Below are 71,820 nucleotides of genomic sequence, written 5' to 3'. Positions count from 1 at the left end.
CAAGAGGGGGTTGTAAAGAAGCTCCCTTCTCTCTCTCTCCTTTCTTAGCATGATAGAAGGAAATAAATAAATAAAAACAGAAATAAAATTAAATAGGAATATAGAATAAAAATAAGGAATTAGAGGTGATATTAGATTATCTAATATACACTTTAGATTTAAATGCGTCGTATGAATAAAAGACATTGCTTTATTTCAAATGCGCGAGAAATAAAAAAGCTGATAATGTATGTCTCATTGAATTGCATTATAGTATCTATAAGAATTTAGAATGGTCTCAAGACACTGAACTCTCTTGCTTCCTCTCTTTTACTTTGCTCAGTGAGAGCTGGGGGAAAGACAGAGAAGATGGAATGTGTCTGAATTGGATCATCCAAGGGGCAGATAACAAGACATCTGGCAGTTCTTCACAGACACTGGGTGCTTGCGGATGACAGCACATAAGAATTCTGAATTCCTTGAATAAGGCCAGTACGATTTATCCACAAACTCTTTCAACAGACCTCACCTGCATTTACCTGTATGCTTATACATTTAGTTATAACGTACATGATTGCTTGTTCTCAAATATAGGATTACAGTAGTTATTTTTCTTATATAGCGTTTGCAATTAGTTAGTAAGAGACTTGGCAACGAAGTGACTAATCAAAGCATTCGCCTAATTAATGGAGTGTTATTGATTTGATTGATCACATGCGGAAAAACTGATTTGATCTAGATACGGTTAAGTGCTGTGAATAATGGTTTCATTATCTGAGTATGGTTTACCTTGATTGAGGCTGTTTTGAGGGTGAACATTGATGGACATTTAAGATAAATGAGTATGATCAGATGTACCAGATCATGAACAAGTGAAGTTGCTATCATAAGTGGGAAGCTATTGGTCTCCTTTGGGGTTGGTAAATTCAGTTGTTTTTGGTTGAGTGTGATTACTCGGTGCTTTATAAATAATTTTTAAACAAATCAATTAGAGTTATAATAAAATAAATGGATACAAGAATTACAAAAGTAATCACTCCTATTGATGTAGTGCGAAAGAATAATCCTCTTGTTAAAAATATTGCAAAAATATCAGGAAAATGGAGCAAGCGGTGGCCTGACATTGAACAACCATGGCCAGCTGAAGGAACACTTAATCCGGATGTGATTAAAACAATGCAGGTTCTTGTGTCCACATATAAAGTAAATCAAAAGAAAGGAAAAAGAGGAAAGAGGCGCACGGAGAAAAGGAACTTGGCATTCTGCAGCTATTCGTAAAGGAGGGACAGACATGGTTCGAAGCTGCAAAAGAAAAAAGAGAACAAAGTAGACAAGAAATAAAGAAAAATGAAAAGGAACCAGAAAAAATTGATGGAGAAGATTACCGCACCCTTCTCACATACAGCATCTGTAAAGAAGCCCCCGCCTGATGTTTATCCTCAGCTCCCAGTGATGACAACAGAGGGCAACTATGTCTTCAAAGATGAGGATGAGCAAATAATAGAGATGGGCAAGGCTACAACAACCATAAAGATGTATCCAAGCTCTAACAGTACCAAGAGAAGGAACTATGTGGGAAGCAGACAACAAGTCAGAAGCCTAGAAATAAGAGAAGAGAGTGTGAGTGACTCGGACGAAGCTATTGGAGGATACGACCCAGCAGTCAGACGGATGTGGGCTAAAGCGAAGGAAGGAACAAGACCAGGAGTCTCTCAGAAAACTCAGCCAAATACAGTTGGTGGATAAGAAGAATGAGGAAGAGGCCAAGAAGGCCAAAGAGAAGGTTCATAGATGAGCAGAACAAAAATAATTGTAGGTAGATAATTCACTGCGGCGCCCCTAACGGGAGCAGCCGAAAGGAGAGGATTCTTGGTGGTGGAATGAGGAAGTAAAGGAGCAGCTATGAAGATAAACACTGATGATTATCTTGATAAAGAGCGTGACATTGAGAAAAGTGTGCCACAGATTACTTTAATGGTGGCTGAAGGAGTTGAGCAGAAGCATGTGGAGAAATCATGAAGGACTGGTGGTAGCAACCCGAGACCTACTAGGTCTGATGATTCAGGAAGGACATGGGTTAGCCCATGTTGCAAGGGGGGAGGTAATAAGAAAAATCACGAAAGAGTATGGGCACCATACTTGCTTGAGCAAATTGGTTATGTCATAGGCGGATGTACAATCGGTCTTAAAAACAATGTTCGGAGAGGTGTGAAGAGTTCACCCGGTCACATTCCAACTCCGACAGGTCCCATTGCGTGAGTTGGTTGTGGATTTTGTTGACATGATAAGACCAGTAGGAGTAAAAGATACATGTTTGTCGACATGGATAGATTTTCACGGGGGACTGAAGCATGTCCAACCAAGCGTAAAGATGCTCAGTCAGTTGCCAAGCAAAGTTTTTGTGTCGTGAGGTCATGAGTAGGTGGGGACTTCCAGATCACATATCTTCAGATAATGGGAAAGAGTTAGTGGATAAAACAATAAAATTAATTCAGCAAAAATTGGGAATTAAACAATGTCTAGGAGCTGTTTATCATCTGCAAAGCCAAGGTGATTGTGAAAAATTGAATGGTGTGCTGAAAAATCGCATCGTTAAAATCTGTCAGCATACAGGTCTGAATTGGGTAGAGGTGTGCAGTTAGGAGCTAACACTAGTAGAGAAATATCCATTCTGAATATCTGATTCCGTCATAGACTCAAGTCTATCTTTAACTGAGAAAATGCATGGACGAAGGGGGGAAAAGGAAAATGTTAATCATATATTGGAATAATGTTAAAGCGTAACGCAAAAGCGAAATTATTATACTGTATTTGATGTGTGTGCAAAATACTGGCTGGTGAATTTTTCTTTCAGGACCAGTCTGAGGTTGGCTGTGCCCGGAGATCCTAACAGCCTAATGGACTTGAACACTCAAACATGGACATTCAAAAATGGAGGATGAAAATGGACGACGGACCCTGAATGAGGACATCATGATCAGGAGTGTCGAGTGAAATATCATTGATGATTGATAGGTGTTATGCAGGTTTTTATAATATTGGAGTTTGTTTATTACAATGCAACTTGTATTATTGATGAAAAGTCTGTACTCTACAGTAGATATTTTTAGCAAGACATATAACTTTAATTTAGTATTGTTTTCTTTGAAGTTTTCTGTAACAGGGTGAAATGGATATAATGGGACCTCAGGTGTTTTTTTTTATTGCGGGGTTTTGAGGGAAATTGATAATAGGCAGGGACAGGTTCATTGGAGGGTCCGATGGGTCGACCAGCCTGACTTTGGACAACATTTTTGATTTATTTCTGAGGCTCTGAATGTATGCATTTACAAGTTACATCCTGTACAGTTGTCTAAACCCTTCTTCTATGTGGTTAATTGATTTGGAGTGCAAAAGGTGGTTGCCTGGGGCAGAGGAACCGTTAGAGAATTTTCCTGTTTTGATTGTTGTTGAAAGAACTAAGAAAGGAAGCTGCCAGATGGGTTTTTCGCTCTCACACTCCACAAATGTATTGTATTGCTACGACTAAGCTTGTTCAGAAGGGTATATTATAATCAGTCTGTTTGTTAGTAGGTGATTTCTCTTAAGCCAATTAACGTCGTAAGTTTAATGACTCTTCTCTCTGTCGAGACTTTGTGTAGTCTCGAAGGGGGGAAATATGAGGTGTCTGGGAATGAGTATTTTCCCAAGACAGTGCCCATTGTATAAAATAATAATTATTAACAGACGATGCCAGGGGTCTCAAGAGAAAGACAGAGCCCATTGTCAGGGGTCCTGGTGATAAGGGAAGTGAAAATATGAACGGTGACCTATGTAGGGGAATCAGATGGTCAACATTGTCTCTGGCTTAGCATAAAAGCACCTGCCTGAGTGTCATTCGACAGAGAATCCATCCGGTATGGTTCTCTCTTGGGCATCCTAGGCAAGTCCAGTCTGATGCTGTTCTTTTGTAATAAATCTATTATTTTACTCAAGTCAGCATCAGTGGTCTTTCCTTCTTCATCAACACATCGAATTCATCAAGAAACTACACTACAAATTCTATGTGGTAAAGCCTTGTGCTCGAATTATGTTGACAGTTTTCAAACAGTTTCATCACATCAACAAGCTGGACTGTCTTGGCACGTAGGCCTTTTTGGTGGATGATACAGTGCATTTTAAAAGCCTCACCTCCACTCTCTTGCACCTTGGCACACACTATAGAGGCCATGCCTTTGCGCTTGCCTGTCATTGCTGGAGCCCCATCCGTTGTAACTCCACACAGCTTGACCCATTAAGTCCCATCTTGTCAATTGCATCAGACACAGCTTCAAAAATGTCCTTACCAGTTGTTGTGCCCTTTAGACTCATAAGATCAAGCAGCTCCTCAGTAATGCAAAAGTTATCGTCAACTCCCCGCAAAAAAAATCAACAGCTGTGCGGTGGCTGTGGCATCTGTGTGCTCATCACATGCAATCGAGTAAAAATCAAAAGCACAAGCTTTATCTGACACTTGAGGTTTTAAGTTAGCTGACAAGTCTTTGATTCACCACACAACTGTTTCTGGACATGCTAACGTTGTTGAATTCTCGTTCTTTGATTGCTCTTGTTTTGTGAAGAAGCTGCCTTGTTCAAGACATTAGCTTCACCTAGTGTTAAAACTTAGAAGTACAATACAGTCAAGCGGAAGTTTCATGTGTGGTCCATGTTCCATTATATTTTTAGAATTTACTGTGGGCCAATTAAAAATGGACCACGGGCCGCAGTCAGCCTGTAGGCCGTAGTTTGGACACCCCTGGTGTAGACTATCATTCACTATCTTTATACTAATTCATTTGTAAAGAAAAAATGCTTTGTTTCTCATCTGATTAAAAGGGAATTTAATGTTTTACTCTATTCTTTCATTGAAGTCTACCAATGAAATGTTGAAACAACCAAAACAATTCAAAACATTGAAACATGTAATCTATTTTTGTACTTTGTGAAGACAGATAGAGTACCTGTGTGGTTTCTTTTTTATTTTCCCTTGTTCATAATTGTAGAAAAAAACACAGGCAAATAACGGGTTTAAAGACTTTTTAATCCCTGGAAAAAGTAGCCTACTTTGTCTCAATACTATTATACTGCTCCATTTACTGGTAAAAGATTTTGAGGAAATCCATATATAGTGTTTTTGAGATTTATTTTTTGACATTTCAAAGTTTATTATTGTTATAATAGAATATATGTAATACTGTATTATATAATAATAATAATAATAATAATAATAATGATGATGATGATGATGATGATGATGATGATGATGATGATGATGATGATGATGATGATGATGATGATGATGATGGTGATGATGATGATGATGATAATAATAATAATAATAATAATAATAATAATAATAATAATAATAATAATAATAATGGTGTTGGAGTGACAGTTGCAGTAAGGTTAAAAAAGTTTCCTTCTTTGTACATTGTTTCCGTAGAAGTCATTAACTGAAGAATGAACCAAATGCCTTTTTATGACTATTCTCCCAATGCTTTACAAACACATAGGCCTTATTTGTACAGGTACTCCTCACTTAACGACCTACCTGTTTAATGACCGTTCGGACTTATGACCAGCTCGCTGACCACTCAGTATTATGCACTGCATACAACACTGCGCCATGCGTGCTGCTAGCGTCGTGTCTCAGCGTCAAGCATCTCATCACGCATCACCCTTTATATACACTATATATACTATGTACGTGTGTACTATATACATCATATATACACTATATACACTATATATACACTATATATACTATATACACTATACAGTATATACACTTTTTTTTACATGTTCAGTACATACACTATGTATACTATATACACTAAATATATTATGTACACTATATATACTATATATACTATTTACATTATATATACTATACTATACTATTCACTACACTAGCGTTTGCAATGGCCACGCCCCCTTACCGTGAAATAACACGGGTCATCGCTTATCGATCAATTCGCTTAACGACCTGGTCCTAAGAACAGAACTCAGTCGTCAAGTGAGGAGTACCTGTATATCATTGTAATATAAACGGTCTTTTTGTTGAGGTTCTTGACTGGAAGGCAGCCTTACAGTATTAGTGTCCGTCGTTTAAATGTAAATTGTCCCATTAACTGGCAAATTAAACATTGTGCAGAGTGCGCGTCTATCACTGTGAAGGCAGCGGCAGGTTTGACTCTATTATGAGACTTAGTTCCTGACGATTCATTCAGTAAAAAGAGTCATTTGCCAGACTTGCATCACAAAGTTCTTTACATGGTATACAAAAAAGATATCCAGACATATTGATACGATCTCCAAACAAACTTCACTATTAAATAGTATAATTATTATTATCAGTGATTTTTATTGTCATGTAATTGGTCTATTCTAATGTACTTATGAAGTAATCACAAAGTGAAGAAACAACATTTGAAGTTGGGACAATCCGTGTTTACTTTGGGATGATTGAAGTTTTTCTGGAGGGCGGTGAAAATAATTATATGGGAGCTATTCTGAGCCAGTCTATTCCAGTCCATTTCCATTTTCAAACTGGCCAATACATTTGGGTGATTCGCCTGAATGAACTGAATCTGAAATGAATGGAAAACGATTTCAGACAGAAAGTTCACAATTCACAATTTCACTAGCTGCGTGAGTTGGTGTGAAAATATTTAGGAATTAAGAATCTTTATTTGTCATGCGACACACCCCACTACAACACATGCATACACATGCTTTGGATGGTGGCCGGTGAAATGAGGCCTCTGCATTTCTCCCATCCTGGCTTGTCCGTCCTCCGGGGGGGCAGCCAGGAGCAGTGGGCAGCATTCGTCGACGCGCCCGGGGACCTGGTACCAAGTGTCTATCGCTGGTCAGACGATGATGTGTGCATGTTTTTGGTGGGGGTCCTTACTGATGGTAGGTGGAGGAAACCCCATGTGAGCTCGGGGAGAACATGCAAACTCCACACAGAAAGGCTCCTATTTGGGAGATAACCCGCCGGAGCACGGTGCCAACAGCGCCCCAGGCAGGAATCGAATCCAGGACCTTCTTGCTGTGATGCAGCAGTGCAATGCACTGTGTCACAATATGTGTGTGTGTGTGTGGGGGGGGGGGGGACCCCTGGTGCTAGAGGGGGTATGCAGCTGGAGGTTGAATGTGTGAAGGGGTACCGGACTGTAAAATGTTTGGGAACCACACTGATGTAGGTTATATTTTCTACCAGCAGGTGGCACTCAATATCAACCTATATATCAGAATTAGATTCATTTAATTCAATCCTGACCAAGGCATATACACCACAATCAGCATGGATAGAAAAATCTAGGCGTTGTTTCTCATTAAAAGTGATTTTTAATATTTAGCATATTCTTCAAAAGTATTCTAGTAACAAAATCTTCTATTTTTCCCAATTTAATTTCACTGATGTATTGTATTCCTTAAGCCCCAATTTATGGTGAGACTCAGAGACATAGTCTCTGAGTCTCAAGAGTATTTTTTTTTTCATTTAGGACAAAGTAGTATTTTTTATTCATAAAATGACTATTCATAAAATATGTATAAAATATTCATTAGTGTAGATAAAGGAAAAACAGATCCACATGTAACAATTGTATGGACTGTTTAATGTTTAGTAATTAATATTTGTAACAAAAAAGTGACACTCATAGCTGATTACTGTATTGACCCAATTTGTGTACATTTCGGATAAATCGTTATATTTAGCTTTTAAAAGTTGTAAGTTTTATCAGGTTAAACAATTGAGTAATTCAAAGGAAAATTCAGTTAGTGCAGGGTGTCCCAAAAGTGTTTTTAGGGCAAGGCCCCCTTGCCAGATTATATTCTGGCAGAGAAGAAGAAATAATATACAGTATAATGAAAAAAATATGTAATGAATCTGCCTATAACCAACTGCTGCGTTTGTCATGATCTCCGCCTTCTTCTTCTTTCCCCTCCCTCTCCTTACCTGTCCCATGAGCCCAACTCTATTCACCTGCGCACACAGCTGTTCCAGATCTGCAATCTAACCACTATATAAGCCTCTCTCACCAGTCATCCATTGCCAGATTGTCTTTGATGCTTGCACCAGACTCTCCAGCGTTCTCCGGACTGATTCCCTGCTACCGACTCTGCCTTGCGCCGACCACGTATCCTGCCTGCCACTCTGCCTGTCTTCTGTTTGCACTCCTCGTTATCGAACCTGCCTGTCCCCGACGATGTATCCTGCCTGCTCCCTGCCTGTCTTCCGTCTGCTCTACAAATAAAAGACATTACCAAATATTCCTGCCTGTCTTTGTGCTGCATTTGGGTCCTAACCACACCCGTTACAGCGTTGAGTGCAAGATCAGACTACACTTAATTAATTTATCATTAATCCTCTTGTTATATTGTCAATTCCTTAAAAATAAAATCCATCTTCATTTGTGAGGGTGAGTTTGTATACATAAAATATATCATATATATAGATATCTATATATATAAAATATATTACAAATTACCCGTCGAGGGTCGGGGCTTTGTACGTCATGTGGTTTCCGGTTCTCCAGTGAAAAGAATGACTTCCGGGCAGGGAATTTAACGACGCTTACCATCATGCTATGCACATATAGCGGCCTAATTATTTATCTTTTAAAATTGAAGATTTATTAAAACTGTATTTCTTCTTGTTCGACTTCTTGGCGAGAAGCTCCATTACTGTCCTTAGTGTAAATGTAATTTATTTTAAAGTTAATTAGGAAAACGTAACCTATAGTGCTAAGGACAGGTTAGTGTCCCTCAATCTTTAGTACGCTAGTGTTTCTCGTTCACCTTTTACTTTTTTTCACTAAGATTTCAGTGCTGAGGAGCAACTTTTTTTTGCCTGTTCTGGCAAAAAAACAAAAGACAACAAAAGAAACACAGCTGCAACATGGAGCAGGCTGGGGTGCCACAATCGGTCCCCAGGGCCCGGCTGAGGGCGACGATCTGGTACCAGTGGAAGGAGGAGAAGGAGCCGATCATAACCAGGGAGCTCTTCGGGAAGACTGTCCTGCTGGGGGCCCTAAGGCTGAAGGTGGAGGACATACTCTGCCTTCAGTCAAACAACACAAAGTAGAGCTACGACGTCATGTTCCAGAGGCACGAGGTGTGCGAAAGGGTGCTGGAGGCGAGCTGGAGCAAGGCCGACCCCCCTCTTCCACCTGCAAAGCCTGGATAGGCCGAACTTCCGGGTGATCATGACACACATCTACAACCCCTGTGGGTCAGATCAGGTGGTGTCGATCTTCCTGGGGAGTTTTGCAGAAGTGCTGACAGCCCAGAGGCACCGAATGGACAGCAATGGTTCTGGTCAGGAAAGTGCCAGTTTCAGGTCCTCCTGAAGGAGGATGCAGTAGGGTCGAGGGGTTGGCTCACCCCTTGGCTTTCTTCGAAATCGGGGCGGACAGGGGCTAACTCTTTTACTCAAGGCAGCCTGCTTTCTTCCGTAGGTGCAAGGCCAGCAGCCAGGCAGGTTCTGTCAGGCCCTTGGGTAGAGGCAAAGGACTGACCTGTGCCCATTGCCTGTCACATCTGCAGGTCATCCAAGCACCTTGCCAAGGGGTGCAGTAGGGCCTATGTTGCCGCTTTGAGCCAACTGTGGAGCCTGCACCTGCTCCTTCCGTGGCTGCGGTGTGCCCTGCACCTGTGGCGGCTTCGCTAGCAACTTTGGTGCCAGTACCCCCCGCCCTGGTAAGTCAACCTCAGGAGGGGGTACAGGTCCTCCTGGGGGTCTCGGCTCCTCCTGTGGCAGCTCCTCCGGCGGTGGCCCCTCTGTGGCTGGCACCCGGGGAGGGACTCCCTGCGCCGGCCCATCCTGTTCCTGCGGTGGTATCTCCTGCTGCGACCTCTACTGCTGCGGTGGATCCTGTCGCGGCTCCTCAAGCGGTGGCTATTCCTGCAGTGGCTCCCCCAGTGGCGTCTCCACCAGCACATCATTCTGGACCAGGGGCCCCAGCGGGAGGGAGAAGGTGGTCAGACTGCACCTGGCCACCAACAGACAGGTGATCATTGCGGGGGATTTCAATCTGGATGTAGGGAGGGACACTAGTGGGGATTTTGTAAAGGGGTTCATGTCTGGGGACGGGTTGGTGGATGGGGGAAGTGCTGTGTGAGAGAAAAATGCTTACGATCATTTATATTGAATGAGGACAAAGGCCTCTACCTCCAGAGGGGGAGTTTTTTAAAACATTGTCTCTGTTTTCCCAGGAACCCCCCAATTTAATGTAAAGAGAAATGTTCTTTCTCTCTACAATGTCAATACTAACATTTGAAGAACAAGATCACATTTGGTCCTGTTTACCTTGTATGGAGATGAAGAATAACCACAGGGGAGCCTGGAGGTGCATTGTAAGGGATTGGAATCCGTGTCTGCCAGGTCATTTACAAGTTCCTGTGAATTTACTGTTTGAGGTTGGCATCCAGGGAGACAGTTGAGGGACACAGACTTGTAAATTACTTCTGACCCAAGCCACACCCTCTGTTGTTGTATAAAGCCCTCTTGATCAGAAATAAGATTAGACTGGTCTGAACACTGCTTTGGAGCAGTACTGAACCTTTCTCTTTATTCTGCAGAATAAATAATCTTGAATATTCTCAGTTTTGTTTTCTTGTAGCGGGCAGATTAACCTCACGATCATTGCAAAATAATTTCTTTCACAGATGTCACCCCGCGACTGGACTGTCCCACGTGGCGTACGTACACTATGTTTTTTCTTGCGAGGTCCTTGGGCGTGTTGTCTGGGCGGGTGCTCCCCTATGGGGTCTTAATTCAGGTCCAGTCCTGTGCTCCGGTTTTTGGCCTGGGATACTGGAGGTTAAACCCCAGTATCCTCGAAGAGGATGAGTTCGGTGGCAGCTTCGTTGCCTTCTTCCAGGGTCTTGAGGGGTTCAGGCCTCTCTGTGCCAGAGTGGTATAATGCTGGGGGTGGCTAAGGAAAGGATTAAAGCTTACGCCATTAGTTATTGCAAAAAGAAGGCGAAGTGGGTGAAGAGGTACGTGCTCCACCTGCAACGCCTCCTTGAGCTCGAATACGCTGTCAGGAACCTTGGCGGCACTGTAGATCAGCGAGCTTGCGACTCCCTTGAAGCGCAGCTTCGGGAGGTCTATGAGAGTAGAGCCCATGCGTACCTGCTGCGATCATGTCGGGAGTTTGCAGAGAACAACGAGATGTGCTTCGCTGAATTCTTCAGCTCATTTAGGACCAAGAAGGCACGGCAGGTGTTCACGGGCCTCAGGGACAGCCCGGGACAGGTGGTGACAGAGGTGGAGATAATGGTGCGGGTCGCCACAGACCACTATCACTCCTTCTTCTTTGAAAGGGTGGTGGGCGGCGGCTTTTTTAGAGTGTGTCGCCGGGAGAATTTGGAGACCCCCCTCACTCTGGAGCTGGAGGAGCTTGAGGGTGCCCTCCAAAGGATGGGAAAGTGCAAGGTCCTAGGCATCGACGATCTGTACTGGAGGTGCTGACCGAGGTTCTCCATGCTGGGGCCCTTGGAGGGTCGATGGCTATGAGGTTGATTTCCTTTCTTTTTAAGAAGGCAGACGCCTCTGACCTTAATAATTGGCAGCCACTGACCATGCTGTGTGCGGATTACAAGCTGCTAGCTAAGGTGCTCACCGACTATCCGCGCACAGTCCTCCCGGACGCGGTCCACGTGGACCAAACATGCAGAGTGGCTGGGCACTCTGTGAGGTGGAATCTCCAGCTCATCAGAGATGCTATCGCTTTGGTGGAAGATAGAGGTCATCCCCTTATGGTGGTAGGCCTCGATCAGGCCAAAGTCGTTGATAGGGTTCAATGGGGTTTTATGTTTAAGATTTTAGAGAGAGTAGGTTTAGGGAATGGTTTTGTTGGGTGGCTGCGTAAGTTGTACGCGGCCATGGGCAGCACAGTTTGTGTTAACAGTCACCTAGGGGAATTTTTTGGGTTGCACTCAGGGGTAAGACAGGGATGTCCACTTTCACCTCTGCTCTACATCATCTACATTGAGCCCCTTGCGGCAGCCATTCGGGCTTGGGTGAGCAGGGGCGAAAGCAGGTGATACACTGCTCCCTCATTCGGACTGACCCGGCTGTGAGACGTCTGCTGGTACCAGGCAGCAGCGGCCTTAGGGTCACACTGTCCTAGGATGGGGATGATACTACTCTGCTACTGGACAGTGACGCCTGCATGCTCTGTTCCTTGGGGATCTTCCAGGATGTCAGCCAAGTGTCCGGTGCGGAGTAAAATCTCTCAAAGTCCTCGGTCAAGTTCTTTGGGCAGTGGAGGGGAAGGACGGGCATACCAGGTGGGCTGTCGCTCTGCGTAGGACCTCTGAGATTACTCAGTGTGTACTTTGAGGCAGCCAACAGCTCTGCGGCCAATTGGCCAAGCAAGTTTAAGCAGTCTAGAAGAAAGTCCCCCTCTGGAAATCCAGGATTCTTACCCTCACAGGGAAGGTCCTAGTTTTGAAGGCTGACGTGTTGCGGTCTCTTCTGTATTCGTTGTACATCTTCCCGATGCCGGCAAGTATGCGGGGGCCCCTCACGCATCTTGTGTTCAGTTTTGTGCGGGGAGGCCGGTGCAAGTATGTGGCGAGGGCCCATATGTATGCGCCAAGCGGGGAGGGTGGAAGGGCTGTGCCTCACCTCCCACTCAAGCTGGACTGCTTTTTAGTTTATTTTTTGTTGAGGGAGCTGTCCTCTTCGATGGCCCACCCATCAGGACACTTTCTCTAGGTGTTCTCCTCCTACCAGGCGAGGAGGGTGATGGGGGCCTTGGGCAAGTTGGGGCCTCGGTCAGAGGAGGTGCACTACGGCCATCAGCAAGGTGACTTTTGGCCTTGGACGGGAGTTTGGGGCTGGACCAGAGAAAGCTCTATGCCGAGCTGAGGCAGGGGTCTCCATGGTTCTGGACATCCCAACGGCAGTCTGGTTGGCAGTCCAGCCGCCCGGCCTGGACAACAGGCTCAAGGACCTTAACTTGTCCTGCCTCCAGAAAGAATTGCTGGTACCCACCGCCTTGTACCGGCGCCGCTTGGCAACATTCCCTGGGTGCCCCATGTGCTCGGGGGATGAAACCATCTGTCATGTCATGTAGGACTCTCCATTCGTGGGGGTAGTTTGGGCGAGGGCAGTAGTGCTGCTCAGTAGGATGAAGAGAGGGTTTATCCGGGCCAGTGTGGAGAGGGGTGTGGGTAGAGGGGGGAATAGGAGGGAAGGTTTCCTGCTCTGGCTGCCCATAAGCCTCTTCAAAAAGGTCTTGTGGGTGGCCAGGCAGGACCTTATAAGCCTGCGGGATTGCAGAGTCGAGGGGTCATGAGGAAGGTGGAATTGGATGTGAGAGGGAGGATCAGGGCAGATGTGGGGAGATGGGGACAGCACACTGCCCTAGAGAGGTGGAAAGGGGGTTTGGATTTGGCGTATGGTTTTGGGGGTAATGTAAGTGTTGGGCTTTGCTTATGGTTCATTGTATGTTTTATGTCAAGTATCGCGTATAAACCGTTTGTGGCTTTGATGTTTTTATTTGTTGGTTCTTAAAATGTTTTTTCTCACAATGGTGTATGGATTGTATAATGTGTTGGTGAAGTGGAATAAAAACCATGAAAAACACCTTTTACTAGAGATTTCCATGGAAAGGAACACAATGAGTATCAACCAAGTTTTTGCTGCCCTGCACCCGCGAGGCTTCCCATACATGTTAAAACAAACCAACAACTTAGATTATAATAGGTATACCACATAACATTCATCAACACACGGTATTGTTATCAAGCAGTTCATGCAATTATCTTATTACAAGGCAAACTTTCGAAGGTCAACAATACATACAGTAATAATATTGAATATGTTTGCTGCGAAAGGTTCTTCGGTTCGTTCTATATAGAGAATATATTTTCTACCAGTAGGTGGCGCTCTAAATCAACTCTCATCAAGGCATAGGCATGGGAATCAGCAGAAGCAGAAGTATTTTGTGTCAAAATAAATTGTAATACAAAATATTGTTTTTCTTAATGTAAGTTTAAATTAAATGAAGTTAAGATTTAAATATTTTGTATATTCTTTCATTAAAAGAAAAAATCTACAAATAAAATGTTGATACTACAAAAAAAGTATAAACATAGGAAAGGCTATGTGATTCAACTATAACAATATAATTAAGGATAATCACATGTCCGCTATGAAAGAAAAATATTATTTTATGGAGATGATACTTGATACATGAGGTTCATAACTTTTATAATGCTTAAATACAAACACACAAGGACTTCTATAATGATAGTGTAATGCAGTTTTATTTTTTAAAAAGGAAGCACTCATGTATGATTCAGAACAACAACAGTCCTGCCTATAATTCAAATAAACCTTTAAAGAAAAGTAAAAAGGCATGACAGATTTACCCTTACTTGGCAGGAAGTTCTTTAAGATATCATACTGTATGAGCTGTATGAAAAGTGCTTAGATTTATTTTCTTAATCATCACTCATATTGTTTATATTGTTATCTTCATATTCAAAAGATAACAATTTTTGCAATTTACAGACACTACATTTAAAAGACTGAAATCTCTTCGAGACATGGGGATAATGGAGTTTTGAAATTAATTGCTACTTCCACCAAGAGCCTGTATATTTGACAATCATCTTCTATAAGTGCACTAATTCGATGGCTAGAGTCCAGAAAAGTTATAACCCAAACCATGATGCATTGATGGATTCAAAATTGAATCTTTTTCTTTTTGTCTTGGGACACCATCACTATTATCACACAGGGCTTTGTTTATAGTTATTGCTTAGAGTATGCCCCATATGTGTTATTATTCAAAGAACCAACCTATGAACCCTGCTGTTCGCTGTCTTTGTGTGTTGTGAGACAGTTTTTTTCCCCTATAGTATAGGGAGCAATGATTGACTGTAATGATTAATTTAATGTTTGAGGGTGTTGAGGCTTCTGAAGGCACATTGGTGGCTTAATTACTGTCCTATATACAACATAAGTCAGATCTCTTCTTTCTGTGTCAAAGGAAAGAAGAAAAAATAATAATCACACTGAGGGGAAACCTGTGTTGCAGGTTTCACGTCACTGTGATGATCTCCTCCAACAGGTTGGCGGGGAAGAAACCCAGCTTCCGTCCAGTGCTGACCTTCAGGTAGCCGCCCTTCTCGTCCCCTTTCTTTACCACGATCTACAAAACAGTCAAGAGCGCCCACAACTTAATATCAAGAAGCTACAAGTGAGGTGTAGCTGTGGTGTTTTGTGATGGAGAACAATGCAGCACAGCCTTTATCTTTTGTAAATAGAGATTTTTCAATTTGAGCTAGATGCAGAGAGAATTTAATCAATACAATTTTGTGTCTGTCCTGTGCATAGAGTTGCATTGGTATAGTGAGTATATTTTTATATATTTGACTACTTCTATTATGATATTTTGCGGCGTATTTGTGTATATTTGGCAATTATTATTTTCATTTGACTTATTTTCTTTTATTGGGGTTGTTTTTCTCTGCTAATACACAGAATAAAACAGATCAGTTAATTATTAATTTGCCTTTTTCATTACTGTGATATTGTCACTAAAAGGTGTACAGTGACTTTATCTTTTTATGCTAGTGAAGAAAACAATGCTCCCAAATGTCGTAATTTATGCAGTGATCACCTGGTCTTTCTTCAGCGTGATCTGTCCCATCTCTCTGTTCCCCACGAAGGAGCGCATAACCTTGAACACTCGCTCTGAGGCACGCACTTTTATCAGGTAGTCGGTGGGAAAGTAGCCGGTTTTCTCACCCATCTTGCCCTGAACACACATACACACAAACACACACACACACACACACACAGCTCAGTCAAATGTTATGTGAAAGAGTAAGAGTAGGTGAAATAATATACACACACAGAGGAAGTACAGCAATACATAGTTAAGAAGAAGAATCTGTACTGATCACACAACATGCCACTCTACAACACATAAATATGCTTTGGATGGTGGCCGGTGAAATTTGGCCTCTTCATTTGACCCATCCTGGCTTGTCCTTCCCCTGGGGGGGCAGCCAGGAGCAGTGGTCAGACAATGATGTGTGCATGGTTTTGGTGGGAGTCCTTACTGATATTAAATGGAGGAAACCCCATATGAGCATGGGGAGAACATGCAAACTCCACACAGAAAGGCCCCTAATGGGAAAATAACCCACCAGAGCACGGTGCCAACAGCGCTCCACAACAGTGCCACTAGTTAATAGGTTGATGGGTAGAAATTGGTATAAAAACTGACAGGTGTGACCTCAAACCCCAATCCCTATAATAATTAATCCACAAGGTGTGGAGGTAAATTATATTACCACCCATCCAGACCCTCCCCAATGCTCATGATTCCACATACAGCTGAGCTTATGCCATCTGAGCGTAACGACTCTCAACCACATAGCAAAACTCTGTATGCGAGGTGAGACCTGGCAGCTGTCAAAACAGCCTGCACCAGTGCTGATGTTGTCATGTCGAGACTGTAGAATCTGGTGAACATGTGTGGCTTAACCCAGGAAGCAGAACTAAACACCTCCTCTACCGAAACCGCCCGTAACAACACCCATGAGGCAGCCAATTGATTCCACTATTCAGTGAGAGAGACATTCTTTGGACAGGGCTTTGCCGATCGTCTGAGATTCCTAACAGACAAAAAGTTGGCTTGGACTGGCGCACAGTGAGCCTGTGCTCCACATAGACCAAGAGCGCCCGGAGAGGGCACAGCGTATGCAGCCTCTCGTCCTCCTCTTGACTGAAAGGGAGTAGGAGAAAATGGAGATCAATCGTGGTTGATTTGATTCCTGATTTTATGTTCTTGGGCTGAAAAGCTGAATTGGGTTTCATTGCAAGGCATTCGACACCAAAACCCGATCCCATTTCGGAGTCAGCAACTGCGTACCGGCGGGGCGTAACTGGCGGGGTCCTTGCATAGACCTGGATGCCAAACTGTGACTGCCAGGTGACTTGCCATCCACACATCCAAAGAGGTTTGGAAGGCGCCAAGCCTCTTTCATGCAGATCATGGAGGAAACTGGGTATGACGCTAATGAGTCATCTCCATGTGCCACACACCAGTGCCAGCCATTTGGATGCGAAAGTGCTCTCGTTGACGGGGCTCTGAGTTATTTCCACCACCTCAATGGATAAACCTTCGTTTAGCCGGTCCCGCTCGGGGCCAGGCAATCAGTTTCAACTGGTGGGGAGCGGGATGGAAGATTTCCCCCACTGCTTGCTTCAGGAGGTCCGACCGAAGAAGGACCTCAGGTCTACAAACCAAGTCTGTGTCGGCCACCAAGCGGCGACCAGAACCAGTTGCAACCAGTGGGAGGGGAGGGAATGCATACAGATGAGCCAGAGGCCAGCGGTGAGCCAGGACATCGTGGCCCAATAGGGGGCCATCGTTCTGAATGGAGTACCATAGAGGATAATGAGATGTGTCTCATGAAGTGAACAGATCTACCTCTGCTTTGCCGAATCAATGCCAGATCATGTTCATGACCAGCAGAAGAATACGCCAAGTCTGCTCCCAGGTTTAGGCCTGCCCTGAATGTGAGATGCTGACAGGGAACAGAGGTGGGAATGGGCCCACAACAAAATCCTTGACGCCACCTGATGCATGGCTAGGGGGCGGACACCACCCTGGCAATTGATATAAGCAATCTTTGCTGTGTCAGAACGTATCAGGACATGGTGTCCCCTCACCTGCAGTGCGAAGTGTAACAGGACCAACCACACTGCCTCCAACACATTGGTGACCCACCACAGCAAAACGGGTATTGTCGCGCATTTCTAAAATCGCCAGAAGCAGCCAAATAAGTTGAAAAACCTTTCTAGAAGGAAAAGTAGATTTTTCCAGATTCTCTCAATGTCTCTCAACGTCTCTCAGCGTATTTTCAAAACCGAGTTTGATTTATATATAGTAGAAAAATGTTAAACCGTTGAGTTAGATATTCCCGTTATATTACATGGGGAAACACAGTTCACTTACCGAGATGCTGAACAGCGCTGACTGACGCCAGAGATTGTTTCCTTTAAAGCAAACGTCCAGGTGAAGATTATTCCTCCATATTCCATGTGATGTGAAGTCACAATGTGAAACCGTTTTGATAGAGTTCAACCTTTAAATCGTACTACTTTTACACATACAGACATCATTGTGGAGGGGGCGTGTACCAACGTATACCAACGAAGAAGTCACGCTGACGTCACTTCCGTAAACAAGACAAGGATCCGGTTTCACTTGTCTGTGAAAACTTTTAACTCCTTGGTGTTTTGGATTACGAGAAGCGGGTGTCGGACGATCTAAATCATATCGCGGACCTTAATCTGACCAGTGTGATCCAAGTCAGTGTAAGCAGCGCGTACTGGACTTCATTTTCCACGATATAGTCAGTTCTCCGTCAGCGACACAGAGAACGACAGTGATGCTGAAACTAATACCGCGTTATCCCAGACTTGACATGAATGTGATGATGAAAGACAATATTTTCAAGAACCACAGGAGAAGACCGATGACACACCCGTTGTTGTTACAACGGAAGAAGTTGATGACGTGATTAAGTCCTTTGAAGTTGGTGAGGCAGATTATGACCAAGGAGCAATGGACAAGATTCTCAAGTTTACCTGCAAATGCAGCCAGGGGCCAAAAGGAAATTAAAAGAGGCCCCACACAGGCTCTCAGAGTGTAGCTGGAGTAGGGTTGGGGTTAGCCCACAAAATAACTTCAATAACTTTGAAGATATTTGGCATACGCACATTAATATATTAAATGACACAACAAGGCTGATATACAGTGATTCATATTATCGATAGACTCCACATTTTGTTGTGTTGTCCGCACTTTTAAATTCCTAAATAATTCCACTTTCATAAAAAATTTATATTCTTACTGTTAAATAAAAGCCTTTTTAAAAACAAAAGATGTGTGTGTCGATGACACTGTGCAACATTCCCTATAAACACAAGAGACAACAATGCAGAGATTGCCCCATTCAGCAGGGTGTCAAGTCCCCATTCAGCAGGGTGTCAAGTCCCTATTCAGCAGGGTGTCAAGTGGCCATGTGGCTGTGTTGGTCCTCTGTCCATTTGCATTCTGGGAGCTGACTGAATAAAGCCAAGTGTGAGGGAAAACTTTGAAGGTGATTATCTCAGAATCACAGTTTGCCGCACCCTGGTCATTAACAAGTCATAGCTTTAAAAAATATTTGCTTTATTTGCACAAGTGACACCTTGTTTTGAAGCTCTAATTCTTCACTTCCAAATGATGCAAAAAAAGATAAAGTCCAAAGCCACCAAATGTACCTAAAGTCTGTGGTGGGTCACCAAAATTTTAGATTTTATTGTTTTGTCACAGGGGGCCCACGAGACCCAGATAATCAACTTGATGTTCTGGGTCTCATGGGAACCCCAGTGCCCGCTGACCACCCAGCCCTGGCCTACAGTAGGCATCGGTTTTAATCACCACACCCAGTGTCGCTGGGCCCAGCCAGACCCCTTTCATGAGGTTGCCGGAGGTCAGCCAAAACCTCAGGCCGTCTCGATACTCCCGTGTAATGGCCAGAACCTGGGAGAGGTCCATGGATGGAAGGGTCTCATCCTGAACAGACCCAGTGGGACTGTGGCTGAGGCAGCCGCCATGAGACCAAGCAGGACCATAACCCGACATGTGATAACCCCCCAGTGACCTTGCATAGAGACAGCGCGGAAGCTGCAGAGACCACAGCCAGCCTCCTTGTCAGAGTCAGTGGTGCACACATCGACCTGGAGTTCAGATCGAGACCCAAGTAAACAGTGCGCTGGGCTGGAACCAGAGCTCTCTTTTTCCAACTTACCAGTAACCCCAAGCTGTGGAGATGGTTGAGCAGCGCCCCCGTGTGGGAGTGTGTCAACTCTCTCACTATTAATGCTATTATCAGGAGATCATCCAGATATGACAGAACCTTTATTACCTGGGTGCGCAGAGGAGCAATAGCTGCCTCCATACAAATAGTGAATATTTTAGGGGGAAGAGAGACTGAATAGGAGAACACAAAACTCGTACGCGTTCTCAGGTCTAGAATTGGTCTTAGAGAAGAGATGGGGGTTTTTTGGATCAATGAAAACTGCTTTTAAAACTGCAGTTTCTCTCCCTGTCCACTCATTCAGTCCTTGCTGGAGAATGGCGCCCTTCTCCAGCAAGGACTGAATTTCTATTTCAGGATGAAGGACATTGAGTCCAAGACTTCGGTCAGTGTGACTCTAGCAAACGCCAGTGCATGGAGGGAGAACTGCAGTGCATAGCCCTTTCAAATCGCCCTTTCTACCCAGAGAGAGACTATGCATGCGCATCTACATACGCTCACACAAGCAGAGGGGTATGCTGTGGTTGCTGGGAGCGATGGAACCAAGGTGGATTCGCCCACAAATTTTCTCGGCAGGGAGGCTCGCACCTGTGTTCATATGCTTGATGACATCTATTGGCTTCACCTAAGGCTTCGGGCTCACATTTTCGCTTCGGCCATGACGCTCATGTCGCTGAGTGGACAGGGGGCCTCAATAAACATACTGGGGAAACACACTGGACACAATGGAGGAAGGGAGGGAGGGGGAATAAAGACTGTGTGGGGGTCTTCTGTGTAGATTAACTGCACAGCTTTCGCTGGCAGGGGACTTGGTACAGCATAATTATTTTTAGTGCTAAAGCTCCAAGTCGAGTAGATGGTCAGCAGCACGAATCCCCTCTCTGTAGCGGCTCAGGTCCTCCGTGCCCTTCACCACAGAGGCCTGCGGCTGCTAAGGATGGTGGAAAGGATTCTTGCTCCAGCCCCTCATCCAGTCAGCGGGGGGATGCTGAGACGTCTTCTGGGCCAGAGGCGGTCCGTTCTAGAGCTGACTAATATGTCGGGGGAAGTATGACAGGCGGTGACCCAGTATATATACTGGGAGGCGGGCCTTATAATGGGTGCCATAGTTGCCCAATCACAGTCTGTCAGGGCCAAGTTGAGACTTGGATGGTTAAATAGCGCTTTCGGCTTTATTCAGTGGAGCTGTCTGAAGACAGCTTAAGGCACAGTAAGAACTGAAATGAAATGAAGTATAACTAAACTATACTGACTCACCCTCCACCACTCTTCATTGGAGTCATCGAGCACTGTGATGCGATCACCAGGACTAAACACACACACACACACACACACACACACACACACACACACACACACACACACACACACAAGCACACACACACACAGTGAATTACTGTGATCAATTTAAAATTAAGGTTATAATAATAAATATATGATAATAATAAAAGTGTGTGTGTGGCATTTGGAACCTACTGGAAGTCGAGGTCGTCTTTCTCAATGGCCTTGAAGCGATACAGCGCCAGGTAGTAGTGGGACTGAGAGAATGTTCCCTTGCTCTGTGGACAGAGAATTAGTTTAATTAGTTTACAATTTGATTTTTTTCAATAATATGTTACATAATGACTTTCAGACATAGATTGACTATTTATGTGTGTTCAGTAGCGAAGCACAGCAGCTTAAGAGAAACTATGCCGGAATAAATGATTAATTTATTCTAATTCCTCTTTTAAACAAAACTTTATATAGACCTAGACTCTGTTTTTAAGAAAGAAAAGGTTTCTGTAAAAGCCTATATCAGCATTTAGGTATAGAAAGCAATCATCGATACATAACCAAGCTCTGTGCTATCTGTACACTTTAACCTTTTATAATAATAATATGACCACAAAAACAAAGAGTAGACGATTGGAAAAGCCCTCAAACAAATATTTACTCAGATGAATACATCCGTATCACTTTGACGCTACTTTCTCTGTTTTGACCTGATGAGATAGTGATGAGGGAAGTGTGTTGGAAGTACGTTTAAGGTTCAAATTTGTTTTAAATGTTTAAGTCTGTTCTTACCTTTTCGTCCGCCTTGTCTCCTCCTTTGTCCTTCTTATCTTCAGGTTTTCCTACACATCACACAGTGAGAAGAGAATCATTTCACTTATTATAGTGTTTTTTCTTATTCAGTTCAGGTATATATTCATATTATTCAATCTACTTTTTATTAATTGCCCAGTTTTTGTGAAGTTTAAGCTTAATTTTTTAAGTGTATCTGACTTCATCTTGGCTTCATAATGTAAGTTAATGTATGTTGTTTTTTGTCTTTTTTTCCGTTATGTATAGTTAGTTTAATGTACCTCTCCTCTCCGTACCTTCCCCTCCTTCCTCGTTCTCTTTGGGCTGTTGGTTTTCTTCCTCCTCCTCTTCCATCATCATCATCATCTGGGGAAGAAGAATTGCACATCATGTTCACAGGGCTTTACTTTGGATTTCCTCTGATTAATTAGCGAGATTAATGACCGTTTCTTCTCAAAAGTGCATTTCACTCTCACGTTCTTCTTGTCGTTGTCGTTCTTCTTGCGTTCCTTGTTGGCCATGATGACGCCAACACGCAGGGTGTCGAAGACGGGGTCGTTCCTATTCGGGTTGGCTGCGTCAGAGGACAGAGAGGTCAGACAGGTGCACTGGTGCACATTACATAACGGTTATGTAAAAAACAAAGAAAGAAAATCACTAAAATAATTCACAGGTCGCAGGGCCTCTTTTATCAGGTAGATCTTTGAATGTGTTTGATTATGTTTTAATGCTGGATTCCATTTATGTTGGACACAGGTTGGGCGTGCTGAGTCTCATTTGAACATTTGCATTGTTTTCTATTTCTAACAGTGTTCTCACTTGGGTCTGGTTGGTCGCTGCTGTACAGTGGAGAGCTGTAGGCTCTTCTAAAGCCAGGAGGCTGTGGAGGAAGACATGTTCTACAGTTTCAACCTCCGCTTTTCCCCCAAAAAATAACAGACCTAGACTCTGTTAAAAAATATACAGGTATATATATTTTCTATCTGAATGCCACAAACGGAAAGAAATGTACTCACAATTTTGCCGAAGCACTTCTGGAACTCGACATAGGACTGGCATGAGTGGTGGATGTTGGTCTTGCAGTTTTTGCACCTCAGAGCAAACTTATTGTTCACTGGAATATAATAGGAAAGGTGCGAAAGCAACAGTAAGAATGTATTCATGTATCCAGCGTATGCAAAATAAAGGGTAACAATTGTTGTTTTTCAGGAAATATGTATAGAATATTAATCTGTAAGAGAGATGAGATGCTTTATTGCATAGTAGAATTTCTTCTAAAAGAGGATGTAGTCCATGACAACAGAATGTTTGTTTAGGTAAGAGACCAGAACCCCCCAGTGGGATGCTGCTTTCTGACAGTCCATCTCTCGGTGAAAAGTTGTGTTAGTGCTTATTTGGGGAGAGATATAAGCCAGGCTGCACGTACGGACTATCATGCGAGCACAGACGTCGCAGAACTTGGGCTTCTTGCAGTAGTGGTCCTTGAACTTGTGCGGTTTGTCATTGATCCGGAGAATGGGCTCTGGAGGAGGCTCTGGCTCCTTCTCCTCCACCTCCACCTCCTCCTCATATATGAAGTAGACCTGGAGAATGCAACATGTTACTAGCATGAACCGTGACTCCTGGGAATGAAATCAAGAATTTGAACAATATGAAAAAGTTGCTTTTGTATTAATAGCTTTGTTTCGGGACATGACTCTTAATTGCGTCCCATTTTTGTCTTCAAGCGGCTGTCTTGAAATGACTATGAGGCATCTGATTACTCTTAAAATACTTTTTAAATACTTTCTAAGTTACTTTTATTTCCTTAGGAATTCCCTACTTTGCTTAGCTCTTTGTAAGACTTGTTGCACACAAAACAAAAGTGAAAGACCATAGTCATATTTGGTGACGGTAAAAGAACACTATTCTATTCATAAGTAGTATAAATGCTCCGGTAGAAGTCAGGAATTCAACATTCGATTTGAGGAAAAAGTGTTGAAGTACTCAACTTAGACTAATTGCTGCTGTTCTGCAATAGCCCCGGTTGGGGACTATTTTAGGGCCCAGAGGGAAAGGCAGAGTGTTGCTAACGGCGACAGGTTGTCACTCACAGTGTCTCCTTCCTCCCTCACTACATTGTCTGGAGCTGGGGGGTTGTCATGGATATCCAGAGAGTGCTTGTCATCCTCCCTGGCATGCATGCACACACACACACACACACACACACACACACACACACACACACACACACACACACAGTGAGAATAGTTAGGTTACTGTAATCTATGTAACGTCATTTTAAAGATGTTGCTGCAGTGTGTCACTGGTACTGCTGCTGGGAAATCACCCTGACCAGAATTTGAACGTGGTATAAAGAGAGTGTTCCGTCAGGCCGCACCCAAAAAGTGCTGCTAAAGTTACCCCCCCATGGAGAATGTATTGAGCTGAGAAATAAGAGCCTTTACTCACCCGTCCATGGTGCGCTGTGACCTCTGCTAACACTGTCCCACCTAGACGGGGAGGAAATTATTTATCTTTACTTGGAAAAATATAAATAAAGTTTAAACTCTGGCAAAATCTCTGACAGGATAATTGATTTATCTTTGATTGACATTGTGAAATTATGACATTGTGAGGGTTTATCAATAATTATTATTGTTATTGATTGAAGCATAGTATTTACTGAAATGCAAATATATATATATATATATATATATATATATAGTTTCAGCAGCTTCTGCGATGTTTCATGAGAACACCATGTGTTTGGAATACGTATAAATTGGTTACAAGCATCATTTTGTGTTCCACACATCTTACCAACATACTTTTATTTATTTATTTAAAAAATAAAGATTTAATTTGCAATGTTTTTTAAACTCTAAATCCTATTTACTGTTTTGATATTTTTTTTCCCAGAGAAAATATATAATACATAATATATAATAGTGAATTACGGGCAACTTCTCTCCGTGTTTTTTTCTGCACATTTGTGAGAATCTATTCTGAGAGCCGTGTTTTAATGTTCCTGGATGTATTATGAGGACATTTATAAAGCTGCAAAACTTAAATATCATTCTTATCCTCCCTGTTTTAATCGACAATAACAAATAGAATAGTGGTTTAGGGCACGGCAGGCACCCTGACTGACAACTGACACAAACACCTTGGCATGTCACATATACAAAGGAATTTCAGATGCATATTGATGCGTCCATGTATGTGTACTAGATAGAGTCAGAGCTGTATCTACAGGATTCAATAGATTCATTTTCGTGACTATGAGACAAAAAATCGTGATACAGGGTTGCACATAGAGCGGCATGCACACACACACACACACACTGGGAGGACTGCTTTGGGTCAAGACTATTCTGGGGTGGTGTCAAAAAATCTCATCGCAGCTAAATTTGGGTTGCCCCTGACCGAGGAACCAAATGTAGGAATTCTATAAACTATTTCAAAAAGAAAATTGTTTATAAGATTCTCTATATGATGCGTTGGGAACCCAAGATCTATATCCAAGTGTAATTAAATCCCAAACTCAAGGAGCACTCAGCCGCCACTCGATAAATGTAACATTAATTTGGCAGTCAAATCACCGAAACTAGTAATGAACACTGAATCGTTGTCTTAAAGTAATTTAAACCTAAAATCGGGAGTGGTGATGAACCTAGTTTCAAATTAGTTCCTCACCTTTTGTGGACAGATTAGCTCCTTTCTAGCCGATGGATATGGGGCTCCAGCAAATCAGGCGGCCAACTTTTCTCTTTTTGCTTTAGGCCTTTGGAGCTCCACTTCCACAACCTCCTCAGCGCAGGCCCTTTTTCGTTTCAAGTATATTCCCTCTAATGTCATTTACAAAAGGCTTTTCAGTGTGTGTATCTGTGTGTGTGTGTGTGTGTGTGTGTGTGTGTGTTTTGCGGTATATGTGTGTGTGTGTGTGTGTTCATTGGTAGGTGTGTATGTGTGTGGCTGGGTACTCAGGCGTCAAAGTGACTGTTGGAGACAGCTGGGGACCTCAGTTTAAGGACCGATGACGATGGGAAATCAGATACTTTCTGTCTCCCTCTCTCTTATTCGCTCTCTTTCTCTCTCTCTCTCTCTCTCTCTCTCTCTCTCTTCATTGCACACACACACACACACACACACCCCTCTTTCCCCCTGCCCCACAATGCACAAACAACACGACACACACACACACACACACACACACACACACACACACACACACACACACACACACACACACACACACACACACACACACACACACATCCCTGGCGTGAACCCTACATTTTGTCCTGGCCGCTCACTGACCTGAAGACCAGAGAGAAGAAGAAACCGAATCAAGGAGAAGCATAGAGAAAGAATAACCCGTGGAAAAGCCCCGGAACAACAAATTTTTGTGCGGGCAAATTTAACTGAAGAAAATGCTGGAGTAAGAGCAAGTGTTCTTATTCCTCTTTTTATGTCAAGCACCAAAAATCATAGTTGTATCTTTAGAAGGGCTCTTTAAAACGTATTTTGAGAAGCATTATATCCTTTAGAATTCACTAGTTTGGCCTGGTACCAAGACCAACCAATCTATATATTTATATTTAAGTTACAAATCCTAAGCGATGAAAATAAATGTAATATATTTAAGTATGTGTGTAATTTGTTCGTGCACGGGTGGGTACTTTAATTACTGACTATTTGTTTTGATCTGTGCTGCGCAATGTTTAATTGTTTATCAATCCATTCCACCTTATTAAAATACATTCTAGGCCTGACAACCCTCTCCCCCCAGCATAAAAAAAAGCTGACAAGCTCAGGTTGTCAGACATGAATCCATTGTACACCGTCGTAGCGCGACATCTGCCGCGGGTCGCGGCCTCCTTATCGCCGCGCTTCATTACCATGTCCTTTATCACGGCGCCGAGACGCGTCTGGAGCGCCACAAAGGTCGCGGTGCATTCTGGGTACAGCGCTTCTCCGCCCGGCCACTGCGCATGTGCGGTGCGAAACTCCATTATTATTTATTTTTTATTTTTTTTTTACAAGGAATCTGCAAGAAAACAACAACAACAACAACAACAACAACAACAACAACAACGACGACGGTGGGAAACCGTGAAGCAGCGGTTAATGGACGGACGTGGGAGCGGGGGACGTGCGACTCCTTTTTTTTTTTCCGCCGACCAGACGCAGGGACGGCGGCGGGTTGGGCGGCGGCGCCCGGACGGGACGCGTTGGCGCCTCCGCGGGACGCTCCGCATCCAGAACCGAGCGCACGTCGCGCCAGCGCCAGCGCTGCGCCGCGGCCGGTGCGAGGCGCGGGGGCGGCTCGTTCGCTAGGAACGAAATCGTTTGGGCGACCCCCGAGCGACTGCCGGGCGAGCAAGTGAATCGTCGACTCACACGTTCAAAGTAATTACTGGAGGAGGGGGAAACATGAGCGGCAGGGAAATGTGCCAAAAGGCATTTGACGCAACTCACATTGAATTGGACGGAATTATACTTAAACACATTTTAGCCATTTCACAGAATGTGTCAATATTGTGATTCACACGTTGCATGTATCCAGTGCCACAATTAATCGTTTTGGGGGAGCGAGGCTGGAATAGTTTACATTCTTCTGCAGAAATAAAGCATTTCACAAAAAATCGACGATTCCTGACATCATTCCCTTCACAACTCGGAGCCCAGCGACGGTTCTGCCTCGTCCCCTGCCTGACACCAACTGAATCAGACGGAGGCCGAGTCACCGCAATCGAAAGAATCTTTTAAAAAAAAAAAAAAAAAAAAAAAAGAGATTTAACGAGTGACTCGTCAAGAACCGAATCTGAAAACAGAGTCGAACCTTTCGCCGCTGTTCACCGCAGCTAGCATGCTAACGTTAACACGAGAGCAGTAAACTGAGGCGTTCCTCCTCTTTGTGTCGTTTTAAACTGGCGGGACGGGGGTTGGTTTGGAGAGGAACTGGATTTGACTCGTTGCGTTCTCACATTCAACGTTCTCCGCGCAGATACGCGTCGCGTCCCGAACACTCTCTTGGCTAGCGGGCTAGCTAGCTAACTCCAGATTCTCCCGCGACTCCCCAAACTTCGCCAACCCGGGAGCGGATCCCCGGACTGCGGCTAGCAGGAGTTAGCTCCCCCGCTAGCAGACCTTACGCTGCGGACACAGGTTGGCGCGGCACTTTTTCGTGTTTTGATCGTTTGGCTTTGATCGCGGTACTTTGTTTTTCCTTTAGGGGGTTTTGTGCGCCTGACAGCTGTCACCACAACACTGCACAAAGTGTAGTAGCTTAGCTGCTAGCCTAGCTGTTAGCATGCCGTCTGGATTTCTGATTATAAACAATGTTTTGCTGTTTAGCTGGAATGATGCTTTTCAGTGAAATTCATCACATCTCGTTGGGGTCTAACTAAGGTGTAATCACTTCCCTTTCCTATGTTTGACAGCGTGAATGTTGAAACATCGGTTTGTTGTTTATTTTTATTTTTTTATTTTTGGTTTGTTGTGTATTGCCAATTTTACAACTTTATTGTTTTGTTTTGGGTTTATTGAATATTTCCATGTTTTCTTTTTCTTCGTTAATATTTAGGTTTATTGCATGTAGCCATATATATATATATATTATATTTATTTATTTATTTATTTATTTTTTATTTTTTTTAATTCTTATACTTTTATAATTCCGTTTTGCTTTGATTCAAACCTCTTGGATGAGTAAAGTATTCGTCGATGTATCTGTCTATCATCTGTCTATCTGTCTATCTGTCTATTTATTTATCTATCTATCTAAACAAACCCTTCCACCTCCAGATGGACACTGCTGTGCCTGAAGTTATGTCAGGATATATATGGGAGATAGATCAATGGGCTTTTTAGAAAAATTGTGTATTAGATGGATTGATTATTGCCCCATCAGCGTCCACAGCCCATCCTCTGCTCCAGTGTTTCTCAATGTGGGATGTGGGGCGCTAGCTCGCCTTCAAGATGTTCCAGGGGGTCTCCAGCAAAATGATTGATAGTTAAACTTCAACATATTTGATTGATAAAAGCAGGCACTGCTAGATAATGTTCATTAATGATTTTCATCATGGCTTCACTGTTATCTCTAACTATATTAGAGACACAAAATCATATCCAACAATAAAATCTGAGATTGGGGTCCCAGAGAGTGAATCTTATCAAACGTGGTCCATGGCGTAATGTGTATCAAATTGAGGGTCGTAGACATGAATAAGGTTGAGAATCATTGCTCTACTCTGCTCCACTCAGCACCTGTTTGGAGATGAACTGAAGAGGTCCTGCTGGAGTTGTCTTTTGTGTTGGAGATTCGCAGACGACATCGAATCTCGTGTTTCCGGGGATCTGTGTGCTTCCAACCCAGCAGCATGCACGTGGGACAGCCGACACCCTAGCCCAAACAGAGCCCGGCTTTCCAAAGATGTCAAGGTAAGTTATATTTCAGTATGGAGCTTTATTCTAATAATGACATGAAACTCAATGTTAATTAACTTGTTTTTAACAAGTCGAAGAAGAGATTTATAACCAAAACCCCAGACAATATCTATTCAAGTCAAGCTTATTTATATCACCCTTAATCACAGTACAGTCTCAAAGGGCTTCACAAACCCACATTCACAGACCTTACATCACAATATCAATATATTGCCCAGCCCTGCTCTCAATGATCAACAAATAAGGCTAGAGTTTTGGATTGGATGGATTTTGCGATCAATTCCTTCATGTACTGAATACATGAGCCTTTGTTTAACTTGCTTCACATATAAGCGTGCATGTATTTATGCTTTACTGCTACCCTGCTCCCGCCCCAGGTGCTGGAAGGCAGCAGTGACAAAATGATGGGAGGCAGCGAGACTGTCAGTGGGGACAAGGATGGGGTCCAGACCACAGAAATACACATTCCCATCGGCTGGCAGCGGCGACTGGAGGGCGGGCAGGTGATCTACATCAGGTGGGCTCTCTTGAAGGAATATCACTTTGTCGCTTTGAAATGTAGTGCCTGGATGCTAGTATAGAATGCACAGAGGCAATGCTGGTTATTTTCTTCTTGTGCTAATGTCCGTCTCAGGCCAACGTTGTGGACAAATTTCAGAATACATTTTATGAGTGTTAGGTTGACCGTTGAATATAATCAATTTACTATTTTAACAATTTGTGTGTGTGAGCGTGTGTGTGCGTGTGTGTGCGCACGCGTGCGGGGGGGGCATTTTCACACTTTTATAGTCTAGACTCCTCGCTGCTGCTGTTTCTAAAGGTACTAAGGATATGTTTGGATTTTGTGGCTTTGCTATTAGTCTTCCTTACTTCCTTATATGCTTTCTTAAAAATATAACTTGTTAAGATGAAGTCTTTGCTTTGTGTGGGTTCAAAACAGGGCAAAATTATGACGTTTTTAATGGATTTATTTCACTTGCTGTAAAGACAATTTTTGTGTGTGCGTGGTTCGGAAAGGAAAGTATGAACAACTGTTTTGACTAAAAATGCAATCAGTCAGGTGGTTTTAATGGCAAGTGAGAAGGGTCATATGTATACTTAGTAGATGTTATCTACTGCAAACAGTGCTATGCCTGCATCACTTGTAAGGAGTACAGAAATTATTTTCATTAATCTTATTTTTGTTATTATCAGCATATATTTTATAGAAAAAAAACTATCAAAATCTTAAGAGCAAGTGCCAAAAAAATGGGTGTTGAGTAATATTGAAATTATGAAATAACATTGTATTCCCCCAATCATCACGTTTATTCCATAGCAAATCCAAAGTGCCATATACGGTCATCTCTAAAAATGATTGGATTGGGTTTTAGTTATTTCTTCTGAGACATTGCATTAGTAGTTAGATGTGGTTGGGAATGAAAGATGTGTCGCAGACGAGAACAAAACCGCCTTCAGTTGTTAACATGTGTTTGTGGCTTGAAGGAGAAAGGCAGTAACACCTCATAACCACATGATCCCAACACTCTGTTTCATGCATAGTCAAATTCTTTGTCCTAATTGCAATGATTTATTTAAAAATTCTCATAGTGCCTGTATTATTTGGCCCTGATATTAAAAACTGGTTCAAAATCCAAAACAAGAATACATTGAGATACCTCAGAATGCTTATTTATTGTATTGTAATTACATCTTTTATTTTGTTCTTTACCTGAGTTCGAAACATATTTACCTCAAATGACGGTGGGGTTTCATTGTCTTGCAATGTGTTTGCCAATCATGGCGCTTCAGGTTATCGTATTTAAGGAAGCATTTCCCACTGGCCCACATGAACAATTTATTTATCTGACAGTGTCTACTTCAACAAAACCTTTTCATATGGTACATTTCTTCGGCCTGTCTTCAGCCCAAAGTACCAACTAAATCATTGATAGCCTTTTTCACTTGTCTATTGAATAATTTTTGCCCCCAGCTAGAATAACTGGAACATTAAAAGAAATCCAGTAAAACGTGTATATTCGGATCCTGTTTAATAACTCATTGAGGACGTTTATGTGGCTTGTTGTTATGGCAATGTAATGGGAACACTTTTGAATAGGAAACAAAACCACAAATACTGATAAGTTTACACTATCTTTGCTGAATACACCCAGTCGACTTGGATAGAGTTAAATGTCAAATACTGATTCGTATTTTAAAATATGAACGCATCTGCCTAGCTTTTAACCGAAAGAGAAAATGACATGACATAATCGCTGGTACTGTACAGACCTTTGGTTTGATTTTCCGCTTTAATACTCAATACTATCAATGCAATTTGGTCAATACCGTTAAGGTTTCCAAGGCCATGATAAATTGCTCTTTCGTTTGGAGAATATTTTAGAGGTAAAGCAAGATGTGAAATTTGCTGCAGGTCACCTTTAGGTTGAACTGGAATTCCTGTTTTCTCTTTTGTTGTTCCTCCTGCAGTCCCACTGGCACAGCCCTGTCCTCTCTGGATGAGGTCAAGACCTATCTGTTGACGGATGGCACCTGTAAATGTGGCCTGGAGTGTCCACTTGTCATCCAGAAGGTAACTCCATCATATGAGTTTTAAAAATACAAGTCACATAAAGTAAACGATGCTCTGTTTTATAATTTTTAAGATATCCAGAGGCACAAATATCTGTGGAATTGAAATTTGCGTATGTGTTTGCTCGATAAATTCTGTGCTTAAAAATGTAGTAGAAATTAAGATATTAAAGAAAAAAAATATATTTTCTGATTCTTTGTGGTTTGATTTATTTTTTTTTATTTTTTTGTTTATTTTTTTGTAGGTGTTCAACTTCAGTGTGGGTGTCAAAGTGGAGCAGCACAACCAGCTGCAAAGCAAGGCAGAGCAGGATATGACCAAACTCTGCAACCACCGCAGGAAAGTGGTGGCCATGGCTGCGCTGTGCCGCAGCATGCAGGCTTCCCAGCTGCCCTTCGCTGCTCTCCACCACCCAGGTAGATATGAAGAGAGACAAGAATCTGATCTGTTTCCTTATTATTATTCCTTATTATTCCTTATACCTCCTTTTGACCACAATGAATATGAAAAATAAGCCAAAAACATTGTTTTATGTAGTAAATATAGACTGGATTATTCAAATAGAGTATTTGAATATTGGTCTTAAATTGATCTAAATTTGCGTTAAAAGGGTCTTAAAATGTTGTAATTTTCTATGCCTGCCTCACCTGTCTATAACCTGTGGTATAGATTCTGAAGATCCCTGAAAACTGATTTTGCTTCACATCCACCAGAGGTGCACAGCGGAACGACAGACCACCGGGATCCGAAGAGGATGCGAGTGGACCGGGAGGAAGAGGAGCGTGGCACTTACCCACCAAAACTCCATCCTGCTCCTGGCCGAGGCCACAGCACCGGCCCCAGAGCCTCCCCTCAGCTTGTGTACCCTTATAATGGCTCCTCCCCTCTGGGACACATGGGAGGCAACTCCCATCATCCCCTGGATGCTTTGAGAAGGCTACAGCATCCCCCTCCTGCTCTCTCTGCATCTTCCTCTTCCAATGCCTCACCCAGCTCCCCCTATCCTAACAGTGCCCCGCAGAGATCACCACGTACCCCAACACCTCAGAACCTGAGCCAGGGTCCACGGTCGACTCCCAAAACCCCGGAGACTCCTACTTCGCCTCGTGTAGGGCCCCTCTCCCCACTGCCCTCCTCTCCGGTGACCCTGTCGGGCCGTCCTTCCCATGGCGTCATAGTTTCAGGGTCTCCCCTCTCCCTCTCTCCCTCTCCCTCCCCCTCCCCCTCTATAAACACCATGAACTGTGTCTCCCCTCACCAGCGGTCCCGCCACCCCTCGGCCTCCTCCTCGCTTTCAGAGCAGGTGGGAGGAGGGGGTGATGGGGGAGGAGGGCCTCTAGGGTGTAATTTCCCCCAGAGGAGGAAATCGTCCTCTTCCTCCCCACACTCCCCTCTCCCCGGCGGTTCCCCTAAACCCAGCCACCACTTCCCTAAGTACAAGCTGGAGGACATTTTGGAGCAGTTTAAGAACTCAGGCAACGCTAGCACTAACAACAACCACCACATACCCGTTCTCGCCCCCATGTACCCCTCCCTGATATCCAACCAAAGCGGTGGCCACCCCCACGTTCTTTCCCTCGCTCTCGACAAAGCTGGGAACCTGAAGACCCTCAAGGCTAACGCGGGACCGGCCAACACGGGGGCCCTGAGTTTTGGGCTGAGTGCTGCAGGACCCTCTGGTTTGCCCCTGGGGCCGTTTCTGAACCACCATCACCAGAGCAAGCCACCCCACCCAGCTTCCTTCCCCGCTAGCAGCCTCCTCTCGGCGGCTGCCAAGGCTCAGCTGGCAAGCCAGGTGACCCATGGGCAGAGCTCAAACTCGGGCAGCAGCTCTGCGAGCTCGGCCTCTCCCCTGGAGGTCTTGAAAGAGACACAGCAGCAGGTAACAAACAGCACTTTACATAACAAACAACCCCCCTCCCCCATCTCTACAACTAGGCATCCCCCTCCCCATCCTTCCCTCCTCTTTCCTCCATCACACCCTCTGGCAACGTCCTTGCACCACCACCACCCCCCCACCACGGAGCGCAACGCCTCGCACAGGAAGCGGCAACGGCGATCTCCCACCGTTCTCAGCATGCTCAGAGACACTCAGCAACTGACCAACGGCCCCAGGAGGACGCCGCCGGGTGACGCCATCTCTGCGGCCATCATCAACCTCTCCTCATCTTCGTCCTCCTTTCCCACTTCCTCTACCTCAGCCATACAGAACCGAAACGCCACCATTGTAGAGAACCACTTTTCTCTCCTCCCCGGGCCGATTCCCAGGCTCCCAATTCCCCACTCTGGGCCCGCCAGGCAACTTGAGGCCCTGGATTTCACTACAGGCCTGACTGCGGCCACGAGGCCTCCTCTGGGCCTGGACCCTCCAACGCAGCCCCTTTCTGCCCTGCTACACCTGCTCAGTGTGCAGAACGCCCAGGCCTCGGCGGCGGTGCACTCCACCTCGGCCCAGCTTGGATCTGTGAGCAGGCAGAGCCCCAGACCTCCGGCCCCGCACTCCACTGTCCGGCCCACACAGACTCCATCTCCACGCCGGACCAATAACGCTACTCCTCTACGCTCCTCGCCGCAGCCCCTCTCCCCTCCATCCCTTTCCTCGCAGTCCAGGTCGCTACAGTCCCCGTCACGCACACTCTCTGCTAAAACCAGCCCCGTGCAGAGACTTTCCCCTCCCTCAAGGATGACGACCAATTCCCATTTAGCTCCAACTGGCGGCGGCAGCGGCGGCCGCTCCCATTCCTCCTCGCCTTCTTCCTCAGTAAAGAACTACCCCATTCACGGTCACATTCCCACCTGGGACACTCTTTCCAGAGCACCCTCACGGGAATCTTCGCAGCAGGTCTCCGCAGCAACCGAGATGGGAAGTAGTGTGGACCTGAGTCATTCTCAAGGTGGCGTAACCATGGTAACATCCACCTCTCCCAAGCCTCTGGATCTGAGTAACCATGTTCTGGCCCTCTTGGCGGCATCGTCAGGTGCACCCCAGGGGGAAGGAAGCCTCTCAGACCGTACCACTGGCGCCACAGTCGCTCCCACAGGAAACACTACAGGTGACTACACTTTTGTTTTGTTGATTGTAGCAGGGCCTTTTAGACAACAGAAATTGTCTAAAAGTTGCTAGAAACCTTTTAGAAGTTTTTGTTAGAATTGTAATTTTTATAATTACTGTTTTATAATTGAAAGATCCCATAAAATTAAAATCTGTATTTCCATATTCTCACTTGTTTTCACCGATTGACTAATCTATGTTCCAGCATAACAAATTTCCCCGGTGGAAGTTTCAAAACATGCAGACCTATACACCACTTGTTTTTTTCTGTATTTTTTTAATTTGAAAGTAGTGGACAATGGGGCAGCCATACTGCACAAGGTTGACTATGGCTGAAATGTTGTTGCCAGCGACAACTGGGCAACCGTTATTGTTGGGCTCTGTGTATGGATTAAGTCTGGGCAATATTATAAAAAAATCTTAGCACGACAATTTCTTCTCCGATTGGGCTCCGACAGAATCTTATCAAATGGGCTCTGTGGCCAAATGATCATTTGAATTGAAACTCCTTGATGTGAAAATAGTTTAGAATCAATGTTATATAACATTCTGTGTCCTCAGAACCAGTAGAGGGTGTCTGTGCTGACCTTGAGACTCCCACAGTGGCCAAACCTCCTGAGGCCAACAGCCACGCATCCAGCCTCAGCAACTTCTGTCCTAATGGAGACAATTCTCCTCCAACGGGCCCTTCAGCCCTCGGGGACAACACAACGCCGTTATCTCTTGCCGAGGCCTTTCCCTTCATGAACCAAGAGCAGCTGCTGCAGTTGTTATCAACCACAGGTGGTTTACCCTCAATTCTGGACCCTGCTGTACTGGCCTCATTGCCCCTGGGGGGGCTGTGGTTGGGTGGCCAACAGGGGCAGATATCTACTTCCCCTGCCACACCCCAACTTCCACAGAACCCTCAAGATCATCACCAATCACCCGAACAGCCTCAGGAGTTGCTGATGCAGCAGCAGGAAGGGCCACCGTCCAACCAGGACCATCCACAGAAACAACAGATAAGCAACAACCCTCTGTTCCCATTGTTGCCCTCATTGGTTGGCACCCATGGAGAACTTCCTCTAAACCTCCTAGGCCTGCTAAACCCGCTGCCACCCCCGGTGGCCTCGACCCCGACCCCGGGACAGGAGGCCGATCTCGGGCTTGCAGAGAAGCCGAGCCTCCAGGCTCTGCTCATGGCCTCCTTGCTGCTGGGCCAACAGCAGGCAGCCATGTTGCCTCTGTCGGCGCTGGGGCAGCTAAGCCTGGAGGTACCTCTTCAGCAGCCACAGCTCGAGGGCCTCCCCCTGGATAAGAGCTCAGGCCTCCTGGATCCATCAGCTCTACCTGGTCCGGGGATCCTGGAGGTTCTGCAGGGACTCCTCCCTCCTCCCTCCGCTGCTGAGGGCTCCCTCCAGGCACTGCAGTCTCTCCTCCTTCACACCCCTCTATCACCCACCCATGGAGCATTCCTTTCCCTTAGCCCTGCCCTACTCACAGCTGCCCTGGGCTCTGCCGAGCTCCACCCACCTCCCTCCACTCAGCTAGGTCCTGCACAACAAACCCAGCAAACCCCACCTCAGGTAGGCTGCCCTCCTATCTCCTGTCTGTCTCTGGGTTTTTAGCTATTCAAACTTTTTTCTACAGCACTCCTGCAAAACCTTAATTCCAAAGTCACCACTGTACTTTCTTGACAATTAATAAATCATTATGCTAGGAGAGGGCAATATGGCCATAATATCCTAATTTCTTTATAGTACTCAATATACACAAAGTTAATGAAATATAGTCCAAAAGAACAAACAATGAATGAGTCTCTCTTATCACAGCAAACAATTTCTCATTTTTATTAAATGCACAATTACATTGAGCGTTTTCCATTTGGGCGAAACTTTATAGGAAAAGCCAAAAGTGAAATTGTCAGGAGGTGGCCTTTAACATCAAGACATTGTTTGAACTAATTTCCCACTCTATTTTTTTTCCCCATCCATTTCGTCTCAATCTTTCCTCTGAAAACCCATTTACCCTTTTCCCACAGTGTTTCCTAAACGTTTTCCTATGTTCTAAATGCTAAATCCTCTCATGCTACTGATGTTTTAGGGTGGGTTTGAAATGCATTACCTTTATGCTGTCTAACAAACATTTGAAATTAAAACATATCTTCAATCAAAGTGTTTTTGTTTTTTATCTCCTGCATTTGTTTTGTTTTTCATGTTGTTGTTGTTGTTGTTGTTGTTTGTCTCTCTTTGTCGTCTCGTCTTCCCTTCTCCTCTGCAGGTGAGCTCTGATCCTGGTGTTGACACCCTGATCCCACTGTCTCTGCAAGGGAAAGACCATCCCCTTCTGCAGCAGTTGTTGCCAAACCTGCTCAACCCAACTGTATTAGGTGAATAAAACCAATAGCTCCAGCTGTCTTTACCATACAAAGTCCTGCTAATGTTAATTGTTTATTTAAGTTTTGATTTAGGGCTGGGCAATATATCGGTATAATATTGAAGATGTCATATGAGAATAGCTGTCCTCTTGGATTTTGATTGTTTGATATAGTTAAATGCTCTCTTGTACAGTATACTGTATATTATTTTTGTTAAGTTTTTCTCCATAAGTCAACAGTTCTGATGTTATAAAGCCAAAGCCTATTGTTGAACCTAATATTTACCTTCATACTTACCCACTACACTTCATCTGTTCGAGATGAACCCAACTCACTTCATACTTGCCTGAAATACGTCATTAAATAAGAGAGGTGGTGTTTCTAAAAACACCACACTTAATTTCATCAAAATCTTTAAAAAGCTCTTCTAAAGCAGTAAATTTAACTGTCTGATACCTCCCTACAACCTGAAGCAATATAATACGAGTGTGCTGTAGTATAAACATGTTGCTGTGTTGCCCAGACCTTTATTACAGTTATGTGTGTTTGAATGTGTGCTTTAGGGGATCTGTCAGCCCTGGCAGGCTTCCATAACATGGTTGGGCTCGGAGCCGGTGCTCTCCTCCTCCCCCCGGTCCAGGCATCTGCCCTGGGCATGCCTCTGCTCCATGGTCCTGATGGAGCCATCAACCTCCTCAACAACCTACAGGTACCGGGCAATAAGGAATTGGGTTCTGGTGTTGTGGGAACAAAATGGTCTGAAAATCCTTACTCACATGTTTGATGGTAGTTAGTTTGAATAATGTGTAAAAAAATATGATAATAATAATAATAATAAAATTAGAAGTTATAATGGTAGTACCACTAATAATGATCATATATAATTAGAACAGCTGAGAAAAATAGTTGAACTGAAGGGGAGCTAAGAGAATGTTCTAGAAAGGAGGGAAGTGGAAGAACTAATTATTTCCCTGAACTAGGCCACAGATTTACCTCTTACTCCTCCTTTATTGTTATTAAAATTATTTTAGTGTAAATTGAAATGTGTAAAAATGACAGATTTGTACATTTGATTTTATAGCTTTTTTTATTTTATTTTTTTTATTTTTTTAAATCAGTTCTTGAACTCTAAATCTGTTGCTTCTTTCACTCCAAGCTGAACATAACCCCGCCTTCAGAGGGAGACAAGCCAATCGTGTTGCAGGAGACACGGAGCCCCGCCCCACAGGAAGACATTCCTGTCCGGCTCACTCCGCAGCAGGTGGCCCCCAGTCCGGTCCCTTCCCCGGCCCTGGAGCCGACTCCGCCCCCACAGCGGCGGTCGGAGGGCGGCTCTGTTGGTGGCGGGGGGGTAATCGACCCTTACACCTCCTTCATGGACACCATCTACACCTCCTTCCTCCAGGTCAGCGCTAAGGAGCAGGAAGAAGGAGCCCAGTCAGCGCCCACATACCCCACCTCACCCTTCTGTGCCTTACCCCCGGTTTCCTTCCCTGTGGAACGCCCCGCCCCATCGGCCACCCTCCCCCAGGCAAGCGCCCCCGTCTCTCTCAGCCCCCAGCGGGCCTGCTCCCTCCGCAACCCGGACCTATCCAGACTCAGCCTGGAGGCCGCGGCCCGCTCCCCGGCCCAGGGGACACCGAAACCCAGCGAGGACGGGGCCTCCTCCCCCGTGCAGAGGAAGCCGCTCATGGCGGAAGGACCAACTCCCCCAGAGCCCCCCCTGCTGCCCATATACCTGGAGGAGGCCAAGACGGACTGTGCGGGGCCCTATGGCGAGGGGGGAGCGGAGAGGAGGGGTGCTTTGCCGCAGACCGGGGGATTCCGCAGTCCCAGGGACGGAGGGAATGGGGGCCCCCAGGAGGAGAACACTGGGGCCCCGCTGCACACTGAACAGGGCAGGGTGAGTGTCCTTTTCCCTGGAGGCAATAAAATAGGGCTGCACAATTAATGCTATTATAATCTCGAAGCGATTCTTCCTTGGCTTGTTGTCGAACCGCTCGGCTCACCTTCAACGGTTCAAGGTGCAAATATCAATTTAGCTATGGAAAAGTGCTGTTATTCACATTGGACGTTAATCCTAAAGTTTGTCTATTTTACATTTGAAAGCTGAGCAGAGTGATTTGATTTGCTTTGGTTTTTGTAATGTGTTTAAAATGCTGCTTGGTATTGACACACTATCAGGAAAGTTCTTGCCCAAGTCAAATTGCACCTAACTGTGCGTCATACTGAACACCAGACATTGGTATTTTTTCATTTATTTGCCAAACCTGTCCACGTTGGTGTTTGCAGCAAAGACATTCCAGCAGTAACGCCTGTTCCGTGCATTCGGCTCCGCATAAAGACATCACTGATTAATTGGGCGGCATGACGCTAGTAGTAGCAGCTATTTAACATATTGTAGCCCCAAAAGAAACACATGAAGCTGAGACTGAAGTATTTTTTTTCATCATAGATTTTGTCGATGTTGCAATCGATGCAAGATTCACATTACATAAATATGAAACGTGTTGCATATAAATATAGTAACATGGTCGCTTACAAATAGCGAATTTTGTAATCCCCAACAATATTTAACCCTGGTTTGGTCAGTCCCCACCATCCCAATGTCTTTTTAGTAGCACTTGTAGCTATGCACTCTCAGCTCGTCAGTGGTTGCTTAATAACCCAGCTGCACTTTCAATTCAGTGGTCAACACAATTAATACAGAATTAATATTAATATTAATATTCAAAGAATTTCAACTCCTCAGGATCAAGGAGGACCAACGGTGGGAGCCCGGAGAGGCAGGAAAAGGAAACAAACGTAAGACTTCCCGTGTGGTTCATCTTTCAGTATTGGCTGTGCCAAGCTGATTAGATCCTTCTAGCTGGTTTAATCGCAAATTAAAACAAACACACAACAAGAAGCTGATCTATAAAACAACGTGTTGACAGACATTCTTTTTTTTCTTTTTTCTTTTTTTGTGTCAGGCTACAGAATGTTCTGGAAGATTTCAGAGACATGGACGCTACAGCTCTAGAGGACACCAAGCCCACAGTAAGATTCTGTTTCTTCAGTACTTGTTTTATTGTGTTGTTGTTTCATACTAGGTCAACTTAGGGCTGGTAGTTATAAGAGTTTTTATGGCTGTAATCACTGGGTGTATATTGAAGTGATCCCTAGTACAGTCGTGGCTGGAAATATTGGCACCGTTGGACATAAAAAAACAAGATTTTTTTTATCTTACTATTGTGTCTGAAATAAGTTGAAATTGACAATTCCTTATTTCACTGTTAATAGTACAGATACTTTCATTTTGATTCAGGACCTAACATACCAGGTTTAAATTATAAAATAAGCAGAGATGATTGACACCCTAGATTTTATATTTGGTAGTACAGCCTTTGGAGAAAATAACTGCTTCAATGACATTCCTGCACCTCTCCACTGGCAGTTTGGCTCCCTTCTTTTGCCAAACTGCTAGAGTTCTCTCAGATTTGATGGCTGCCTTCTTCCAACGGCTGTGTTCAGATCTCTCCACAGGTGTTCAATGAGATTTTGATCTGGATGCATTGCTGGCCACTTTTGAACGTCCAGTGTTTTGTTTTGAACCCTTGATAGGTGCTTTCTGATGTGTGTGTTGGGTCATTGTCCTGCTGGAGGACCCGTGACCTTCGACAGAGACGCAGCTTTGTGACACTGGAACATTGCGCTCCAAAATACCTTGGTAATCTCCAGATTTTATGATGCCAAGCACAGATTCAAGGCACCCAGTCCCAGAGGCAGCAAAGCAACCCCAAAACATCAGTGAACCTCCTCCATGTTTGACTGTTGTTTTCTTTGAAGATTACATTTTTTTTCTGCAATTTACCAAAAAGCTCTAATTCGGTCTCATCCGTCCCCAGGACCATTCTCCCAGAGGGATTTTGGCTTGTTCTGGTGTGTTTTGGCAAACTCCACCAGGGCTTTCTTATGTCTCTCTCTCAACAGCGAGGTCCTTCCTCCAACCGTTGGAACGATCCTTTGCTGCAATCTTTGGTCAACTTTTCAACTCTTGCGTCCTCTTCCAGGGAGGTTGGCTCCAGTACCATGGGCCTTACACGCCTTGATAATGTTGCGCACGGTGGACGCAGGAACATCAATGTCGCTGGAGATGAACTAGTCCATGCTTGGCTATGATCTTCTGTCCAACCTTCTCAGACAATTCTCTGCGTTTTTTTTTTTTTTTTTTGCTTTTCTCAGTGCTCAGTGTGAGACATGCAGTGACACAAAACAGCAGAATGAGTACTTTGCTCCATTTAAACTGGTTGAATAAGTGATTATTAAGTTACAGGCAGGCACCTGTGACTCACAAGATTTGTTCTTGAAATACTGTTATTTCTTTTGATTTTAAAAAGGTGCCAACAATACTGCTTTTTTTTTGTATTTCTGTGTAGGCTAGGATTCCGATTTTTGGTTTTGTTGTTCTGCAAACCAAAGAAATACATATATGGATACCAAAAGATGCTTTAATTTTATGGAAGAAATGGTGTGGTATTTGAAAAAAGATGCAAGGGTGTCAATATTTTCAGCCACAACTGTATATCACAATACCTGCTTATCAATTACCATATCACATGTTAAAGAATGGTCATCACATTAAAATACATGGTGTAAAGCAGTGGTTCTCAACTGGTGGGTCCATTTCTAGTGGACCGGGTGGGTCAATACGTCCACTTCTTCAAAGATCAATATCAGTAGTTTTGGTTCACTGACTCCTAATTGCTGTTTCCATTGTTGATTGTTGTTGTTGTTGCCGCCTTTCCCGGCAAGAATGCACTGATTTGGAACACACAACAAACTGTCATTTGATTAAGAGACCAAGACAAAAAAACAAGGAAGACGTACTTTTGAGGAAAAAAAAGGTTTCCCCTTATCTTGTCAAGATAAGGGGAAACCTAGATGTTGGAAAATAAAAACTTAGCAATTTTGAAGGGAATTCTGGGCGCTTCATCCACCCAACACAGGATTACAATTTAAAATCGAATCTCTGAACTCACTCTTGTAAGATTTGCTTACAGTTGAATTGCTTTCAAGGTTCTTGAATTCTTTAGTTTTTAAATTTTAGTATAATTGACGTCTATTGATTATTATTATTTTTGAAGGCATATATTATAATACAATTTCTGTTGTAACTCAATATCATTGTAAATGAGGATTCTTCCTCAATGATTTCTTGTCTGTGCTGTGTAGGATTTCTCTTGTATACCACTTGGTAATTGTTTTATTATTATTATTATTATTTTAATGTTCTTGTGTCTCATCTTCCAGGAGGTTCTTCTGAAGCCCGAGCGGTCGGTCCGCGGCAGGCGGCGCCGGGGCGCTAGGTCTCAGAGGCAGTGACTATGATGATGATGATGAGGATCAGGGCTGTTGACCAATCGGGGTGGTCCTCGCTTCCTGCACCACCCTCCACACCTTCATCACGTTTACTGTCTAGATTTGTCTGTTTGACTTTTTTTTTTTTTTTTGTTATTTTTACAACTGCACTAATATTATACCATTGTTACGACAAACACTATTATAAACATAGGAGGGGTCTTGCTTGAAGAGGTGAGAGAAACTGAAAAAAAGGAGAAATTCCAATGAGGCTTTTTAACTGAGGGTTCTCTCTTGGCTCTAGCTCACACATAATGTTTGACTCTTGTGCTCTGAGATACGTTATTTATCGGTCAGTTTTTGGAAAAATGTTGACGAGAGGAGGACTAAGAAGAAGGAAGTGGGGAGGGAAAAAAAAAAAAAAGCAAATGAAATTGTAGCGTTCGTTCTCATTAACATTGCGTACTGTGAGTCAGGATAAGCCCGTCTACTTGAATGATGTTTTCTCTCCGTCTGTGTGTGTGTGTCTGTGTGTGTCTGTGTGTGTGTGTGTGTGTGTGCGCGCGCACACTCGCGCCGTGGTCTATGACCATCATGACTGTGTGTTGGACAACACAGCTGTTTCTGAGCCCCATCCCACCATCCGTGTAGCAGTGCGCTTTAGTTGAATTCCGTCGTAAGCCGAGTGAAGTGAGACGTCGCGGAAGGCTGCTGTGCTGTTTAGAATCACCGGGGGGTTGAAAGGAAAAAAAGAAAAAAAGTCTTTCCTCAGGTTTTTTTTGGAAAAAGGCCTTGAAGCAACTAAAGGGAACAGCCTCGAGCTTTTCTTCTTCAAACCTTGAATCACACTTGTATTCGTTTTGTCAAACTCATGGAAGGAGTTGTGATGGTGGCCTCTTATTTCCACGACAAGTTTAAACCAACCGTTCCCCCACATTGCATTTTTTTTTGTTTTGTTTACATTGTGCTTTCAATGTATGGTCATAGTTTATTTAAGGTTATAATAGTAGGGATAATTTAGTGTTTGGGGGTTGGGGGGCATGGTCTTGGGCTATTTTGCTCTGTGTAGTTACATAAACAACAGATGACTTAATTAATCAACTAGACAATTATCATGTATTTAGAGACTCTGGAGTTCTGAACGGCTGGTTCAATGACGCACCATCTACAGCCGCTATCATTCTACATTCTTCATTATTCTATATATATTTGTTTATTGTTTTGAATGAACTACGGCTGCGGCACGATCCAGCTCGGTCCTTTGTTGTCAAATTGAACGCGGTCCTTGATCCTGAGCCCCCGCCCAGAACATGGAGGTGGAATGGTGTGGCCATGGTAACCGCGGCGACGCAGTCCGGTTACAGTTTTGTTGTTTTGAATGCGATGGAATGCTTGAAGGGAGTTTGTGTCCATGTGGGTCTGACGAGTGGAAGCGTTACGACTTTAAAGTAATCCACGCTCTCTCTTGTTCCTCCTCGTGTCACTGATGAAACTCCTCCACACACTGCCCTGCCCGAAGATTACTGGCATCTTTAGCTGTATTTAAAAGAAGGAAAAAAAAAAATAAAAAATACATTAAAGTGAAAAAGAAAGCAGATTATGCAATTTCTACACTCGGAGATTTGTACATATGTACAGTTAATGTGTTTTATTTTGATTTTATATTGTTAGAGAAAGAGACGAGAGGAAAAAGACAAATTGTGAATTTTTCTGGGATATGTAATTAAGTATTTTTCTCATTCTACCCCTTGCTTTCAATACTTATGTTTAAAAAAAGACGAAGATTAAATTGTGGACTGTAGCTTTCTTTTTATATACAAGTTTTTTTTTATTTAATATTAAACTATTTACAGAAAACATACCTTCCGTGTTGATTTTCATTTGCAGTTATACATGGTCAGCTCTCTGGTGAACAAAGTGCCCTGGCAAATGTCCCTTAATCATTAAATGTGATATAATTTATTAATTGATGCTTGATTAATAAATATTGAAGCTCTTTATAAAACATTTTTTTATTCTTTAAAAGACTGTAAACAGTTAATTTCAGTAGAGTCAAACTGCGATTTTGCTTGTCAGGGTAACTGTTATAGGCCATCCAGTGCCTGTGGATGAAAAGCCTTGTGCTGCATCACCAGTGGCTGGAATTGGACCTTATGATGCACCTTTAGTTTTAGGCTCATTTTAAGCTCGTCTTTCAATCAATATTTCCAATGTCTTCCCAGAATGCTTGGCTAGTCATTCAAATGCATTAGACATATTGAGTATAAGGAAGACCAATAGTCACTGTCACTGTATGTGCATATTAGAGGACCTCAGCATGACTCTTAAACTGAAATACAGTAAATAAGATTCACATTTTGTCACATGCTGTAATATAGTAATATGGCCCAGTGAAATGATAAAAGAGCAAAGAAATGTAAAAAAAAAATAAGTAAATCAAGATATAATAAAACAGAAATATAAGCAAAAAATATACATTTATATGCAATATACTCTATATTAAGTCATTAAAAGTAAATGTGCTGCATTACCAATGCCTAGAGGACATTATGATGCATTTTTGAATTTAGGAATTCCTTTAAAAGATTTGATCAATATTTCCAAAGCTTTTCCAGCATGCCCAAAATCAAAACATAATATTCTAAACCAGAAAACCTTGTATGAAATCGGTCCGCCCAGCCCCACAGTTTCTCCAGTTGAGAAGCATCTAAAATATGCATCTCTCAGGGTAGCATCAGTGTTGATGCTGACTAACCGTGTGTGTGTGTGTTCGTGTGTGTGTGTGTGTGTGTGTGTGCGTGTGTGTGTGTGTGTGTGTGTGTGTGTGTGTGTGTGTGTGTGTGTGTGTGTGTGCGTGCGTGCGGGGCTGTGGCTGTGTGCGCTGAGACGCTGAGGCTCTGGGTACCACTTTAAAAGATGCAGACCACGCCCTGCTCTGATCCACCGCTAGGGGGCGCAGCCACCTGAGAGCACAGTCCACAGTCTGTCCTTCCAGCAGCATCTCACCTTCAACCGGCCACAAGAACCGACATCGGAGGAGAAAAGCAGCACCACCCGGGCCGGATCTGGACCAGAGGAACACCCGAGGAGGAGCCGATCAGCGACAGAATCCGCTATTTCAATGATGTAGGGCAGTCCCGCCGCGATCCACACCCAATTCGCCTCATCCTTAACCTCGCTCCTCTGCGGCGTCACTTCGCGTCCTCTCCGCCGCTGCGCCGCAGCCGCAGAGCCCCGCAGTCGAACGTCCGCAGCGTCCAGTTGCCGCATCCGAGAAGGACCCGGAAGCCCAGCGTCGTCGGTTGCCGCGGTGCTCGGGCCTGCTTGTGCTGTCAGATCCCCCAGCATCCTCCACCTCTAAACCCGCGCCATGGCCGACGCCTCCACGGAGTGTAACATCAAGGTTCTGTGCCGGTTCCGACCCCTCAACCAGTCCGAGATCCTGCGCGGGGACCAGTTTGTGCCCAAATTCCAGGCGGACGACACGGTGGTGGTCGGGGTGAGTCAGGCTTTGTCCCCCCCCCCCGTTCGGGCCCTCATCAATAAATCATCAATACCTCCATCTGTTTGTATGACCTCACTTAATACATGATACATTTTTTTAAAATGCTCAGCTGTGATGTTCATTCTAAAATCGGGGGTGTCTTTATAATAATAAACATAATAATAATAATAATAATAATACAAATGTGCCCAATAGTGAAATGCGCACCTTGGGCCCTCATCTGTTTGGGGCCTGTGTTGCTTTGTGGATGATGATGCACTGCTAGTTATAAGTGCATTTTCTCCTCTCGATAAATACATTCTCTTGTGCATACATACTCTTGTCAGATCCAAACAAAGAATATATACGTCACAAGCACCGCTGTGATGCATTTGTGTTGAATATTTAGGAATGAATCACTGTGCTGTAAGCTTCTGTTCGATGCCTAGGTCTATTATATTATATATTATATATATTATATATATTCTATTCTCTTATTGTTTACACATAGTGTTTTCTAGGCCTATTCTATTGTATTCTGCATTTTATATTTTACTCCATTCTATTATTGGCGTATGTACTCTATTCTAATTCGATCCTACTTTAGTCCAATCTAATTCTATTCAATTCTAATTGTTTTTCTATTCTCCTCTGTTTTAAGAGCCAGCTGTTTATTAGTTTCCATGATATTTTGGGTGATTTTTCGAGGACTTCCTTTTAGATTTGCAGGTCTGTGATTGAGACTGACGAGGGGTGAAACGCCACCAGAGTTTTTCAGGATTTTAAATTGAATTGAATGGGAAAACTGTATGATACAAATATGTCATTTTTAACTCATCTTAACATGGTTTGTCCATTGCTGGGTGTTTTGCAATAACCACTTGACTTTGACGTTTGGCACTATAAAGGATAATCATAACTGGACAATGTTTTATCCAATACAAAATCTTTTATCCGCCCAAAAAGGTCAAACATCTGTGTAGAACCATCGGAAGGTTCACATTTCTCTCACATTTAAAGTGAGTTCTTCATAAGTAAACAGTTGGGAATCATTTTCCTGATGAGCGTGATCACATCAACGCTGTTGAGGAGACGTTTCAAATCCTGAGGCAGACCATGCACGGTCTAATGAAGTTATGCTGAGAAGTCAAATCACGTTAGTCGTTGATCATAGTGATCATTTGACGATGTTTTGGGGACGCCTATTGGCGCTTTCACAACATATTTACACACAGGAAACATTTGATGAGCATTGATTAAAACAGTCTATGAAGTTCACAAAATTGGATTACTTAACTGTAATGCTCCTTAAATATGATATTTAACAGTATGGTAATATCATGATAACCAAAATCCCTGTCGATATCTAGTCTCATATCCCGATACGGATCTAGCGTCCAGACCCTCGTTATTTGAAATGGTCGGGAGGTGCAGCGTGGGCAGAGTTGCCTCCATCCTAGTTCCCGGTACTTTCCACAACCTTCCATCGTCGTCTCGGAATGGAAGTGATCGCTCTAACTGCCTCCAGAGAGACGATCAATAACCATCAATAACCAGCCCCAAACACAACCACTGACCTGCTTTCTCCCCATCGCGCCCCCCCCTCTGCCTCTCTATCTCCCTTCCTCCCTTCTCTCCATCTACCTCTCCCCTTCTCTCTCTCTCTCTCTCTCTCTGTCTTTCTGATGTGTCTTTTGCTCTGTCTCTCTCCCTCTCTTGCTCCCTCTCTCCCTCCCTTGCTCTCTCTTTCTCTCCCTCCCTCTCTCTACCTATGCAGATGGCCCCACATTCTCAACAAGTCTCTCACTTTCAGTCTCTATCTCCGTCCTCCTCTCCTTCCTATCTCCTCCATTCTCCATCCCTAACTCCGTCATCATCATCGTCTGTCTCTCGGAAACTATGCTGCAGTGTGTGTGTGTGTGTGTGTGTGTGTGTGTGTGTGTGTGCGTGCCCGAAATTCAATCTGTTAATGACGTTTAATGTGGTTCACAATTTGGCAGCGCGCTCTGTTGTGCTGCATTCAGACCAATCCATCAAGCAGGAGGACGGTGACGAAGGCACAACGTGTTTTCTGAGACACTCTGCTTACTCACACATCATGTGTCACAGAACCCCCCTCCCCCCCATTAGTATTTATTTTTTATGAACAATATTAATACAGGCTGTTCACGTCTTTAGATTCTAGCATAGGACATTCAAAAAGGCTGTTCAAGGATCTGTTACGCTGTTGTAAGTGACCCCTAAATTTACAAATAATTCTTCTGTTGGACGTTGAAATATTGGTATCTGATTGCTTTTGCTCCTGAAAGTACACATATCGGGGGATATATAGGCAGAGCAAAATAACCCTGCTTAAATTAATCCAGAATTTAAAAACGCCTTTCTGAGACGTTGCTTACAGTCATTTCAGATGAAGTAGACCAGGAAGTGCTTGACTGAGATCATGAAGGACTAGTCAGCTCCTTCTGTCTGGTGGTGGTGCTGCTCTTAGTCCAGATCGTCCATTTCCTCTGTTGTCAAGGTCGACCTGGAGGCCCACACCCATTCATCCAAAGATTGAATTTAAGCTTCACTTAGACCGAGATTAGCTCTAATCTTCCCTCTGGAAATCAAATTTTTTTCAAGCCCGAACCCATGACTGAGAAAGGCCATTTCAGTCAGTCTGATTTTACAAGTGTAATTTAGTCACGCAAGGTTGTTTAGGGATCTGTAGCTTTATTTTCAAACTGCCATGTAGAAAAGTCTGGTCCCACTGCTTGAGAAAAAGAGGCTGCGAGCATCATTCCACTCCTGTGTCATCCTGTTTCGGTCCCATGTGGTCAGTGATGGCAAACCCAGGAAGCACCTTTTCCTCCTGCGCAGTACCCTGTCAGGGCCTGTGCGACAAAACACGCTGACCTCCAGTTGATCAGCCGCTGGTGATTCCTCCATGGCTCAGCGCTGATGTCACTCACTGTCATTTGATTAGTGTTATTCCATCTGAACCAGGCCTCACATTTATATACCAGGAAGGATCTATATAAACACACACACACACACACACACACACACACACACACACACACACACACACACACACACACACACACACACACACACACACACACACACACACACACACACACACACACACACACACACACACACAGACACACACAACCAGTGAGCTCCCAAAGCTAGAAATACACAAACTAGATATACATACACCGCTCCAGCCATAGCATCACCAGGATGACATCATCTCCCAGGGCCAGGATTGAAGAATTGCAGCGACAAATGCACGGAAATATACAAGCTGGCTGCGGGCCAATCAGGAAGATGATATATGATATGTTGTGTCTGGTCCTAGGAAGATTTCAACTGCAAACAGGTTTTTAAGAAGTGATTTTTATGAACACGTCATGTTATTTTTCTGTGGGACTGTTCCAAACGCCTTAATTCAGGATTTTGCCGCACAGATATGAGCATGGCATTTTTGCGAGACATAAACCAACCAAACATGAAGAAATGTGTTACTTTTGTTTTGGTTCCATAAATCCACTTCCCATTTGTTAAATATGTTAAATCATCAAGCGTCAGCGTTTGTTAACCACGGTTCTGTTTGGTTTGACAGGGGAAGTCGTACGTGTTTGACCGCGTGTTTCCCACCAACACCACCCAGGAGCAGGTCTACAACACCTGCGCCAAGCAGATCGTCAAAGGTACAATAATATATGCTTCATAAAATATGTTTCAAACTCATTGAAATACTACGTCATTGTACATATTCGTATCTCTTGGCTGTGTATGAACTTATAGAGGGGGATGGGGCTCGACTCAAAATAATCTGTAATCTAGAAGAAACACTGAATTTTTGCAAATCTCTCCATTGTGGGACTAATAAAGGTTTATCTTATCTTATCTGAAAGAAGTGTCCTTACATGAAGTATCTATTCTAACCGTCTTAAATTGACACAGCAGCAATGGACGTGGATGTGTTTCAACCCTGGTTTGACATTGTTTTGCTTATGACCAGGAATGTATTTATACCGGTATTAGATATGGAACTATATATGTACCCTGTTGACTAAAAATGGGGCCTGCTGTAAGAAAACAAAAAACTAAAATAACAAAAACAAAAAAACAAAAATCCAATACTCAATACCACATGAACCTGTCGGATTACAAAGTAAAGCAACTTCATTTTCTTTTTGACAGGTAAAAACATGTTATATCTCTCTAATGGACAAAATGTTATTGAGATGTCAATCATTGCGGCCTAATGGTTGAACAAGTCCACACTGTTTGACAAAGCCAAGGGTTCATATCTCTGTAACAGGGATTTTTAAGGTGCAGGACAGCATTGAAAAAAAGATCTCACCGCATCCTTACTTTTAATACTTTAATAGTTTATTTATAGTTTATAAATGCAGCTAAAAGGTCCTGCTGTTTGTTTTGTCCCTGTAGATGTGTTGGGCGGATACAATGGAACCATCTTCGCATACGGGCAGACCGCCTCTGGGAAAACCCACACCATGGAGGTATTCTATTCTATTCTATTCTACTCTATTCTATTCTACTCTATTCTATCCTATTCTATCGTAACGTGTGTAATATTTCCTCCCAGGGGAAGCTCCATGACCCTCACCAGATGGGAATCATCCCTCGCATCGCTGAAGACATCTTCAACCACATCTTCGCCATGGACGAGAACCTGGAGTTCCACATCAAGGTGTGCAGAGCTGGACATGACTGGTGGAGCTTGGTTTCTTTTCAAACTTACACCTCGCGCATTTGCTGTTTTATATATTTATTTTCCTCCCTCTCAACAGGTCTCCTACTTTGAGATCTACATGGATAAAATCCGCGATCTGCTGGATGGTAAGTTCCGACCTCCTGCCAAACAGTAACGATACCTGTATGTCTGTGATAACCATAGCGGTGTAGAATAAATAAATGAGACTTAATTCTTTTTTTTTTTTTTCAAGTGACAAAGACCAATCTCTCCGTCCACGAGGATAAGAATAGGGTCCCATATGTCAAGGTTTGTAAAACAGAATCTACAACCGTTCAACATGACTTTTTTCGAGGCTATTTTAACTCGTGAATTTCTCCATAATGCCTAAAAAAACGTAATTTCCTGCTTGTTCATCCTCACATTCCTCTCCTCTCCTCTCACCGTCTCTTACATTGATGCAGGGATGCACCGAACGTTTCGTTTCCAGCCCCGACGAGGTCATGGATGTGATTGACGAGGGAAAGGCCAATCGCCACGTTGCTGTGACCAGTGAGTGTCGTTCTGTTCTAGAATTTTGAAAAAAAGAATGCAAATCATTTCCAATACAATTTTGAGGTACAAATGTAGTCATTTGTTCTCAAACTCTGAACCATTTACTACTTTACATATGAGCAGCAGAATTATGAATGGAAGTTTAATGTCAAATTATATTTCATTTGCTTGGGCTCCGGGGACCGCCGGGGGTCCTTCCAGAGGCGGGATCTTATCAAATGGGGTCCATGGCCGAATGCTTATCAAATTGAGGGTCCTTGATGTTGAGAGGTTGAGAATCACTGTTGTAGTTGAGCCATTTTAAACTCCTGTTAGCATAAGCACAGCAAAACCACATGAAGATGCCAAAAATGAGTAGATACTAAAATATTTCTGAAAGGCATTAAAGATGGCGTCAGTGTAGAAATGGATGTTGCGGTGTTGAGTTGCGAAAGAGCCTCATGTATACAGTGAATAATAAAAGGCCTAGTGCTGATCCTTGTTGGACACCTTTCGATCTTTCCAGAGTTCCAAAGAAATAGAATCAGGAACAGAAGGCTGAAATTTAAAAAACAACCGATGGTCTGAAACATTCTCAGATGGGACTAAAGATTTTCTTTTCCTTTCATCTTTTTGCGTATGACCTGCTGTATGTTATGGGGTCAAAGGCTGGAAGGGTTTAAGGAAAACCTCACGTTGCACCTCGTTCTTGACACCGTCAGTTTACCGAGTTTGTTCGGAGCGCGTTCTCCGTCCACCCCCTCCGGCGCCTGCTCCTTTCATGGTGGAGAACAGGATTTTGCCTCCGCTCTTTTTCTCCGTTGCCCCACGGAGTCGTTCAGGATCAGCTGAGGCGTGAAGGGACGCTTGGATTCATGGAGCCTGTTACAGTGCGTTATGTAATCTTACATAGAGCACGTTTCTCTTCATGCACGGTGTGTTTTCATGGAGGAAACAAGTGCGCCACAGGTCATTTTTGACAACCAAGAGCAAGGAAGAAACTAAAAGTGTGTTTTACAAATGACCAAATAAGAGCTGCTCATAGACCCACACAATTTCAGACAAAATTCAACTACTTAAGTAAAAAAAACAAACTGATTTGTCGAAAAAAAAAAAAAAAAAAAAAGGTTAGAGTACTCGGTTACCCATGCATGGCACTGGAAACGTTCTTAAACCGAATCCGTGTTTAAATGGCAATACTGCACCAATTTTGGTTTAAAATGTGATGAAATGAGTGAGAGAATTATTTGAGAATTACCTGAGAATTTAGTGAATTCAAGAGCAGTAATTAAAGAAAAATCATTTGCTGAGGACTGATAGTAAATACAGTCGGTTATAAACTGTTGTGAGGGGTAAATAATAATTATAAATAATTTGCTGAGGAATGAAACCCAAATCTTAAATGAGTATAATATTTAACTATTTTTATAATATGCATTTTGCTGGTAGTTTTGTTTTTACTGTCACCGTTTGATTGCCTTCAATTAATTTGCTTAACGACCTGGTTGTAGGAACTCGTCGTTAAGTGAGGAGTACCTGTATTATTGTGAAGTCAGTTTTCTGTTGATTTACAAAGTGCCATAATATATTTCTTTTCCCAAAATGGATTAATAATCATGATAAATAATCATGATCACAACATTGACTAAAACAATCGCGATTTTCATTTCAGCCATAATTGTGCAGCCCTACTTCAGAATGATAACCGCCATTAGTTGTGCTTTAGGAACCCCAACCACAGCCACAAACACCACCCGATCATAGAATTACACTGTAACCAAGCCGGAACAAATTAACTTCTGCGGTCACAAAACACACCAGAACAGAGAGCCAACGCACACTCATCATTGAACTTAAACGAAAGGTTGACTACCCTGGACCCCGTGTATTGCTGCCTGCAGCTATACTTATTATTATTATTAGAATTATTAGAATAATTATAATTACTTTAATAATAATAATAATAATAACAATAATAATAATAATAATAAATCATAATAATAATAATAATAAATCACAATAATAATAACAATACTAATAATAATGTTAATAAAAATAATAATAATAATAATAATAATAATAATAATAATTATTATTATTATTATTGATAAAGTAATCTGCTAACAAGCGTCATCGGTATGGGTACATGTACAGTAGATGGTGATATTTGAGTCAGCCAATTTAAAATATGGGAAACTTCAAAGCTGATGAAGCTCTTCCTAAGTTGTACTTCCAGAATATTCTGTGGGTATTTGCATTCCAGAAGGTTCCGGCTGCCACAGAGTCTGGAGGTCAGCGCTGACTCATTCTTCTGTGCAACAGCAATAACATTTGACTAATGGATCGAGCTCGGAAAATATACACACTCCAGGATGACGCTCTTATTTAAAATATCCAGTTGACTTTGTTGCACAGCACAAAAATCTGACAGTTATCGGGAAGCATTTGATCTGTGCTTCAAAGTTATTGATGGTAGTTACCGATTTTTTGGTAACTACCATCACTCAAAATGTGGCCTCGTATTATTTTGTATTTTATGGTATTTCTATCATTTGAAATGATTCTGCCGTATCTGGCAGCTGAGTGCGTGTGTGTGTTCTGTTGACATTTTAACATTTTTAAAGAGATCCCTAATTTAATTGTACTTTTCAGAACATTGGGCTTGGCTAAAATGACCTTTACAGCTAAATACATGGGTGATGAACATATTCAAATACTCAAATATTGAAGTTTAAAGCACGGCTAGCTTCTTGTACCGCAAATATCATGAAACTGTGGTTTACACAGCACACAAAATAGACATTATTTGAGCATGTCTGTTGATGGGACTGTGTGTCCTCTCTCCTCTGCGACGTGGTGCTGGCGGTGTGCTGACTCACCGTCCTGCAGAGCGGGGCGGTGATCGCAGCCGAACGGGCCTGGCACTGCAGGTGTTGAACCCAGAACCCAGGACTGAGAGGAAAAGAAGATTTTAGATTGTGTCGTTTCGCTGCTGTCACGTGGACCATCTGAAAGCGTCTCTAAAAGGTTCCAAAGTGATGGAAAATAAAAAAAAAGATTTGAATTAAAAAAGATCGACATCTGCTTCTCATTCAAAATATATAGGATTATATGATATTATATATGAAGATATATCAAATAAGACAAGATAACCCTCTGAACTCTGTGGGCGTGATTGCCAGTCACTTGATTTCCAATGTTTCAAAAATAAGGTTTAGGTTAAAATATATAGGTTTTCCTTGAATGCTGTATTTTGTAACCTAACCTAACCTCACCTATTTTTTTTTTAAATTTCATTTCTTAATCCCTTTGACACTCCACTGACTTCCATACACCACTTTACTAATGCTAACTTCAGTTCCGTTTCTTCCCCCACCAAGGAAATTCCTAGAATTAAAAAATCTGGAGTTAGACATAAAGTGTGATCGATTTCAGAGCTGTACTCCCGCTTGTATTCAGGGTTCATCCTTGGCGGTGTATTATTTGGTTTTTCATTTCCGTTAAAGGGATATCTTTAACTCTGGGCTGGGGTTTATTCCATGGTCGCTCAAATTGAGTTGAAAGTGAATTCCTGAGGAGTGATTTCCCAAAGATTATTTGCTGTGTAGTTACAGTCGGTAGTAAATCCTCCCGAAAGCCTCCTGTGTTTTCTTGAGAGTTTGATTCCCTCCGTCTCCGTCTGGTCCGTGCGCAGACATGAACGAGCACAGCTCCCGCAGCCACAGCATCTTCCTGATCAACATCAAGCAGGAGCACGTGGAGACGGAGCAGAAGCTGTGCGGGAAGCTCTACCTGGTGGATCTGGCCGGCAGTGAGAAGGTACGACGCAGGCGCTTCAGCTGTGCGGACCTCGAACGGCTGCTTTTATTTCTGAGCTTTGTTGGGTTTCCAGCCGATGGAGGGTTGTTGTCGAATTGAATACTGGGATATCTGGGTCATTCCGGTGTTATTTACCAATCACTGAATCCTTAATAGTTCGAGTGCATGGATAGAAGTGAGAATGTAACCAATGTGTTTCATTTCTTTTCTTTCTTTCTCAGAGTTTATAACAAGTTAAAGATTAATTTAAGACATCTGGGTGTCTGGAGAAGGTCTGGTTTGGGATGTAAGGAGAGGCATTTAAGATGGTGTCATCAGCATAGAAATTAACAGTACCGTGCTGAGTTGAAATATACAGTGAATTATAATGGGCCTCGTGTAGATCCTTGTGGGACACCATCATTGATTTTTCTAGAATTTGATTTAACCTTGTTCTGTCTCTCTCTCTGGCTTGCTCTCTCTCTCTCTCTCTCTCTCTCTCATATGCTTGCTCCCTCTCTCTCTCTTTCTCTCTGTCTCTCTCTCGTATGCTTGCTCTCTCGCTCTCTCTCTCTCTCTCTCTCTCTCTCTTTCCCTCTCTCTCTCTTGTACGCTTGCTCTCTCCCTCTCTCTCTCTCTCTGTCCCTGTCTCTGTCTCCTGATGCTTGCCCTCTCTCTCTCTCCCTCCTTTTCTCTCTCTCGTATGCTTGCTCTCTCTCTCTCTCTCTGTCTCTCGTATGCTTTCTCTCTCTCTCGCTCTCTCCCTCTCTCTCTCTTGTATGCTTGCTCTCTCTCTCTCCCTCTTTTTCTCTCTCTCTCGTATGCTTGCGCTCTCTCTCTCTCTCAAATGCTTGTTCCCTCTCTCTTTCTCTCTCTCTCGTATGCTTGCTCTCTCGCTCGCGCTCTCTCTCTCTCTCTCTCTCTCTCTCTCTCTCTCTGTCTCTCATATGCTTGCTCTCTCTCTCTCTGTCTCTCTCTCTCCCCCCCCTCTCTCTCTGTCCCTGTCTCTGTCTCCTGATGCTTTCTCTCTCTCTCTCTCTCTCTCTCTCTCTCTATCTCTTTCTCTCTCTGTCTCTCGTATGCTTGCTCTTTCTCTCTCTCCCTCTTTTTCTCTCTCTCTCTCTCTCATATGCTTTCTCTCTCTCTCTCTCTCTCTCTCTCTCTCTCATATGCTTTCTCTCTCTCTCTCTCTCTCTCTCTCTCTCTCTCTCTCAGGTCAGTAAGACTGGGGCTGCAGGATTTGTCCTGGATGAGGCAAAGAACATCAACAAGTCTCTGTCTGCTCTGGGAAACGTCATCTCCGCCTTGGCCGAAGGAACGGTGAGCCTACATTCCCCTGCACCTGGGATTCATTTTAACTGGTATTTTGTTTTATTTTTTTTACCTCGTTTCTTCCCCCGTTCTCAAAGCTGAGTGAGCCATCCCCATAAGTAACAATGCACATGTATAACACGGGACAAAACACATTTTTGAGTTATATCATTAGAGCGGTTCTCATTGACTTCCATGTCAAAAACTCCATATTAAAACTGTGAAAGCTGAAAGAAAGGCTAGCTTTGTTGCTTTGTATGAACATCTGTTGAATTACATTAAATGTGCAGTATGTATGGTTAAATAAGTACTAAATATTCTCATTTTACAGGGATATAGTACAATATTCATTGTCATTTTATAGGAAAAGTAGCCCTGTTAAAAATTAATCTTAACTTAACTACAAGATTTAATGTATGGGTAAAAAACTGTGAATGCCACATGTAAGTGCTTACATCCTTTTACTTTAACTGTCACTGGCCAATTCCCAGATTGGTTGGATGCGATCCATTAAATCTGCCACTTATCACAGCTCTCTGTTTTCTGGGTTTCTAAACATTGTAGTGGAAGAGAAAGAGAGAGAGAGAGAGAGTGTTTGTTGGTGTGTGTGTGTGTGCGTGCGTGTGTGCGTGTCTTTAAATTGCTCTCCTGAATCTTTGCTGCATAAAACACGAATGAATAATCCTAAAACTGCAGACTTGCCAAAATAGTCCATCCGAGTCAAACACCCCAGGAGTAGTTTTTCTTTCTTTCGTTCTTTTCATCTGCCTCAAGGGGTCATCTACCCCTTCTTTACTATTTCCATGTGAGCTTAGGCAGCACATGGAAGCAGATCTATTGATGCCACAGTGAAGTCATTTCCATCTATATTCATAAAAGTTTATCAATAAAAGTTGAAAATCTCCCTCCCCGCTGCAGAAAACCCATGTTCCGTACCGCGACAGCAAGATGACCCGCATCCTGCAGGACTCTCTGGGAGGGAACTGTCGCACCACCATGTTCATCTGCTGCTCGCCATCCAGCTACAATGACGCAGAGACCAAGTCCACGCTGATGTTCGGACAGCGGTAGATACGGGCGCAGAGAAACAAGCACTCAGGCATAAACTATCTTAGCTATGGGTTAAAATGGTGTTAAAATCAGTGGTAAAGCTGCAAAAGATGAAATAATTACACATTTTATTGCATGTTACATCAGAGCCAATAGTCTACTTACTGTACCACACATGTACAAAGAGGCATGAATAATTAAATATGACTTCATTCCTCAGGCTTGGCTCGGCAAGTACTTTTGTGTTTTTCAGCAGGAAATCAAATTTGAATTAATTCAGATTTGTTCTGGGAGCTGGGTTTACTTACTTGCTGACTTGCTGCTCTGAATGGAAAACTAAAAGTAACAACTATCTCTGAAAATTACTTGAATCACCTAACACTTAAATATTTTGTGTTGATAATTAGATAATGTGTGTACAAAGATAATTTTTTATCATTTTATTTTCACAAAAAAACAATATTATAAAACTAAAACAGATTAAAAAAAATAATCTGTATAAAATAAAACAGACACAATTTTTTTCATTTATTGCATTGATTGATATTGTCCAAATCCAGATCCTGTTTCCCTATGGGGAGATTTATTACGTAGCTAATGAAATAGTATGCATTTTTTACATATTATATTACAGTATATTTTTTAAATTCCATTTCATATAACTCCGTTTTATATAATGTTATCTAATATTTCTCTCTCACCCTGTTTTTAACCTCCTCTCCCTCCTCTTTGCTGCTCGTTCCCCACAGCGCAAAGACCATCAGGAACACGGCATCCATCAACCTGGAGCTGACGGCCGAGCAGTGGAAGAAGAAGTACGAGAAGGAGAAGGAGAAGAGCAAGACTCTGAAGGAGACGATCCAGAAGCTTGAGCTGGAGCTCAACCGCTGGAGGAATGGTGAGCTGCGGCGCAGTGAGACAGTCTGCCACTAGAGGGTGCTTCTGGCCAGGCGAGGGTAGAAAACATGACCAAATGACATTGGTCGGCATAAAAGTCTCATAATTAAAGCATCACATTTTGACACCTATGATAAACAAACAAGACATTTTATATTGTATTACGTGTTTGTGTTACTGTATCAACAAATTAAACAATTAAATGATAATGTATATCATAGGCAATTTATGTTTCTGCGAGGGGATGGGGAGGGATTGCGCCCCCAATCCATGCGTAATGCGCATTGTGCAATTTGCGCCCCTGTCTCCCTCTCCCTCTGCATTTTCCATGGGATTGCCACCTATGATGTTTATCATTATCAATCGTGGATTCCCCCATGACTTTGATACAGAGTAGAGGAGAAGTACAGGAAGAGTAGAGTAGAAGTAGAATAGAGTAGAGGGAAGTAGAGTATAGGAAGACTAGAGGTAGAATATAGTAGAAGTAGAGGTAGAGTAGAGGGAGATTAAGTAGAGTAGATGTAGAGTAGCTTGGAGATAGAAGAGACAGATACTGTATAGAAGTAGAGTAAAGGTAGAGATTGAGTAGAGGTGAGTGGAGTGGAGAGAAAGAATAGAGGACAAGTAGAGATGAAGTAGAGTAGAGTGGAGGGAGGTAGAGATGAAGAGCAGAGGTAGTGTAGAAGTATAGGCAAGTATAGTAGAGGGAGATTAAGTACAGTAGAGGTAGTAGTGGTAGTGGAGGGAGAAGAGTAGAGGTAGAGTAGAGGAATACAGAGTTGAGCCAGAGTAGAGTAGAGGTAGAGGGGGAGTAGCGGTGGAGATACATGTAGAGTAGTGGTACATCGGGTCGTGCCAGTCCGCTTGTTGAAACTCAAACTCTTATCTCTCCCTCTCCCTTCCCTCCCTCCCTCCCTCCTCAGGGGAGGACGTCCCGGAGACGGAGCGCACCGAGCCCGACGTGGTGACGCGTCTGGAGTCGGTGGAGGAGCGTCCTGTGCTGGACAACGACACCTCGTCCATCGTGGTCCGCATCTCCGAGGAGGAGCGGCACAAGTACGAGGAGGAGATCCGCAAGCTGTACAAGCAGCTGGACGACAAGGTGCACGCACACACACACACACACACACACACACAGACACACACACAGACACGCACACACCGAGCACGCTGGCACGCGCACACACATGCAGTATGCACAATATTTAGTCAATTTACTTGCTTACTTACTCAATCTTATTAGAGTGTATTTGGTCTACAGTCTTGAATAAACTCACACACACACACAATCAAATAAGAGTATTTTATTCTTGATTAACCACATATCAGGAGGAATGTGGAATACAGGGAATTTAACTCTGGTTTTCAATGACTCTTCATACTTACACAAGAGTCAAGAAGAAAAAAAAGGTGGGGGGGGTTTGAGGAAATGTATTTATTTATTTCTCGATAACACTATGTACATAAAAATAAAAACAAAAATTGTAAATATTTAAAAGCATGTAACGGGAAAGCGGCATGTGCAGATGTGCATGTTCATACTGAACTTCCGTGAAGTAAAACAAAAAATAAATAAAACCCATTTTGATATGTTTTTAATACTAAGACTGCTACAACAATAACAACCACAATATACTGTACGTGCACAGGTCAAATACACACGCATGACGGAGTGAGTCCAGCTGGTGGCTTTAAAATTCACATAATTATTATACTCACATTTGAAATATACTATATAATAATATACTGTATTTTCTATGAATAACAATATATTTCTTTGTTACCAAGTCTTGGGAGAAGATAGCAAACTGTTAATTGTGTGTGTGTGTGTGTGTGTGTGTGTGTGTGTGTGTGTGTGTGTGTGTGTGTGTGTGTGTGTGTGTGTGTGTGATATAGGATGATGAGATCAACCTGCAGTGCCAGTTGGTGGAGAAGCTGAAGGAGCAGATGCTGGACCAGGACGAGGTAGTTTACACACACACACACACACACACACACACAGGCGCATGTTACACAAGTAATGTATTTAATTGAAAAATCAAGCTTTGTTGTGCTGGTTCATTTTGATTTTTTCATATTGAAATCCACTGGTTAGGTTGAACAAATAGCTGCACACAAGACACTTTCTTTCTGTCTTTAATCCCGCTATCCCTCTCTCTCTCTTTATTCCTTTCTCTCTCTCTTTCTTTGTGTCTATAAATTCAATCTGTGTGTGTTTTGTGTTCCTTGAAGCATTTTGAAGAAATTGCATCACTACATTCCACCAATATAACAAAAACAACAGTAATAACTAAATTAACATAAGGAAAGAAAGCTAAATAAATCTCTCTCTCCACCCCCCCGCCAGCTGCTGGCCTCGTCCCGTGGCGACGGGGACAAGGTGCAGGCGGAGCTGGGTCGCCTGCAGGTGGAGAGCGACTGTGCCAAGGCAGAGGTGAAGGAGGTGCTGCAGGCCCTGGAAGAGCTGGCCATCAACTACGACCAGAAGAGCCAAGAGGTGGAGGAGAAGGGCCTCCAGAACCAGCTGCTGGCTGACCAGCTGGCCCAGAAGATGGTGCGTTGCTATGGGGTGGATGAATGGACGGAGGGATGGATAGATGGATGGATGGATGGATGGATGGAGAAAGAGAGAGGAAGCTGGTGCATGAGAAGCAGGAGGAGGAATAGACAGCTCTGATGTTTGCCTCTTGTAGTTTGATTATTAAATTCAGGAATTGTCTTTATTTTTGTCATCTGATGATGGTCACATTATGAATTCCTGTGTATGAGCAGAATTACAAACTCAATTATATATAGAGGAATACTCCAAAATTAAGAAAATACCAAAATATACCCCTCACCCAGGCCAGCCTGATGGAGCTGGAGGCGGAGCTGTCCCACATGCAGGAGGTGAGCGGGCAGCAGAGGAAGCGCATCGCCGACGTCCTCAACGGCCTCATGAGGGACCTGAGCGAGTTCAGCACCATCGTGGGAAACGGGGAGATCAAACTGGTAGGTTCCAAATCCAGCAATTTTGGATTTCGGAGGGCCAAATCTGCTTTAAACTCTGCTATTTTTCTGTCATTGGGCACAGGGTCCCCTAAACTGATGTGTGGAGTCCAAAATTAAGCTACACAAATACAGAATAACAGCTATATTAAACCTCATGACAAAAAATGATTTCACTTCATTTGTGAGGGTTTGTTTATATATTTTGTGAAAAAATAAGTTAAAAAAAATAAAAAAATACAACCAACACATAAAATCTAAAGAATTATAATTTTACTGCAGACCCATTTCAATTCCCTGTTAGACCACTGGGTGAGGGGGCACAGACCCCAGGGCTGGCACACTTCCTATATAACTTTCACTGCTTTTATAGCCCTAGATGGACGTATTTCCTAAATGTACTAATTTGAAATGACCTTAACTTACTAAGCAAGCTGGTCTCATGCTTTTTTGTGCTTAAAGTCAAGAAAATGGATCCATTGAATCTTGCCCCGTAACACGATTGTCCGACTTTCTTCGGGTTAGTTTTAGATTTATTGTACATAATCTACAACCGCCCCCCCCCCCCCAAGTCTGTGAAAATCTCCCAATTCAAATGAATTGGTTTCAATTTTGTTCTATGTAGCAAGAAAAAGTCGGACAATCGTGCACGATTCAATGGATACAGTTTTGTGACTATGAGCACGAACAAGCCGGGGACCGGTTTGCACTAAGCTCATGACATATTTATTATTGACATATTTAGCCGGTGGAGATCAGTGGGGCCATCGAGGAGGAATTCACCGTGGCTCGTCTCTACATCAGCAAGATCAAGTCGGAGGTGAAGAGCATGGTGAAGCGCTGCAGGCAGCTGGAGAACATGCAGCTGGAGTGTCACCGCAAGATGGAGGAGACCGGCAGGGAGCTGTCCTCCTGCCAGCTGCTCATCTCCCAGGTCAGACCTGAGTAGAGTGAGGGAGGGACGGACGGGCCGATGGATGGGGGACAGATATGACGATAAATGATGGATTGGTGCGGTTAGATGCATGATAGCAGTATAGAAATGCACATGAATTGTGTTTCAGGTCACATAAAAAAATAAAAAACATATTTTAATCATTTTATTCAATTATGACATTTATATTTTTTGAAATGTTATATTTTTAATATATATTTTATTATATTTGTATTAATTCATATTAATTATAAACAAAAAATTAAGGGAGTAAATTAATATATAATAGAAGGGTTTGATTAAATAAGATGACTAGGTTTTTACATAAAAGGAGAATTAACTTATTGTATGCTGGTGTGTGTGTGTGTGTGTGTGTGTGTGTGTGTGTGTGTGTGTGTGTGTGTGTGTGTGTGCGTGCATGTGCGTGCAGCATGAGGCTAAGATCCGTTCTCTGACGGAATACATGCAGAGTGTGGAGCATAAGAAGCGGCTTCTGGAGGAGAGTCACGACTCCCTGAGCGAAGAGCTGGCCAAGTTGCAAGACCAGGGTAACACACACACACACACACACACTAACACACACTGACACATGCGTAGAAATACAAACACAGATACATACACAAGTAGTCACACACATATCAGCCCAGTTGCACAGAGGAGATCCGCAGGCTGTACAAGCAGCTGGACGACAAGGTGCACACACAAACACACACACACACACACACACACACACACACACACACACACACACACACACACACACACACACACACACACACACACACACACACACACATGCATACACAGATACATTTGTACAAATAAAAGATACAGATACAGATACATACACAAATAGTCACACACACATATGAGCCCAGTTGCACAGAATGAAAGAGGAAAATATATTTTTTTATTTGTAATATTATTAACATTTATTGTATATTCATACAATTATATATAATACTATATATACTATAACAGTTACTAGGACGGGTAAAATGCAGAGAAATGCATTTTGTTGCCCGTCAAGTACATTTTTGGTGCCAATTATTTTGGTGACATCATTTGAAAAAACAGACACAGTATACCTCTTTTGCTTCCCTACCAGACAACTCCCTGCTGGACGAGAAGGATGGAGAGAAAGGGGAGACTGAGGACGGAAACATCAAGGTGAGAAACCATTTCCAACCTGAGGCTGCAATCTGCAGCTCCAGAAAGTAAAAGACCTGTAGCCGTGTTTTTGCCGCAACCCTGCACTGATCCGGCTGATTCCGCACATGAGTTGTTCCTCTGAGCTGTGGAAATTATTAGCTCCTGATGCTTGGAACATGGAGGTTCCATTTCGGCTTGAAACGGCAAAAACATTCATCCTGCTGATTTTGCAGTCTACCACTAAAAGCATTATAAATTAATAGAATACTCATATTTCACTGTCTTTTGTTTTGGTTATTGACGTCAATTGTTGATGATAAATGTTAATGATGTCAACTATTCAAGTACTCTGTGATGATGTTTATATCATATCTGCCTTTTGACTCCCTTTGTTCCCCTGCCTTCCGTTTTTCTTTTTTTTTTGTTTGTTTTTTTTGCGGGGGGGGGGCAGAGGCCTCCTCGCCAGCAGGGGGAGACTCACCACGGCCTCCACCACAAGCAGCTCGCTCGCCTGCGGGACGAGATCAACGAGAAGCAGAGGATCATCGACGAGCTCACCGAGTCAGTGTCGCGTCTCCACGACCAATGCACCACGCCCGCTGCTCCACCTGCTATTCATTTACATTGTTGTTATTTATGGTGACGTTCACCCGTTTACTCCCGTGTCTTGTTTTCTTCTGACCCTGTGTGCAGCCGTAACTCCAAGATGGAGCTGGAACTGGCTCAAGTTCGCTCGGACTTTGAGCGCCTGAAGAGTCAGGACAACACCAAGAGCGAGCGTCTGGAGGAGCTGTCGTAAGTGTCCGACCCCAGACACCACCTAGACACCTTAGTTGGAATCCCAGGAGGGCTAGGAGATTTGGAGGAGTCATTTAAAGCTTGAGAGCATTCAATCAATTCACCAAGAAATATATATAAACTTGAATTACATATTAAAAAGAAGGTGTTTTCAGTTCATTTAAGGGTATTCAATTTGTTTGCTCCCTAAAAATCGATTTGCTTACCAGTATTAATTCAGAAAAAAGGACAGTGAAGACGCTGGCAGTCCCAATATATACAATATACAACATACAATATACAATATATAAAATATATATAATTGAATATATAAAATGTATGATATTTAAAAAATGTGGATGCTTTAAATTATGTTCTTTTTTTTTATCAATGAAATTGATTTTTCTTAATATAGATAAACATACAATGATAAAAAAATGATTTTGTTTATTTTGCTGATACAAAATTATAAATGAATAAAGTTTAAAACTAAATGTAGATCCAAGAAATTCTTATATAGCATTTGCTGATACCTGCAGTATTGCCTCACTACAGTATCTGAACATACATGCATGTCCAGATACACATTCATACAGTACATACTGTGATATGTGATGAACTGCATGTCAGTTTGTGGTGATGCCTTTCCTCTTCCTGTCAGATTCCTGCACGAGCGGCACGAGCAAACCAAACAGGATTTGAAGGGTCTGGAGGAGACTGTCGTGAGTAGAAATGCAGAATCATATTCAATACAAAAACACATTCATGAAGATCTTCTAAACTAATTCTTACTTTCTGGGAAAAGAGCCTACAAAAAAATATTTATGCCTCTTACCATTTATATTAGATTCATTTTTTGGCCGCTGTCCTTTCTTTCCTATTAAATTATATTATTTATGATTGTCTTCTCTCTCTCTCTCTCTCTCTCTCTCCCCTCTCTTTCTCTCTGTTTCTCTCTCTCTGTTTCTCTCTCTCTTCTCTCTCTCCCCCTTCTCTCTCTCTCTCTCTCTCCCCTCTCTTTCTCTCTGTTTCTCTCTCTCTGTTTCTCTCTCTCTTCTCTCTCTCCCCCTTCTCTCTCTCTCTCTCTCTCTCTCTCTCTCTCGCTCTCTCTCTATCTCTCTCTCTCTCCCAGGCCCGCGAACTCCAGACCCTCCACAACCTGCGCAAGCTGTTCGTTCAAGACCTCACGTCGCGGGTTAAAAAAGTAAGAAGGAGGAGGTGGAGGAGGAGGAGCCTCGGGACTGAAGTTATGGTGAACCTGAACTATCTAATGTCTCTCTCTCTCTCTCTCTCTCTGTCTCTGTCTCTCTCTCTCTTTCTCTCTCTCTCCATCGCAGAGTTCCGAAATGGAACCTGATGATAGCGGGGGGTCTTGCACCCAGAAGCAGAAGATTTCCTTTCTTGAGAATAACTTGGACCAACTTACAAAGGTTCACAAACAGGTAGGACGGACACCCAGACGAAGGCGGTGGGTTTGAAATATTTATAATTTTTTTATTTTTTAGGTGTCAAAGGATCCGTAATTGAGATGTTTTGAAATCAAAAGATGATCCGAAACGGCTCCCCAGAACTTTTGTAATGTACCGTCCAAAGAATGTGGGTCACAAAGGCAATTCATGTCTTTGTCATTCCTTTGATATTATGATAACATTTTATGTTCTGCCTTTGGTTGCTTTTATATAACCTTTAATTTACCCTTATATACTGGACGATATTGTTTGTCAACTCAGGTCCTCCACCTGCTGCCTGGACCCTCTCCTACCACATTTTTTAAAACTGTTTTTAACTGCCTAGCACATGAGATATTATAAATTTCAATCAGGTATATTTCCTGAAGCATTTAAAACAGCTGTCATTAAACCACTCTTGAAGACGAGCAATCACAATGCAATCACAAGCCCATTTCCAACCTGCCGTTCCTCAGCAAAATACTTGAAAAAAACAATTTACCTTCAGCTTAACAACTATCTAACATCAATCAGCCTTTTAGACACTTATCAATCGGGTTCTCAACCTCACCATAGCACAGAAACAGCGCTTATCAAAGTTGTGAACGGTCTGCAAATAAACACTGATTCTAAAAACTATCTGTTCTTCTCCTCCTGGATCTCAGTGCTGCCTTTGACACTGTTGACCATCAGATTTTATTACCGAGATTACAAAAATGGGTCCGCTTATCTGGCCCGGTTCTAAACTGGTTCAGAACCTACCTACAGGACAGGCAGTTCTTTGTGTCCATTGGAGATTTTGTGTCGAACAAAGTGGATATTATATGTGGAGTGCCCCAAGGTTCAATTCTGGGACCATTATTGTTTAACCTCTATATGCTCCCACTTGCACATATTATAAAGAAACACAAAATGATTTACCATAACTATGCAGATGATTCTCAGCTGTACATATCCCTATCTCCGGATGAACTATTCCCCATACACTCCCTCACTCAGTGTATTAATGATATTAATGCATGGATGTCACAGAACTTTTTACAACTGAACAAAGATAAAACAGAATTACTCATCTTTGGTGCAAAGGCTCGGAGACAGAAAATTGCAGCTCATCTCAGTTCTCTGTCTCTGGAGAGCAAGAATGAAGCCAGAAATCTGGGTATAATTATAGACGGCGATCTAAATTTTCACATGACTAAGTCAGCCTTCTGCCATCTAAAAAACATTTAAAAATTAAGAGGCTTCCTGTCAAAAGCAGATTCTGAAAAACGAATCCACGCATTCATAACGTGTAGATTGGACTACTGTAACGGCCTGTTCACCGGCCTCCCGAAATCAGCTGTGCAGCGGCTACAGTTAATCCAAAATGTGGCTGCACGCGTTCTCACTGGGGCAAAAAAGTTTGAACACATCACACCTGTTTTTAGATCTCTACATTGGCTCCCTGATCCTTTTGATTTTAAGATTCTGCTACCTGTATATAAAGCTATAAATGGCCTTGCACCGCAGTATATAAAAGATATGCTTATTATACACGAGCCAGCAAGAAATCTCAGGTCCACAGGCAGTGGGCTTTTTTACTATCCCTCGTACCAGCTCTAAAGCAGGGAAGGCTGCCTTCTGTATCAGCTGTATCAGCAGGTTAAAAACCTTGCTGTTCACTACAGTCTATGACTGACTTCTGTGTGCGGGTGTGTGTGTGTGAGACTTGTGTGTGTGTGTTCTCTATGTTGTGAGATTTGTGTGTGTGTTCTGTAGGCTGTGAGATCTGTCTATTCCACACTGACTGTTCTTATGATTGCACAGACATTTTATATATTTTCTTTTATTGTATTTTTTTTGTAAAGCGCATTGTGTTGCCCTGGTATGAAATACGCTTTATAAATAAAGTGTGACTTGACTTGATATATATATATATAATATTTTTATTTATATTTTTCTCTAGTTGTATTCCTTCTTTATTCTATCTGTATATCTAATATATATATATATATATATATATATGTATATATATAGTACTAATATATAAAGTTGCTCAATTGGACGAAAATCGAATGTGCAAGAAAAAAGTCCAAGTAAATACAAAAAAAAAAAAAATTAAAAAGGCCTTTATTTAGTGGTTTAGTTTCATTTTTCCTGTCCCCTCCAGCTGGTTCGTGACAATGCAGATCTGCGCTGTGAGCTTCCAAAGCTGGAGAAACGGCTTCGGTCTACTGCTGAGAGAGTTAAGGCCCTGGAGACAGCACTGAGGGACGCCAAGGAGGGCGCCATGATCGACCGCCGCCGCTACCAGCAGGAGGTGGACCGCATCAAGGACGCCATGCGGGCCAAGAACGCGGCGAGGCGCCCCCACGCGGCACAGATCGGTAATGCACTGCACCGCTCCATCGCTATAATTGTTCAAGATTAGGTTTATCTTTTCGAGTTCATTGTTTATTGGTCAACTTAATTAGTTAGTGTGATTTTTTTGGGGGGTTTATTGTTCATGGAAAATGTCTTCATCTTCTAGTTAGTGTATAAGTATATTGTAAATTACATAAACAGTTTTCTAGTTAATTTTTTAAGGTATTTTTAGGTTTTTCATCATTTTATTTTTTATTTGTTACTTTTTAAGTTATATTTATTGTTCATCATTAGGTTTATTGTTTATTTCTATTATTGTTTTATTGTCTACAGTTAACTGTATTGCATATTTTCACATTTTCCATATACTGCCATTTTCTAAGAATATTTAATTGTAGTGCTTTATTATTATTGCCTATTTTTTTATGTAATCTGCAGTGAGACTGCAATTTCTCTCTCGGGGTGAATGAAATATCTATCTTTCTATCTATCTATCTATCTATCTATCTATCTATCTATCTATCTATCTATCTATCTATCTGTCTGTCTGTCTGTCTGTCTGTCTGTCTGTCTGTCTGTCTGTCTGTCTGTCTGTCTGTCTGTCTATCTACTGTATATAACTATATATCTATCTATCTATCATCGCAGCAAGAGATACTTCTATTCAAGACTCTTACACACTGTTGAGAACTAATGTTAATTAGGTCCTCCAGGAATTTTCACAGTTTTTTTCCACCATGGATTTCCTCTGGGTCTGGCTAATTTACACTGTGGCAGCTGGAACATACAGGGAAAATATCATAAATTAATTGTTCTTGCGCAGTATTTACCATACTCATTAATTGAAGGGATTAGGTCGTCAGGAATCAGGTATTATCATCTCAACACAACAGGGAACTGTGATTAATTATATAATTTACTAACAAACAAATTGCTAATAAGATGAGATAACACATTACTGATTCCCGGAGAGAAATAATTCACTGCTATATTACTGGGTGGTTACTGACTTATACTGTATATCACTCAAAAATATTCTGTAATTAACACCTTGTTATTCAATACGGATAAAAAAATGTCTTCCCTTCATCCTCAGCCAAGCCGGTGAGACCGAAGCAGCTGCCCGTGTGCTCACCCACCAACCCGTTCTACACGTACGTGCGTGCCGGCGAGCCCTCCAACACTTACAGCAATGCCATCTTCCAGGGTGCACTGTCCCAGCGCAGCACCGCCAGCTCCACTTGCAGCCCCAACTCCATCCAGACCAACACGTGAGTCCAAACACAAAACCTGGAGTCAGAGTCGGACATAAATGGTGCACGGGTTAAAGAGTAATTAACCCATACACCAGAAACGTCTGGTGTATGGGACTGGTGTGCACATTTTTTATTTGTGATGTACAGAGCCGCTGAAAGTACTAATTTTATGTCCGCATTCTGTGTACACTCTTCATTCTGTTTTCCACCACTGTGGTGTTGCTGAGCCACACTCGCAATCTGTAATGCTGATTTTAACCATGTTTGTAAAGATGCCTTAATATTATGACCGGGGTAGCTGTGTTTCATTAGAGCTCATATCATTCATTAGAGCTTATATTTCAGTTTACAGCCCAAAAAAAACGTTATCGTGTGCAGTACCTCTTTAAAGTTCAACCGTTAATTTTCAGACCTCTTCTCCAGCTTGAGCTCAAGGTTGATGATTTTGGTGTCGTGTTATTTTGGTTTTCATTCCTTTAACGCTGGACTGGAGTCTATTCCATGGCCACACTCAAGTTGAGATTGTTTGAGGCCCAGCTTTTGCTGTGTGGGTTCTAGTGCAGGGGGTTATGGAAGAACATATATTTTGCATTTATCCGAGGAAATTTTACATGATATACAGTATATTACTATATTTCACATGCCTCTATCAATATCCCAGCCCTATTCAACTGACATGGGGTATGTACCGTGTACATATAAATGTCCTCTTTATTGTCTCTAATTCCATAAGTTAGAGGGTGGACTGGGTGATTTAAAATGGCAGGAATTAAATATATCTAATACTTGAAAATAAATTGCATTGAAAACTACATTTTAATGTAAATTCTTAATTGTAGATTTTTGCTTCTGACATGAAAAAATGGACAAGAATTACACAGTCATTTAAGAGTCTTGGACTTGACTTGACTGTGACTTGAAAAACATGAGTCTCGGACTTGACTTGGACTCAATAAACGTACTGCTTGGCACTACTTAAACGTACTAGTCAGATAAAAAAAAATTCAAGGATCTCCTTGGGACTCCTTGGGTATTTTAGTCCATACTGGGTCTGGACTGAAATACTAGTAACAAAAAAATATTTTATCTAAAAGAGATGTTTCTCCAGATCGAATCCAGGTCACATTGAGTCTCATGATGAAACCTGTGGATCGCTTTGGAAACCTTCGATTTGTCGTCTTATCCTGGCACTGAAGTGTTATATTATGGGATGTACTGTACTGTGTGTGTGCGTGTGGGTTGAGGTTTCTGCTGCTGTGTGTGTTCAACAGAGTTTCCACAGCGCTGGGATACAGAGCGAGTCGACCCACAGACATCCTGGAGTCCTACCCACTCAACATAGACAACGGTGAAGCATACACACACGCACGCACGCGCGCGCACACACACACACACACACACACATAAACGCACACATACATAGGAGCAAAATTGTAGAGTAGGAAAATTCTGCCGTCTTCTTTTTTTTCATATAATTTTTTTTTCATTTTTAAATTGAATCTTTTAATGATAAAATCGGCCTCCGACAGGAAACGGCATCGGTGAAACGAGAGACATCAATGACAACAGGTGAGTCGATGCAGATTTTTTATTTAGTTCTTTATTATTATGGTTATTATTATTATTGTTTATTTAAAATACTCCACATTATGTGTTGTATTCTGAATAATAATACATAATGTATAGTAAAATTATTTATTTTAATGAATAATTATGTATTCATGTATAATATGAATTATATGTATGTATATATTTTAATGGCCTACATTTTTTTCTAGATTTGTATCTTATTCTGTATATAACACAGCTTTATGTGTGTTAGCAGGAGTGATGTACACTGTGGCAGCGAAGTGGACGATTCAAACAGACACTACGTCATTCAGCAGGAGACCGCCGCCAGTTAATCTCATGGTAATTATAATAGTAATAATAATAATAATGATAAGTAATTATTAGTAATAATAATAATAACTAGTAATAATAATAATAATAGTAATAAAAATAAATATAGCAGCAATACACAGAGTCAATTATCACCAATTTTACACCAATTACAAATTTTAGAGTTCCCGTAGCGCGTGGCATCAGTTCGTGCTGTCGCTCGTCTTTATGTCAGCATTACGTTTAAAACTGGTAACATTTTCCACGTTTCCATTGAACGCAGCATCAGCTCACGCAGTTTGTAATGACGGTGAGTCTACACCACACAGTAGGGATTTAACGGTATACCGTTTTAAGCTATACCGCGGTCCGAGAGACTCTCTCCGAGCGTGTCAGACCAGATGTCACTAAAAATTGCGGATTCTTTCTTAATCGCTCTCCTTTTGCGGGGATGGAAGCTGCGCCGGGCTGGGGGTGGGAGGAGGGCGAGTTCCAGGTCAAATTGGGGTTTGAGGAAGACCGGCCACGTCAGCTCCGGGCGGACTGATCCCTGCTGCGCACTGCCACCACGGCTGGGG

The 71,820-nt window shown here is 42.8% G+C and overlaps 3 protein-coding genes across 4 annotated transcripts; 2 read left to right on the top strand and 1 right to left on the bottom strand.

Annotated features, from left to right (window-relative positions):
* Positions 1–14,270: 14,270 nt before the first annotated feature.
* On the bottom strand, positions 14,271–25,884 carry LOC307240849 (SH3 and cysteine-rich domain-containing protein 3-like). Of its 2 annotated transcripts, none has more exons than XM_080014734.1 (13): positions 25,597–25,884; positions 24,370–24,410; positions 24,012–24,090; positions 23,345–23,501; positions 22,935–23,032; positions 22,738–22,798; positions 22,395–22,492; positions 22,200–22,284; positions 21,919–21,968; positions 21,328–21,410; positions 21,109–21,160; positions 15,651–15,788; positions 14,271–15,179 (listed from the first exon to the last, which is right to left on the bottom strand). In XM_080014734.1, exons 2-13 carry the CDS (start codon positions 24,375–24,377, stop codon positions 15,069–15,071), a joined length of 1,020 nt encoding a protein of 339 aa, XP_079870860.1. In that variant the 5' UTR covers positions 24,378–24,410; positions 25,597–25,884; the 3' UTR covers positions 14,271–15,068. The 2 variants fall into 2 exon arrangements, with proteins under 2 accessions (XP_079870860.1, XP_079870861.1); XM_080014735.1 differs by having other exon boundaries at positions 22,215–22,284.
* A 3,338-nt stretch (positions 25,885–29,222) lies between these two features.
* Positions 29,223–43,044, top strand: mbd6 (methyl-CpG binding domain protein 6). Its single transcript, XM_080015343.1, has 12 exons — positions 29,223–29,346; positions 29,730–29,869; positions 31,822–31,924; positions 32,169–32,340; positions 32,638–34,977; positions 35,538–36,544; positions 37,239–37,347; positions 37,899–38,044; positions 38,492–39,238; positions 40,088–40,140; positions 40,308–40,374; positions 42,628–43,044. Exons 2-12 carry the CDS (start codon positions 29,754–29,756, stop codon positions 42,697–42,699), a joined length of 4,932 nt encoding a protein of 1,643 aa, XP_079871469.1. The 5' UTR covers positions 29,223–29,346; positions 29,730–29,753; the 3' UTR covers positions 42,700–43,044.
* A 3,001-nt stretch (positions 43,045–46,045) lies between these two features.
* On the top strand, positions 46,046–71,265 carry kif5aa (kinesin family member 5A, a; the record flags this gene model as incomplete). Its single annotated transcript, XM_080014714.1, has 28 exons — positions 46,046–46,174; positions 49,773–49,860; positions 50,606–50,679; positions 50,766–50,870; positions 50,971–51,019; positions 51,127–51,182; positions 51,338–51,425; positions 55,102–55,226; positions 56,421–56,525; positions 57,435–57,583; positions 58,316–58,464; positions 59,387–59,565; positions 60,360–60,428; positions 60,811–61,017; positions 61,308–61,454; positions 62,197–62,385; positions 62,816–62,933; positions 63,494–63,555; positions 63,989–64,098; positions 64,231–64,332; positions 64,976–65,036; positions 65,447–65,518; positions 65,652–65,756; positions 67,912–68,128; positions 69,202–69,376; positions 70,633–70,709; positions 70,891–70,930; positions 71,187–71,265. 28 exons carry the CDS (start codon positions 46,046–46,048, stop codon positions 71,263–71,265), a joined length of 3,126 nt encoding a protein of 1,041 aa, XP_079870840.1.
* Positions 71,266–71,820: the final 555 nt, after the last annotated feature.

This window comes from Zeus faber (genome assembly GCF_960531495.2).
Source record: "Zeus faber genome assembly, chromosome: 15".
NCBI lineage: Eukaryota > Metazoa > Chordata > Actinopteri > Zeiformes > Zeidae > Zeus > Zeus faber.
This window is presented reverse-complemented; position numbering and strand designations above follow the sequence as displayed.

Coding starts and splice junctions, on each gene's coding strand:
- mbd6 (XM_080015343.1), top strand. CDS start 29,754: ATGATGGGAGGCAGCGAGACTGTCAGTGGGGACAAGGATGGGGTCCAG. Junction 36,545..37,238: donor CCCAGCAAACCCCACCTCAG/GTAGGCTGCCCT, acceptor TCTCCTCTGCAG/GTGAGCTCTGATCCTGGTGT. Junction 40,141..40,307: donor GGCAGGAAAAGGAAACAAAC/GTAAGACTTCCC, acceptor TTTTTGTGTCAG/GCTACAGAATGTTCTGGAAG.
- LOC307240849 (XM_080014734.1), bottom strand. Junction 23,033..23,344: donor CTGTGCTCGCATGATAGTCC/GTACGTGCAGCC, acceptor ATTATATTCCAG/TGAACAATAAGTTTGCTCTG. Junction 21,411..21,918: donor GAGACAAGGCGGACGAAAAG/GTAAGAACAGAC, acceptor CTCTGTCCACAG/AGCAAGGGAACATTCTCTCA.